We start from the raw sequence: 70,143 nt of genomic DNA on the forward strand, positions 1-70,143 counted from the left end.
AACATGAAAACAAAATACATGGCAGTGATGTACACAAGATGGTTGACAAAACACTAGCACTGAGCCATAGGCAAATTCATCCATTAAGAGGTTCAAACAAGCATGGCTAAAACGCAAATGCAAAACAGATTTCAGACTTAGTGAAATTAACACTAGTCTGAAATTTCAGATCACGATGCTCTCTTCGGAGCAGCAAAACAACATGATAGAAAACCTGAACATGACAAGTAAGAACATGGCATGGAGCTACTCAACAAGCTTAATAAAACACCCAAAGTGACCTGGGGCCAAAAGGGTTCACAAAATACTCTACCGAGCTCACGAACATCGCTCGAACACAATCAGTTTTCAGACTTAGTGAAAACTGAGACATGCTGAAATTTAACTCACGAAGGCATGTAAACGAGCTCGATGCACTCACTACGGTGCAAGTCATGGCAAGGAAAGCATATAACCAGCAAGAAGGCACAAAGTTCTAGCTACACATGGCAAGAACGAAGGCATAGCATGCAAGGAACACTAACGGGAGCATCGGCTAAATCGCAAACGAGTTGACGATCTGCCCAGATTAACAACGAAGCAAAAGTTGAGCTCGATTGAGTCAACCTAGAGCACTCCACAAATGCCAACAAAGACATGGATGGATATAGCATAACATAAATATCAAAACTCCCTTACTGATCATCCTCAAAAGAGGCACGGATCATTAGGAAACAAGCTGGACATATAGCATCATGAACTAAAATATCCCAAACTTAGTGAAAATCACTAAGTCTCTGAAATCAGCAATCTCAGGTACCTCTCTTCGCAAGCTTGCACAAGACAACACACACATCCTAAAAATGCATGGGTGGCACCGCTGGAAAGAAGACAAAATGCTTCACAATTCATCCCAAAGGGGCACAGGCATATCATGCACGAATTAAACATGACAAAAATGACAAAACTGCATGATGAACTAACGGATCTGCAATTTAACTCACGAAGCCTCCTTCTAACAGCATTTTGGGTATCAAGATGACCTCAAATGCAAATGATGCAATGGAATGAAATGATGTACATATCGAGACGAAGATTTTGATATATCATATGCCCAAAACGGAGCTACGGTTGCGGAGATACAAGCAGTCAAAGGTAGCACGAAAATTAGGGTTTCAGGAGTGAAAAGTCAACCTAGTGGATCTAGATCTGGCTCACGGATCCCGAGGCAGCGGCGGCACTGTAGCTCGAGCCCGCCGGAGATGGCCGCGGCGGTGGCCGGAGAAAGGGGGAGCTCGCCGGGCCTTGGCCGGAGAGGAGGGGCACCGGCCCGGACGACGAGGAGGCGCGGCGAAGGGCGGCGGGGCCGGCTCGGGCGCCGTGGCGCGGACGCCGGGGCGGAGCGGCGCGGCTCGCCGGAGGCGCGGTCGCCGGAGACGGCGGCGCGGCGGCCGGAGGCGGGGAAGGCGGCGGATCCGGGCGGGAGGCGAGCCCCGGGCGGCGGCGGAGCTCACCGGGCCGCGGGGCCGGATGCGGGCTCCCGGGCCGCGGTGGGAGGCGGCGGCGGCGGGGGTGACGTGGCGGCCCCCGAGTGGGCGGGCTGCGGCGGCGGACGCTGTCCGGCCGGGGGCGGACACGTCCGTCGGTGGAGATCTTTTTTTTTGAAAACTAGGGTTTCGGACGGGGGAAGAAGAGATCCGAATGGAGGGGGTATAAATAGGCATAGAGGGAGCTAGGAGAGTCCAAATGAGGTGCGGTTTTCGCCCACACGATCGTGATCGAACGCTCTAGGACATGGAGCAGAGTTTGGTGGGTTTTGGGCCAAATTTGGGGGGTGTTGGGCTGCAACACACACGAGGCCTTTTCGGTCCCTCGGTTAACCGTTGGAGTATCAAACGAAGTCCAAATGATACGAAACTTGACAGGCGGTCTACCGGTAGTAAACCAAGGCCGCTTGGCAAGTCTCGGACCAATCCGGAAATGTTTGAACCCCACACACGAAAGAAGACTAGAAATGACCACCGGAGGAGAACGAAGCGCCGGAATGCAAAACGGACAACGGGGAAAATGCTCGAATGCATGAGATGAACATGTATGCAAATGCAATGCACGTGATGACATGGTATGAGATGCATGAAAACGAAAACAGCACACGGAGACAAGGACCCGAACCTGAGAAATAAATATAACTTGACACCGGAAACGGCAAGAGTTGGATACAAATATGGAAAGTATATCTGGGGCGTTACAAAGGTCAAGAAGTTACCTCTCGTCTCCAAGCAGAATTCACTATGGGGGAACTACCTAGCCTGGCTGTCCCTGCCTCGGTCATCCCTTCCAACTCTAGATTTCTTTCTTATGAAAATATGAAAAAGAGTTTCATGTGTTCTCCAGAAGCCATGCAGCATCCTTGGGTAAAAGGAGCTTTGGCCGTTACGGGCAAGATCCATAAAGAAATTATGGACCTCAATCAACAAGTCAATAAGCTCGAGGAGGAGAACCGTATCCTGAAGGGCATCATCGCCAAGAAGATCATAACACCAACCGTGAAGAAGGAGAAATAATCACATGGGCATGGGCACTCCCCTTGGCAACTGCCAAGCTTGGGGGAGGTGCCCCGGTATCGTATCGCCATCACACTCCTATCTTTACCGCTTTATTTAGTTTGATCCTTTTAGTAGTATCTTGATCTAGTAGATTGAAGTTTTTTGATATCAAGTAGTTTTGAGTTTTGCATTGTGATCTCTTTATGTAAGCGAGTCCGTGTGCTATCTATAATAAAGATTAGTGTTGAGTCAAGGGTTTTGCTATGTTGCTATGATCTTGAGAAAGTAGAAAGAACAAAAGAGTTCATATTGATCTTATGGATAGTGATAACTTCACACATAGAAAGTATGAGGCATAAAAATTGTTGAGAGTTGATGAATGTAGCCTTGGTCATTGTTGCAATTAATAGGAAGTGATAAGGAAAGAGGGGTTCACATATAAATATATTATCTTGGACATCTTTTATGATCGTGAAGCACTCATTAAGTATGACATGCTAAAAGAGTTGATGTTGGACAAGGAAGACAACGTAATGGTTTATGTTTTCCGACATCTCAGTTAAAGTATATTGTCATTGACCTTCCAAACATGTTGAGCTTGCCTTTCCCCCTCTTGCTAGACAAATTCCTTGCACCAAGTAGAGATACTACTTGTGCTTCCAAATATCCTCAAACCCAGTTTTTCCATGAGAGTCCACCATACCTACCTATGGATTGAGTAAGATCCTTCAAGTAAGTTGTCATCGGTGCAAGCAATAAAAAATTGCTCTCTAAATATGTATGACTTATTAGTGCAGAGAAAATAAGCTTTGTACGAACTTGTTGTGGAAGTAATAAAAGCGACGGATTGCATAACAAAGGTCCACATACAAGGGGCAATATAAAGTGACGTTCTTTGCATTAAGATTCCATGCATCAACCCTAAATGCGCATGACAACCTCTGCTTCCCTCTGCGAAAGGCCTATCTTTTACTTTATGTTTTTACTTTATGCTTGAGTCAAGGTGATCCTCACCTTTCCCCTTTTTTCATTTTATCCTTTGGCAAGCTCCTCGTGTTTGAAAGATCATGATACATATATCCAATTGGATGTAAGTTGGCATAGGCTATTATTGTTGGCATCACCTAAAGATGAATACGTTGGGAGGCAACACAATAAGCCCCTATCTTTCTCAGTGTCCGGCTGAAACTCTATAACCACAAGTATTGCGTGAGTGTTAGCAATTATGGGAGACTACGAGATAGTTGAGTATGTGAGCTTGTTGAAAAGCTCTATTATTGACTCTTTCTGATGTTATGATAAATTGCAATTGCTTCAATGACTGAGATTATAGTTTGTTAGTTCCCAATGAAGTTTATGAACCATACTTGACATTGTGAATTGCTTATTACTTGACCATAGGAAATCATATGAAAAAATCTATATATGTTACTGTTATTAGAATGATCATGATGCCCTTATGTCCGTATTTTATTTTTATCGACACCTCTATCTCTAAACATGTGGACATATTTTTCGATTTCGGCTTCCGCTTGAGGACAAGCGAGGTCTAAGCTTGGGGGAGTTGACACGTCCATTTTGCATCATGCTTTTATATCAATATTTATTGCATTATGGGCTGTCATTACACATTATATCTCAATAGTTATGGCTATTCACTCTTATTTTACAAGGTTTACCATGAAGAGGGGGAATGCCGGCAGCTGGAATTCTGGCTGGAAAAGGAGCAAACGTTGGAAACCTATTCTGCACAACTCCAAAAGTCCTGAAACTCCACGAAACAACTTTCTGGATCTATTAAGAATTTATGAGCAAAAGAAATAGGCCAGGGGGCCCACACCCTGTCCAGGAGACAGGGGGCGCGCCCCCTGTAGGGCGCGACCCCCTATCTCCTGGGCCCCCTGGTGGGCCTCTCACGTCCATCTTCTGCTATATCATCACTTTTACACTGGAAAAAATCGTGGGCAAGCTTACGGGATGAAACTCCGCCGCCATGAGGCGGAACCTTGGCGGTCAATCTAGGGCTCTGGCGGAGCTGTTTTGCCGGGGACACTTCCCTCTGGGAGGGGGAATCATCACCAACGTCATCACCAACGATCCTCTCATCGGGAGGGGGTCAATCTCCATCAACATCTTCACCAGCACCATCTCCTCTCAAAAACCTAGTTCATCTCTTGTATCCAATCTTGTATCAAAACCACAAATTGGTACCTGTGGGTTGCTAGTAGTGTTGATTACTCCTTGTAGTTGATGCTAATTGGTTTACTTGGTGGAAGATCATATGTTCAGATCCTTTATGCATATTATTACTCCTCTGATTATGAACATGAATATGCTTTGTGAGTAGTTACGTTTGTTCCTGAGGACATGGATGAAGTCTTGCTATTAGTAGTCATGTGAATTTGGTATTCGTTCGATATTTTGATGAGATGTATGTTGTCTTTCCTCTAGTGGTGTTATGTGAACGTCGACTACATGACACTTCACCATTATTTGGGCCTAGAGGAAGGCATAGGGAAGTAATAAGTAGATGATGGGTTTCTAGAGTGACAGAAGCTTAAACCCTAGTTTATGCGTTGCTTCGTTAGGGGTTGATATGGGCCCATATGTTTAATGTTGTTGTTAGGTTTACTTTAATACTCCTTTTTGTAGTTGTGGATGCTTGCAATAGGGGTTAATCATAAGTGGGATGCTTGTCCAAGTTAGGGCAGTACCCAAGTGCCGGTCCACCCACATATCAAATTATCAAAGTACCGAACGCGAATCTTACGAACGTGATGAAAACTAGCTTGACGATAATTCCCAATGTGTCCTCGGGAGCTCCTTCCTCATTATTAGAATTTGTCCAGGCTTATCCTTTGCTACATAAAGGATTGGGCCACCTTGCTGCACTTTATTTACTTTATTTACTTTTTGCTCGTTACTATTTATCTTATCACAAAACTATCTATCACCTATTATTTGTGCTTGCAGAGAAAACCTTACTGAAAACCGCTTATCATTTGCTTCTGCTCCTCGTTGGATTCGACACTCTTACTTATCGAAAGGACTACGATAGATCCCATACACTTGTGGGTCATCAGCGCCTCCCATGCCGATGACTTATTATCCTACTCAAACAAATCAGATTGTGACTGCACCCATTAATCCTATTATGAGTATGCCAGGTTCGGTGGGAATGCCGAACCAAACCCTACCTACAGCTGCAACCACTCAGCCATTACCGAACTATAGTTCGGCATACATGCCACAGTTCCTACCTACAGCTAGTAGTCCTACTCCTCCTATGCCGCTGCCACAAGTTTCATCGTCCACTGTGGATGATGGTCTAGCTAATCTTAGAGAGGAGATGGCTAAGATGCTTCGAGAGAATTTTGGAGTTGAGTTACCTCGGAATCGGATTTACCAAAAGCTGTACCCCAAATACTTTGATGCCATCCACTGCCCTCCAGGATATAAAATTCCAGATTTTGTTAAGTTTAATGGAGAAGGCACAAAAACCACATGGGAACATGTTAGTCAATATTTAGCAAAATTGGGTGAGGCAGGCTCATTAAATGAATTGAAAGTGCGTTTATTTCCTTTATCATTAACTGGTACCGCATTTTCATGGTTTTCTTCTTTACCACATGGTTCCATTCGAGTTTGGTCACAGCTATAGTAGAAATTTCATGATCACTTTTATAGCGGCGACAATGAACTCAAGTTGTCACATCTAACATCGGTTAAATAGAAGCATGATGAATCGGTCTCTGATTACGTCAAGAGATTCAGAGAAACAAAAAACTGGTGTTTTAGTTTGGTGATAACCGAAAGGGACTTGGCGGACCTAGTGCTGAGTGGTTTGAGGACGCCCATTAGAGAAAAGCTAGAAGGCTATGAGTTCTTAAATATCAACCAAGTCTTACAAAGGGCTTTGGCTCAGGAAAGCCGAAGCAAAGATCTCAAAGAAGTGCATAGATATAAAGCCGATCGTCCAAAGATGAATATGGTTGAATATGATAGTGATCACTCGGACGATGAGGGTGATGTTTTTGCTACTGAATTTGTTTGGCCATCTAATGCCAAACCATTTACTTGCAATGATCTGAAACCGATTCATAAGAATCATGATGAAGAGATGAAGTTTACTTTTAACATTGCTAAGCGTGATAGAATATTTGATGCTTTGCTGCAGGCTAAGATTATTAGAATATCTCATACTTTACCGCCGTTTGAAGAGCTGAAACGGCACGCTTATTGCAAGTATCATAATTCTTTTTCTCATGCTACTAACGATTGCAATGTTTTTCAACGACAGATACAATCGGCAATTAATGACGAACGATTGAACTTTTCTGAGATGCAAGTTGATAAACAACCTTTTCCAATGAATACCATGGATTTGGAGGGGAAGAAGCTACTCATTCGGCCGGAGGTAGCCGAATCTGCTAATAAAGCTAATGTTATTGTTGGTGAGCCCAGGAAAGACAAGGAGGACAACAAGATCTTGGGAAGACAGGTTGTGCTTGATAAGCAACCCGGTGGCAAGGAGATAATCAAGATCACCATCAAGAATCCAACACTCGAGGGGCAACCACAAGTGCAAAAGAACGCTCATGTCAGATTTGTTAAGCCCAAGAGTCCAGAAGTTGGTAAGTGGAAGACAAATGAAGCTAAAGTGCAGCGCAAGAAAATCAAGCCAACTTTTGATATGTTGTTGTCCAAGTATGCCAATCATGCGGCCAGTTCTAGCTCTAACCGGTCATCAAATTCGAAGCGCTCAAGGTCACCTCCTCAGGAAGAACTTCAGCATCATGCGAGGCCATATGGGTCGTGGGTGCCGGGACCATGGATGCCGCCACTCCCCTATGCACCATACTACATGGGAGGTTTCAATGGAGGATGGGGGCAGCCCCCAATGGCCCCTTATGCTTTTCATCCAGGTTGGGCAGAACCAAGGAGGCCCGTTCATGAGAGACTTTCTTATCCCGCACGAGGCCGTTTGAACAATGGTGTCAATCGACCAATGCAAGATAATGAAAAAGGGTCGGCAAGCAAGAATGGCATGTTAAGTCGCCAAGTGCTGCAACGGTCGAGTCAGGAAAAGGCAAGGAGAAAATGGATGTCGACTCACTTATCTTGGGCACCGAAACATTCCCCATACAGCAGCCGACTATGCATAACCACTCGACTAAGCCAATACTTGCTATTGCGCCAAAGCACTCAGCTAATGACCATGAAGCAAGCACCAGCCAAGTAAAGGCGAGAGATCCTAAATACACTCAGCCAAAGTGGTGTCCTCTAGGGCTAACAAAGACACAAAAGAGGAAACTACAGAGGTTAAGGAGTCAAGAGATGACAGAACAAGAGGCCGAGAAGCAAAGGGATAAGTTGTTCAATGACATTCGGCCCATGGTGCCTACAAAGCAATTGTGGAGGCCTAAACAAATACAAGATGCAGTGGCTTCTACACCTATCACAGCAGCACTTGCGCCACCAAAGGAGGACGATGCGACAACTATTACATCGTCTACGACACTTCTTACTTCTCCTTCACTTGGACAGATTTCAGAATCGGTGGATGCACTTGAAGAAGAGGATGATATGTTGGACTATGAGTCTACGCCGGTACATGAAGGTATGGATATCAAATATGGTATATTACTTACCTGCTGAGTTTCATGTTGTAGATGAGGAAGGGGAGGTGGTTCAGCTGGATTTTGGCCATAAAAATGCAATATTCGAGAAGCCAAAAGACCTAGCAACGCATATGAAACCTTTGTATCTCAGAGGTCATATCAATGGATCAACGCTCACTCGGATGCTTGTTGATGGTGGTGCTGTGGTGAATCTTATGCCATATTCGGTCTTCAAAAAATTGGGGATGCATGATGAAGAGTTGATAAAGACCAACATGGTGCTCAATGGATTTGAAGGCAAAGAGAAAACTGAGGCCAAAGGTGTGACGTATGTGGAGCTCACGGTGGGAAGTAAAACTTTGGCTACCACATTCTTTGTCGCCGAGGTGCAAGGTAACTACAATGTGATATTAGGCCGTGATTGGGTTCATGCAAACCAATCCATGCCATCTAGTATGCACCAGTTTTTAATCCAGTGGGTTGATGATGAAGTGGAAGTCATTCATGCGGATAACTCGGCATGTGTTGCTTTGGCCGATGCATCGGTGGATTGGCAGCATCCTGATGCTACTTGCTTGATGGGACGTGACTTGTCAGAGTTCAATTTTCTCAGCGCGACCAAGAATGGTTTCGTGCCCGTCTCTTTAAAGCCGCCTGAATGCAATCGGCTCCAAGGTATGATATGTTTAAATGGATCCTAACTCAGAGTGGTTACAAAAGCGACTTGTAGAATATCGGTCCGATGAGAACGATATGTATGAGTCCATAGAAGAGTTAGATGATATGGATAAATTAGGACAAGGTTTTACATCGGCCGATCCATTAGAAGAGATAGATATAGGAGATGGTTCAATTCCTAGAATGACATTTGTAAACGCAAATTTAAGAGCCGATCATAAAGCTAAGTTGATCTAGCTTTTGGAAGAGTATGTTTGCTGTTTTGCATGGGAATATCATGAGATGCCAGGTTTAAGCCGAGAGCTAGTGGAGCATTGGTTACCTATAAAGGCCGGTTTTAGACCATACAAGCAATCGGCCAGAAAATTTAATCCAAAAACATATGACCGGATCAAGGAAGAGATCGGTCGTTTGCTTAAAGCTAATTTTATTAGACCTTGCAGGTATGCCGAGTGGATTTCTAACATTGTCCCAGTGGAGAAGAAAGGATCCGGCAAGTTGAGGGTGTGCATTGACTTCAGAGATTTGAATAGGGTTACACCCAAAGATGAGTATCCCATGCCAATAGCCGATATGCTTATTAATGATGCTTCTGGACATAAGGTTATTAGCTTTCTAGATGGTAATGCCGGATACAATCAAATTTTTATGGCCGAAGAGGACATGTCCAAGACAGCTTTTCGTTGCCCTAGTTTTCTTGGTTTATTCGAGTGGACAGTGTTGACATTCCGATTAAAAAATGCTGGCGCCACATATCAAAGGGCTATGAATTTGATCTTTCATGATTTACTCGGTGTCATACTTGAAGTTTATATTGATGATATTGTTGTCAAATCAGATGCTTTTGAGTCTCACTTGGATGATTTGCGTTTAGCTTTTGAAAGAATGAAAAAGTATGGACTGAAGATGAATCCTTTGAAGTGTGCATTCAGCGTGTCAGCTGTCAAGTTTTTGGGTTTCATTATCCATGAAGATGGAATAGAGATTGATCCCAAAAAGATAGAGGCCATACAGAAAGTGGAGGCTCCAATGTGCAAGAGAGATATGCAAAAGTTCCTTGGCAAGGTCAATTACTTAAGGAGGTTCATAGCTAATCTGTCAGGGAAGGTTGATGCGTTTACTCCTATCCTTCGATTAAAGAATGATGCTGATTTCACTTACGGGGCAAAACAGCAAGAAGCATTTGATATGATCAAGAATTATTTGTGCACTCCTCCGGTGATGAAAGCACCCAAGCATAGGGAACCCTTCAGGCTTTACATTGCAGCAGAGAAAGGAGTTATTGGTGCTGTTCTGACTCAAGAAACCGAAAGAAAAGAGCATGCTATCACTTATTTGAGACGCCGCTTATTGGATGCCGAGACAAGGTATACATTTATTAAAAAATTATGTCTATGTTTATATTATGCTTGCACAAAATTGAGACATTATTTAGTACCGAGTGCTTGCATAGTAGCTTGTCAGACTGATGTCATTAAATACATGTTACATAGACCAATTCTTAGTGGTAGAATTGGTAAGTGGGCTTATGCTTTGATTGAATATGATTTGGCTTATGAATCTCTAAAATCCATGAAAGGCCAAATAGTTGCTAATTTTATTGTTGAACATCGGATTGATGACAAGCATGATGTTGATATAAACCTTGTTTCACTAGTACCGTGGAGATTATATTTTGATGGTTCAGTTTGTAGCAATGGCCAAGGTGTTGGTATTGTTTACATATCTCCTCATGGTGCTGTTTTTGAAGCCTCATGCCGCTTAGAATATTTTTGTACAAACAATCAAGCCGAATATGAGGCATTATTATTCGGCCTAGAGATGTTACTTACTATAGGTGTTACACATATTGAGGCTTATGGTGATTCGTTATTAGTAGTACAAAAAATATTCAAAGTCTTTCAATGCTTTGATGAATCACTTAATGTTTATCTTGATAAATGTCTATATATAATTTCTACTTTGGATTATTTTAGCATTGCTCATATATCTAGACATGACAATGGGAAAGCAAATCATTTGGCACAACAAGCATCCGGCTATCATGTTGATCGTGGCATGTTTCATATTTCTGAAAAGCCGATGTCTAGTCTTGCCAACCTAGGGGAGGCCGAACCGGAGCCCACCGTTTCGGCCACTAATGAAATATTCAATGCAGGAGAAAATCAAGACAGGAGGAAACCCATCATTGATTATTTGTGTGATCCTAGTAGAAGGGTGGACAGGGCTGTTCGGCGTATGGCTTTCAAGTACACAATGAGAGATGATGGTCTCTATCGCCGAACGGTTGATGATGTTCTTTTAAAGTGCTTGGACGAAGACCAAGCGAGAATTGCTATGGGAGAGGTCCATGAAGGTATTGGTGGCATTCATCAGTCGGCTCCCAAGATGAAATGGTTACTACGATGTGCTGGGTTTTATTGGCTTACCATGATTAATGATTGCTTCGGATATTATAAAGGGTGTGAAGCTTGTAAAAAATGTCTGATGTGCCAAGGATCCAGTTTCAAAACTAGATATGGATGAGCACAAAAGCCAATGTAAAGATGATAGTTGCCAGGTAGGTGGAAGAAGAGTTGCCATTTGGCCTAGATAGCAGTTGTCATGCAAAACAAGTAGGAGTTGCCATGTATTAAAAAAGAAAGAGGTCATTGGAAAAACAACAGTTGCCATGTGGGACTGATGGCAGTATCCCATGTGGCAAGCTGAACAGCTGCATTGAAAAGCAAAAAATATAGCACTATGGCAATGAAAGAACAGGGATAACCTACTTGACTGTCTTCCTCAAATCTGGCAACAAGACAGGATCCCCGGTGTTGGACGTCGTCATATGAGGAGATGACCTGGTGTAATGGGTGTCACCAGCAATGGGGGCACCCTTGTTCAATCGAGCAGAAACACGGGTTGGCGTTGGTGCTTGTTTCTTCGTAACTGTTCGTCCACCAGCTGTCGCCTCACTATGCGTATAAGAAAATGACAAAAAAGGTTCCAAGTGTCAGACACGAACATCATTGCCACGCTTAGCGAAACAAAAAATGGAAAAGGGGGTCAGTCCGTATAAAAGGAGAGACAAAACAAAACACTAAAAAAAGCAGCCGAATCTCCTCCTAGCAGTTAAGGGATCGGTCCTAGACCTCTTGCCAGGAGAACCCTGCCCAACATCCTCTGGAGCACTCCCCCTCTTTGAGGGAAACACCCCCTTGCCTCTCGCAACTGTATGTTCTTTGACTTTCTCTGGTGAGGGGACATCTCGTGTAGCCTTGCCCTTCTTACCACCTGCACGAACTTCAACATGTTCATCATCGTCAGCGTCGTTTTGCACGTCATCCATGTCATCGTCATCGTCCTTGTCAAGGGCAGCATCTCCATCTAGTTCATCTTGTGTGTCAGGAAGCTCTTGGGAACTGTTGTAGTCGTACCGGCCACAGCAACCAGTTGGCCAATGTGTTTGTTGTGCAACAAATGTAGTGAACTGCCTTGCAACCGCATCGCTGTCAGAGCCATTAAGGGACGTCCAACCCTCAAGCAACTTCCCAAGCAAGCCGGCCATTCCGGATGCAAACTGCCCAATTAGATGCTCAACAGGTGCCCTCGCCTGTGCACAAAACAAAGAAGCAGCAGTAACCAACCATATTAGAGTCACGTGCACAAAGATAAAAAGTAAACCAAAGCAACCATAGATATATATATCCTTGATTACCTCAGAAGGACAAGACGGAGCTGAGTGCACGTCCATCCACTTTCCAAAGTTTTGAGGCCCACCAAACACGTTGTAGTCTATAGCATGCTTGGCCATCAGCTGTAAAATAACCAAAAAAAACAGCTAGCATGTAAGAGAGAAAATAATGAACACTAACTAATAGTTCATGTATTGCAAAAAAAAAAGGAATATGATGGAAGTTTCAACATGGATGACAGAGTTTCCATGTGGCGTGAGACATGGATACCATGCGCAGACAACCATGGCTAACAAGGTAGTCATCTCTTGTTAGCCACAGGCGGTTGCCATGTGAGGATTTTTTTTCATATGTTATGCAGCAACAGAATTGAAAGAATGCAGTGTAAATAAAGAAGCCATAACTAACCTGCAGTTTCCCGTATTTTGTATCAGATACCCTGTCTACAGCAAGCACAGCCTTGATAGCATCGTAAGTCCATGCAGAAACAGCAAACTTGTGTGTAGGCGGCGGGCCTCCTGTCCCAGTAAAGTCCACGGTGGACAGATCAAGACAGTCGACGTACATGAGCTGATGTACAACAATTTAAAAAGGAAAAAAATATCAGTTGCCATCATGGTATTTTTGCAGAAATAAGATAATGTATGTTCATTCAATCATCTAGTTGAAGGGCATGAAAAAGAAAGGAAAAACTGCCATCTATCTGTGTTAGTTACCGTCATGTTGTCCTGGCAGTTGCCATCTTATTATGATGGTAGTTGCCACAATGTCACCATCATGGTAGCCATGCATACTCAAGGTGATAAGATTGTTTGAAAAAAGAGTAGTAAAAAAACCATTAAATGGAGTCGACAGCCCTTCTGGTACATCTTGTTTGAGAATGCATCATGGAGGAAGTCCGCAATGAACTTACACCAATTCATGTTCTTCACATCTTTTAGTTTCGCTTGCATGGCACGAAGTTTAGGACAAGAAGTTGCCATAACAGAAATCAAATGAGAAAACGTCAAATAAACTTGTAGTCACTAGCTTACAGATGACATCGCAGCCAAAAGAATGAAGGAAATAAAAAGGAGTAGATATAGATCATTCACCAGGATGGGGAAGCATTTGTTGCTTGGGCGAAGAGAAGTGGTCGGCGCAAAAACAGCTGAGATCAGGTACATGAGAAGCTTCATCTTAAAAACCTCGCCATGGGTTGTCATGTCCTCCAGCGAAGTTGCCAGGACAGTCGTGTTCGGCATGGATGCCATCCCAGGAAACAAACGGGCAAACAACGTTTCTTCAATCTTATTATTGACCTCATACGGGACTTTGATTTCTCCACGCGGCACACCCAAAGTGCAGAACATGGATTCCTCGTCCAACGACAATCTTCCACGTCCCGAAATCACAGATTCCCTAGTGGTGGGGTCGCAAATCTCACCAAGCCAATCGCATACAGGGTTCACTAAATTCTTGCACCGAACATCCATCAGAACCTGCATACCCATCTCAGCAGCAGCTCCCTTCTGCTCATCGGTAAATCCCTCTGTCAATGAAGTCATGCGTTCCTGTGAAACCCTATTGCGATTACGTTTCTTCTTCTGCAAAATGGATAAATGATCATTTGTTGCCATGTTTTCAATATCATGGAATTTTAGTTCCCTAACAGATGATTGCAAACTCAAAATGTGACATTCAAAACATATGGGGGGGAGGAGGGGTGGACAGTTACCCCATCGCCGTCTTTTGTCCGTCCAGTTGCCGGATTCTACTGCGGTACATGCATGAAATCATCGTCGACGTCTTGATGATCGCCGCGAGCCATTCTGCTAAGGTAAGAACAAACCAAAATGTCAGGGTGAAAATGAAAGTATGAAGTAAGCAGTTGCCACCTAACAGAATGTATTTGCCACATGGGCTCAATTGAAAGTGGCAAATGGTTTAGGCAATATCATATGCACACCCACACCCCCTATGATTGTCCAACAATAAAATGTGGCAACTAAACACATTGGCTTCATTTGAAAAATGTACAGATCATAAGGCACTTAAAACAAAAATGTTGAAGTTGCCATGTTAGCACAAGATAGTACGAAGAAAGGCACAAATCTTCCACTGCACAAGCATATAATGTGGCAACTCACACTCTGTCCTCATACAAAAATGAGTTGCCATGTGTTCAAAGGCAAAATATGCTAGGTTGAAATTGCCATGTTGAAATGCAAAACAATTTAAAAAAAAAGAGGCAGTTGCAACCTAACATAATGTACTTGCCACATGGGCTCAAATGAAAGAGGCAAATAGTTATTCCACTGCACAAGCATATAATGTGGCAACTCACACCCTGTCCTCATGCAAAAATGAGTTGCCATGTGTTCAAAGGCAAAATGTGCTAGGTTGAAATTGCCATGTTAAAATGCAAAACAATTCAAAAAAGAGGCAGTTGCCACCTAACAGAATGTACTTGCCACATGGGCTCAATTGAAAGTGGCAAATAGTTTTTCCACTGCACAAACATATAATGTGGCAACACACACCCTGTCCTCATACAAAAATGAGTTGCCATGTGTTCAAAGGCAAAATGTGCTAGGTTGAAATTGCCATGTTAAAATGCAAAACAATTCAAAAAAGAGTTGACGACATCTACTGAACAACCTTTAATGGCAATTCACACACTGACCTCATATTAAAAATGAGTTGTCTTTTTTAATACAGCCAAATATGTTCAGATATCACGAGTCAGCGTGGCAAAACACAAAATTGGGTATGTAATACAGTGAAGTTGCCACATTATCCTGCCTACATCATGGCAACAGCCATAGTGTGTTCACAGAAATAATTGCCACACGGAAAGCATACTTGTGGCAACTGTCACAGTTGATCAGGAAATTAGTTGCCATCCAGTGCACGTAGTTGCTGAAACTGCCATGACTATCTATTTACTACACTTTATCACGCCTACAGCATGGCAACAGCCATAGCATGTGCACAAAATTAGTTGCCACATGGGAACATATTTGTGGCAACTATCACATTTAATCAGGAAATTAGTTGCCATACAGTGCAGATAGTTACTGAAACTACCATGTCTGCCTTCATACTGCCCTTTGAAAAACAACAACCTAGATCTAGGGTTCATTGGCAACTATCATAACCTGAAATTCATCAACAAAAATCTTCTTGCACTGATTGCAAAATAGCATTTCGAGACAAAACATAACAAGCAGATAGAAAAACGTCGGCTCAATCCCAAGGCAGAACCAGGATGTGGCCGCGGACAACCACACCGGCATGACCGCCACCACGACGGCGACGAAACTACCCAATGCCAACGAAAATGGCAAGCACAAAGACTCCGCCGCCGGCGGGAACGCTGGCGCACCGCGCATCCGCCTGAATCTTGACGAATCTCGAGCGGAACATTGACCATGGAGGAGAGGGGAGAAATGCAGGCAAGGAATTTAAGCGTGGGATGGAGCATTACCTTCAACCTGCAGGCGCTCCGGTCCGGCGAGTCCCACCGACGGCCGCGAATGCCGTCGACTCTTCCGCCTCCGCCGTCGCCTTCTCCTCTCACCTTCTCTTCCAATCGATTGAACTGTGGGGTGGGTTGTGCGAGTAATGAAGTGGGGAGTAAATGGAACCGTGAGGGGAGGGGGGCGAAGTGCGCGACGTGGTTGACGGCAACCGCAGTCGGGCATGCCGTGCGGCCGCAAAGCAGTTCCACTGCACGCCCCCGAGTGGCAACCGTTAACCGCGGGGAGACAACCGGCGTGTGGGCGAATTCTTTCACACACCACACACGCGACTTGTCCTACGTGACACACAAAATCAGCTAAAACGTGCCAAGATTCATGCAGAACCTATTGAACGGCGATGGAAGCGTGTGGTTGAGTTGGCTAACGCCCACACATGTGGGCGTTAGTGTTTTCATTCTTTTAACCGGTTAGCTATCGGGCTGTCTCTCCAGACGTTTAAGACCGATTTGAGACACTGACAGATTTGAGGCGCAAGATGCTCTTACATCTCTCGGCCAATTCCGAGCAAGGGATGAGCTGAGCTGCCTCCCTCGGCCCGCCGGGTCGACAGGAGATAGCGACGGAAGACCGGCCGGGAACTCCACCTCAGGCGTGCCACCCGTGGGGCGTTTTTTAATAAACACATATGGTTGTCAGTTGTCACCACGATGAACGTATCTACCCGCTCACGAATCCCAACGACGATTCCTTGTGCCGTGGCCGCACGTCAGTGACACGAGGCCCCGTCAGACAGCCAGATCCCGCGCCGAGAGTTTCTCAGTCACGCATCGCTATCGGAATCCGGACCATTTCCACGTCACTGCCAACTACGGGAGAGCCCGACCCGAGCCAGCCGCCATTGGCATTGGCACCAGCACCACTCCACTCCACCACCAGAGACCCGTGCCAATCCCACACTCCACTCTCCTTCTCATCCATCTATCTAACCACCCCCGAGCTAATCCAGCTCCGTCTCCCTCGCTGTTCGGTTGTGGAGTACCACAGCTCCTACCCCTAGCTAACTGATCCGAGCCATGGCCGCCTCGCTGCTTCGCCGCGCGGCCAGCGGCCGCGGGCGGTGTCCCTCGCCGGCGGAGTCGCTGCGGAGGCTGGTGTCCTCGGAGGCGGCGCCGGAGCAGGCCCTGCCGCGGCCTCTGCCGGAGATGCGGCCGTTCGAGCACCGGCCGAGCCCGTACGCCGGGATGGGCGGCGCCGAGATCCTCGAGAAGCGGAAGAAGTTCCTTGGCCCCTCCCTCTTCTACTACTACCAGAAGCCGGTACGTACGTCGTATACTTATCTTCTGCTGCTTCGTCATGGCGATTGTCCGCTGTAGGAAGACGAGACCTGTGCTTGAAACCAATCCTCTTAATCAGTAGGAGAGTAAATAAATTTTGATGTAGAGGATGATGTATGAACTGCATCAATCATCATGTAAGATTAGGTTCGATATTTTGCTACTCCCATCATTGTCTCGCTCACACGTTGTCCCAGGACCCACACGTCAGTGAAACATCAAGTGCCACTTTTTTTTTGAAGGCATCAATATCAAGCGATACCTATTAAAACGCCAAATAAGTGTCAGTGCCAAATTCCCAAAGGCCCCGATCGAAAGCAATAGTAGTACTATGTGTGAAATAGTGTAAGAGATGTCTGAAGATATTTTTTATGGCAGTATAAAATTAAAGTACTACCATCTTGATTCCATTGTGATCTGTATTGGCAGCTCAACATCGTGGAAGGGAAGATGCAGTACCTGTACGACGAACAAGGCAAGAGATACCTCGATTGCTTCGGAGGCATAGTCACGGTGTCATGTGGCCATTGCCACCCTGATATTGTCAAGGCCGTGCAGGAGCAGACCAAGTTGCTTCAGCACACCACCACCATATACTTGCATCATGCCATCGTCGAGTTTGCCGAGGCGCTTGCCTCCAAGATGCCAGGCAATCTCAAGGTAAAGAAATACTTCCTTCCTTCAGTGGCTCAGTGCTACTAGAAGTTACAACATGGATGGACTCGATGACGAGAAGGGAGTGTGAGTGTCTCATATTTTGGGATGGTATGCAGGTTGTGTACTTCGTCAATTCTGGGACCGAAGCGAATGAATTGGCAATGTTGATGGCTCGGCTGTACAGCGGGAATCTCGGTATGGTTGCATTGAGAAATGGATACCACGGTGGGAGTGCTGGAACAATAGGTCTCACGGGTTTGCAGACGTGGAAGTACCCGATTCCTCAGGTCTGTGTCTGATTGTTAGGAGATACAAAATGACACAGATTTTCAGTGCAAGTCTTTTTTCCAGTTCAATTAATGTACTTGAAAAGATTGACCTATTGTTAGTTCAGCGATGCTAAAATTAACACAGAAGCACAAAAGTATGTCGATATCCCTATTTTTTTGTCAGGTGCATTATGGGCTTCATCTCGGTTAGTTAATCTGCAATGTGTTGTCGTAATATAGTTATCACCCCTTACTCCTTTAAAAAAGTTAAAAAATGAGGGGAGGTAACCTATAGTGCATTCGTGCACATTGTTTCAATATGACCATCTGTAGTTGTTTAAATTGGTTCTTACCTATGAGCCATTTATTTCTCATTCGCAGGGTGAGATTCATCATGTCATGAATCCGGATCCTTACCGTGGAGCTTTTGGGTCTGATGCTGCAGCTTATGCCAGGGAAGTCGAAGAACATATAAATTTTGGCAGTTCAGGAAGGGTTGGAGGTTTTATCGCAGAAACTTTCCAAGTATGAACAATTTAACGTTGTACATTATACTGTAAAAAAACTGATAATATGGTTTTATTAAGATGCTTTTTTTTTCTTGTACGGGGGAATCCAGATGAACGTACTCATATATCAGCTTTCTGATTAATGAACATGATTGCAGGGTGTAGGAGGTACTGTTGAACTAGCTCCTGGATACCTGAAGTCGGTATATGATACTGTCCGGAAGGCGGGTGGTGTCTGTATAGCTGATGAAGTCCAAAGTGGTTTTGGACGTACTGGAAGTAACTACTGGGGATTCCAGACGCAGGATGTCATCCCTGACATTGTAACGATGGCAAAGGTTCGTGGTAACAGGAAAAACTCTGCCTCGAAGGTTTCATTATGTTGACAGTATCAATCAATATTAATGAATTTTTTTCTGTATTTCTAGGGAATCGGCAACGGTCTACCACTCGGTGCAGTTGTAACAACTCCTGAGATTGCAAGCGTGATGGCTCAGAAGATCCAGTTCAACACATTCGGTGGGAACCCTGTCTGTTCTGCTGGTGGATTGGCTGTTCTTAAGGTTCTCGACAAGGAGAAACGGCAGGCGCATTGCGCAGATGTCGGCGTTCACTTGGTGGAACGTCTGAAATCTCTTCAGCAGAAGCATGAAAGTAAAATGTCGAGTCCCATCTTTTGGTCCATTTGAAGTAACCATTTCGGTCAACTGTTTGATTTTGGGTTCGAGTTAGTGTAACCGATCGATGATTATCCATCCCTTGGCCTTGCTTCTGCTCAGTCATTGGAGATGTCAGAGGAAGGGGGCTGATGCTTGGGGTGGAGCTCGTCACTGACAGGACGGAGAAGACTCCGGCCAAGGCTGAGACCGCTCTTCTGTTTGAGAAACTCAAAGGTAATAGCTCACATTCCCTACCTCCATGATCGCAAAATGTTTACTTCTACAGCTCCTCATATGGTTCTCTTGTTCTACCAGATCTTGGCGTTCTAGTCGGCAAAGGCGGTCTGCACAGCAACGTTTTCAGGATTAAACCACCGATGTGCTTCTCAAAGGACGATGCAGGTCAGTAGCTCAACCATCTCCACAAGATCCCCGACGAAATCTGCATTGCTCGTAGTGGTAGAGACTAACCGGACTCCTGATCCTGCAGATTTCTTGGTGGACGCCATGGACTACGCCATGTCAGGGTTCTGAGGACCATGAACGTTCTTGTGCCTGCCCCTGAACCGTCACCGGGGCGGCGGCGCGGAGTGCATGGGGATGCCCTGGTGCTGGTAGCATGGTACGTTCCCATGGCTGGGCTGCGTCACCGCGTGTTTGCTCGCAACGCATGTATACGTGCCCGGTGTCTATGTTCGTGATGATGAAACACAACCCTTACCCAGGGAGAAGGGATGAATAAATGAAGGGAGGAAAGCATCAGAAAAGCGCAATGTGCTGTCTGGCTTATCTGCTGTTTTTTGGTAGGGATATCTGAAATCCAATGGGCAAGGAAAATCTACGTTTCCTTGTAAGAATAGGAAAACAATACGCTAAGAGCATCTCCACTCGTTGGCCCCCCAGGGGCTTGAAATAGTGCCACCTGGGCCCACTTTTGGCGCAAGTTGGACCAATTTTGGCTCATATTCGGCGTGCTTCGGCACAAATTCAACCGAAGCTAATTTTTGTCACATAGTTCGTCAAAGAAATTCAATACAAATCAAATAGTTCAACAAATTAGACAGTTCAACAAATAAAAACTCATGTTTCATCACACGTCGAGCTAGGCGTTGCCCTTGAGCCTCCATAGATGCTCTATCAGATCGTGTTGCAGTTCTTGATGCACCTGTGAGTCTCGGATCTTCTGACGCATATTGAGGAAGGCAGTCCAGATTGCCGGTAGCTGGTGATCAACTTGGACAAGAGGACCATGCCTGTAATATGGTTCAGTGTCAAACACTGACTCTTCCTCCTCGCTCTCAATGATCATGTTGTCAAGATAACACAACAAGCCATGACCTCCCATGTTTGATCTTTCGATCAGGTCTGAGCGGGGTACAGGACAAGAGCAAATCGAGATTGGAGCACACCAAATGCCCGTTCGACATCCTTCTTGCAAGCCTCCTGACACTTGGCAAAGTAGGAGTTCTTGCCTCCTGGCACAGGGTTTGAGATAGTCTTCACAAATGTGAACCATCTCGGATAGATGCCATCTGCTAGGTAGTATCCCTTGTTGTAGTAGTGCCCATTGACCTCGAAGTTCACCGGAGGAGCATGACCTTCAACAAGTTTGGCAAAGATGGGGGAGCACTACAGTATATTGATGTCATTGTGAGTTCTTGACATACCAAAGGAGTGCCAAATCCAAAGGTCATGTGTGGCCACTGCCTCAGGTGCCACACTGCAGCCGCCTTTGGCGCCTTTGTACACCCCCGCCAAGCAAATGGACAATTTTTCCATTTTCAATGCATGCAGTCGATGCTTCCAAGCATCCCAGGAAATCCTCTTGCTGCATACTGTGCTAGGATCCGAGCAGTGTCTTCAGCATTGGGTGATCGCAAGTATTGAGGTCCAAACACTGCCACCACTGCCCAGCAAAACTTGTACAAACACTCAATGGTCGTGGACTCGACCATGCGTCCATAGTCTTCCAGTGAATCACTGGGAGCTCCGTATGCAAGCATCCTCATAGCTATCGTGCACTTCTGGAGTGAGGTGAATCCAAGTGTGCCGGTGCAATCTTTCTTGCACTTGAAATAGTTGTCGAACGCATGGATGGAATTCACAATCCTGAGGAAGAGCTTTCGGCTCATCCAATAACGGCGCCAAAATACTTTCTCGCCCTGCAGTGGAGCGTCGGTGAAGTAGTCGGTGTAGAGCAAGTAATAGCCTTCCAGTCGATGCCTCTGCTTTGCCTTCACCCGGACCGACGCCGAGCCACCTCGTCGCGACTTTGCATTTTGCTCACGAACAGGCCGGTCAGAGCTGCGAGGACCATGAGATGCACTTCGTCCTGGGCGTCGGCATCGGCTTCCTCCTCTAGCAGCGCCGCCAACGTCTCCTCGTTGTTCGAGTCCATCACCGAGCAGACAAATCGCCGAACACCTGGCGGGTATGGTAGGCGCGCAGCCGCCGGCAACCCCGCCCCGCATGGCCAGAACGCTGGAAAGCTCGCCCAAGGGCGGGGTGGAGGGTGCCACGGTGATCCCTCTATTTTTTGGCGGGGAAATGGCCTTGCTAGCGGCGGTGGGTAGGTAGGCCGAGCCGGGATCGACACGGCGGCGAAAGGCGTGTGCGCGCGGGTGGGGGGGGAATCTGGACGTGCAAGATGCTTTTTCACCTGATAGTGGTGGCCCAGGCGCGGTTTTTCCCTTCCGCCGGAGCCCCAAGCGCTCTCAGTAGTGGCCCAGGCGCGGTTTTCCCTTTTGCCGGAGCCCCAAGCACCCCCAGTGCGTTGGGTTTGGCTTGGGATCGCCGGGCCAAAATATGGGCCGAGCTGGCAGATTTTCAGCGTTCTGGGGACGCGACTGGGGTTTTTTCGACGCCGACGGGAAAAAAATTCACCATAGGGGCCTGTTGGGGTCGCGAGTGGAGATACTCTAATCCAGAGTACAAGAATGCACCAAACAGAAATGTTGGATTGTAAAAAAAAGTTAGTAATCCGTGGATGTAGAAACGACCTTAAACAAAGGGGAAATTACAACCAAAATTCTTGACCTTTGACGGGGGGATAAACCCTAGGTAGCCTCATCCACGACCTAGCGGATTTCAAGACATCGGGGAGTCCGACTGGTCGCAAGGCCAGCCCCTACGGCTGGCCGGTACCAGCGGTCCGCCTCCCAGAAGGCGGCGCACCTTAGAAGACAGCAAGGGCCTCGGCCGACTCCTACCAGGCGGCCCTTCGCCTCCTCAAAGTCTGCACCCACCTGCTACGACAAGACAGAGCGTGGCAACAGTGCCACCTTCCACCCCGAATCCCGGACGGGACGTGGCCAGAGTGCAGGCGTACCAGGCGGACACCCCTCGCCTGACATGACACTGTACCCACGCGGCCCATGACGATGCCTACGTCAAGAAGGGGCATGCCCCCATGACGGGCGGTCGGTATGGCCCGCAGGCGGCGGGCTCCACCTGCCCACGTATCGCCAGAAGGCGGTAGGGCCTGAGTAGGCGGCCTCAAGGGGAGGCCGACTCCTAGAAAGCGGCCGCCCCTCCACTTGGAGTTTGTGCACCATTAACCAGAAGTGACGGGGTGTGGCTACAGTGATCGCCCGTTAGGCGGAGGTACCGTAGCCATGCGCCCCCGACCGAGCCATCGTCATCAGGGCAAGGCTACAGTGTGGCCTGGTCCCCCTGGCCCATAGGCGGTAGGCCCTACCTGTCGGCCGAGACCACAACAGTCGGCAGGACCCACCAGGCGGCGGACCCTAGCTGTCGGCGCAGAAGCTGGAGCCCAGAGACACTGACGGCCGGGTCCTACGACCAGTCGGATCACCATTGTACCCCCGGGGGGTAGGCTTATATAAACCCCCCAGGGTCACCCATGCAAAGGGTTCAACCCTTAGATCATCTTACACCCACATAGCTAAGGAGAAGTAGAGCTAGCTGCCTTCTTCCTCCTCTAGCCCGAACAGCTCAAGGAGCAACCTTGTAGCCCGCTATTGATCATAGTGATGCGGAGACCCCGCAGAGCAGGATCAGGGGTGTTATCTCCACGGAGAGCCCCGAACCTGGGTAAGACTCGGTGTCGTTTGAGGTCTTGCCTACTCCCACTTCTAGAGCCCGGCAACGTTCTATTGACCCCCTACATGATTAACCACCCGTTGGCATATGCCGAGGAAATACCACGACATTTGGCGCCCACCATGGGGCAAGGCGCACCGTTGTCCAGAGCCACGTTCTGGACGGGAACCCGTTTCCTTCCCCGTGAGCGCAGCTAGCCTGGCTCGCCCGATGGCGCTTGCGCTGATGCTTTGCGTGGCGTGAAGCCGCCTGCGCCGCGAGCTCCCTCGTCGGTCTCCTCGACGGAGTCCACCTCACCGACGAGCCTGCCCCCGACGTGGGTTTGGCCAGCTCCGAGAGTTGCCTCGTCAACCTCCTCAGCAAGCTCCACATCATCGACGAGCCCGCCTCCGACCTGGAGTCCATTGGCTCCATCGATCTGGCCGTCGAGATGCTCATCGACTCCGACGCGACAGATGTTGATGCCTACTTCGACCAAGTAGAGATCATCTACGACCCGCTCCCTCGCGCGGATAGCATCACCAGCGCCAGCACCGTCACGGAGGTGCTGGTCATCAGCCAGGATGGAGTCTCGGCCGGAGCAGACCGAGATCCGATCCGGGCAGCCCTACGAGCCCTCGCCACTCCGGTCGAGGATGGCACGGATAGCGCGACGCCGGAGGCACACCGCCTCTCGCTCATCGACAGCACCAACAAGTTGGCCGCCGCGAAGTGCCTTACTGACACCTACCAGCGCGAGGTCCACCGCGCCGTAGGCGGCACTCCGGCTGCTGGAGAGCCCAGCCGGCTGGGCGCAGTCCGACAGCGCGACGCCACTATCACCAACATATTCGGAGCCGACCGCCCTGTCTACGCCACGCCAATGGAGAACCTGCGCGCTGCCCAGGCGGCAGTAGAAGAGCTGGACAACCTAGAGGGCAATGAGAAGCGCCACATGATGGAGCGCCTTTAGCAGCTCCTCGACGCGACTGCCTTCCAGCAGGAGGTTGCCCGCCGTGAGGCAGAACTTGCCGTGCAAGATGAGACTGTCACCCTCGCCATGAACACGGCGCGATCTCTCGGTCCCCGACAGGCGGCGCCCATGACCGGAGGGACCCAGAGCCGGTCGCTAGCCGCAGTCGTCGCACGCACCACACAATTGAGCGCGACCAAGACAGCCACCCAAGTGCAGTAGAACGGCGCAAAGACTGCCCACCTCCCCCGCGTAGGGATAGGCGCGCCTCCCCGCCGCCTGTTGGGCACCCGACTCTCGGAGACCGGCTAGGTCACCGTTAAGGAATCGGAGAGAATGATGCCCGCCACCAGATTGACCAACTTGCTCGATCCCTGGCGATAGAAGAAGAAGATGTAGTCGGCCCGCCTTGCTTCGGCCCCCGCATACGCGACGAGCCCTTTCCCAAAGGGTTCTCGCTCACACGAGATACTCCCAAGTACAACGGTTCCGTAAAGCCGGAGGATTGGCTGGTGGACTACTCCACCACAATCAACATAGCAAGCGGCAACAGACGCGTTGCCGTGAAAGTATGTTCCGCTCATGCTCCAGGGCACGACCCGGACATGGCTGAACAGCCTCAAGCCGTACAATGTCAACAGCTGGCTGGATTTCGCCGAAGTGTTCATCCGCAACTTCACCAACACATACAAGCGGCCGCCCAAGGCTCGCCAGCTCTCCATGTGTGTCCAAGGCCCGACCGAGTCCACCCGCGATTACTTAACGCAGTGGGGCGAGCTGCGCAACTCCTGCGAAGGGGTGCACGAGGTGCAGGCCATAGAGTACTTCACAGCCGTGTGCCGAGAGGGCACCTTGCTCAAGCACAAGCTCCTCTGCGACGAGACAGCAACCCTTGACGAGGTACTGATCATAGCGGACAAGTACGCCACGGCTGACTCCTCCATGAAGTCAGAGCTCCGAGTGGACGCGTCCGGGAAGGTGCTCCCTCCGGCTTCCCAAACGCCAGCTGGTGACACCAACATGCGCCAACAAAATGACAACAAGCGCAAGGCCCAGCAGCCGGCTTCCAACAGCCGGCAGGTAGCAGCAGTCGAAGATCAGCAGCCGACTGGTCAACCCGCCACCAAACGGCAGAAAACTGGCAAGGTAGCATGGCTGCCCGCCCTCTCCTTTGAGCAAGCCCTTGACGCCCCATGCAAGTTCCACAGCGGCGCGAAGCCATCCAACCACACCACTCGGAAATGCAACTAGCTAGCTCCGCCGCCTGTCAGAAGAAAAGAGAAGGATTGTCGGAGAAGAAGTCGCCCGACTGCTAGCAGCCATCTTCATTATGGAAGTGTTCCACCCGGATTGGCTTGCCAACCCGGTCCTCGTGTTGAAGAAAAACAACAAGTGGCGTATGTGCATTGACTATACCAGTCTCAACAAAGCTTGCCCCAAAGATCCATTCGCTTTGCCACGAATAGACCAAGTGATCGACTCCACAGCCGGATGCGGGCTGTTGTCTTTCCTTGAAGCCTATTCCGGCTACTACCAGATCAAGCTAGATCCGACTGATCGACTGAAGACCGCCTTCATCACGCCATTTGGTGCTTTCTGCTACATCACCATGACGTTCGGCTTGAGGAATGTCAGCGCCACCTTCCAACGCCGTATGCAGAAGAGCCTGTTGAAGCAACTCGGATGCAATGCCCACGTCTATGTGGATGATATTGTGGTGAAGATGGAGAAGCATGGCACCCTGATGGAAGACCTCAAGGAGACCTTTGAAAACCTGCGTCGTTTCAACATCAAGCTCAACCCGGAGAAGTATGTCTTCGGCGTACCAGCCGGCTAGCTCCTAGGCTTCCTTGTCTCAGAGCACAACAGCGAGTGCAACCCTATGAAGATCAAGGCCATCGAGAGGATGGAGAAACCCACCAAGCTGCGTGACGTCCAGAAGTTCACTGGGTGCCTGGCATCCCTCAGCCGGCGAGGAGATGGAGCGGCCATGGAATGCAAATCAGCTCCGCCCGTTTTACAGTTGATTCGAGTGTATGTACCACGCCAACTTTTGTATTAAGTAAAAGACCTCGGGTCCCCTGAGGTGCACTCGGGGGCTACCTTTTTATCTATCTATGAGTTAGGCTTATACCATGACTTGAGTTTTTCCTATTCCTTCCCCGTTCGGGTTCCGGTCAGCCGGCCCGGGGGCTCGCCGCCTTGGCCTAAGTTTGCACCAGCTGGAGCCGACTAGTAGTGTGCCGACGCCGAAAGTCCTCTCTTCGCTCTAAGTCACAGCTCGCGTCACGACTGTCCGACTGGCGAGGAGCTAAAGGCCGGAACGGTTGTCCACACGAAACTCGACCAAGGAAGAACGCTAACTTAGGCCTAGCCGACCCTTTGCCTCCCTCGTCCGGCTGCTCAGCAGCCGGAAGGCCGGCTTCTCACTCGGTCAAGCTACACTCTACGCGGCCCAACTAACTTGCCCGTTCCGAAGAACGACCAAGTCCCTCACCCAGCCATAGACCGCAGAGCGGCTGTCTGGCTGGCAGGAAGGCGGCCAAGAGAACGCGACATAGAAGAAAGCCAAAGAGAGAAAAGCAAAATCAAACAAGAATTTAAACTTATATGTACATTGCAAAAGGCCCGAGGCCAGCATTCATTAAGTTTAACTTACACCCCTAGTGGGTGGAATCGCGTGCGTTTAACGAAATTGTTCAAAAGATCACAAGGACATGATAAGGCAAGATAAAAATGGCCACCTAGGCCAGAGGAGCAGCAGGCGGGTCCGAGGGGTCTGTGGAGGCAGCGGCGCCGGATGGTGGAGCGACCGACTCGTTGGTCTCGGCCTGGTAGCATCGGCAGCAGTGGGCGCAGCCACCCGCAGCTCGCTGGTTGAAGCCTGATCGGGCTGAGGCTGGCCATCCACTCCGTCTTTCGGCGCATCGTCTTCGTCCTCCTCGTACTCGTCGTCGTCGTCGCCCTCACCGTTGGAGGCGATTTCCTCCGCAGAGTCCTCGCACACCGGGCCAACCCAAACCAGCTGGGTGTCACCTCATTGCCCTCGTCGTCTAGGTCGGGGATGAAGATGGCAGTGTTGGTGTAATCGGCGAGCACCGCCGCACGCCGGGTGAGCTCAGGGCCCGCCGCCGCCAACTCAAGACCGGCCTCTTGCCGAAAGGTGGCCAACTGGGTCAGATCCAGGTTAAGGTACCATGCCTTGGCAAACTCAAGGGCCGTCCGAGCACCCGCCCGAGCCGCGGCACCCTTCTAGGCCTCGAAGCGACTGACTGCCACCTCCAGCCAGTCGGCGGTCCGGCCGGGGGTGCACGGAATTCGATCTCCTGGCCAGAGAGCGGCCAGCACTTGAGCACGGACGTGTTGCAGGCGGCGGATCATCCGATGGGCCGGCTGCAGGAGCGTCTTGACGGCCAAGAGCTGCTCGCCGAGGCTCCGGGGAGCGTTGGGCGCGATGTCCACGCCCGCCACTCATCGCACTAAGCGCCGCGCCTCGATGGCCTGGCTAACGATGACAGAGTAGCCCGTGAAGTACTCTGCGTAGGAATAAGCTCAAAAGGAATTAGAAGACAGAAGCCGGCTCCCGCAGCAGTCGGCGGCCTCTTAAAAAGAAGAAATAAGTTGCCGTCGATCATGTCCTCGATTTCCTCATAGCCGTCGGTCAGCAACTTCTCCTTCTCGGCCCAGTTCAAGCATTGAGTCTCGAACTCGGCCTTGAGGAGGTCCTCGCTGTCCTCCAGCTTCTCGAGCTCCGCCTTGTGCCGCTCCGCCTGGGCCGCCAGCTCCTTGGTCAGGCGCTCACACTCCTGAGCTGCCTGGCTGCACTCCAGCTCCTTGGCACGAAGCTCGGTCTCGGCCTCGCCCAAGCGCTGCTGCAGTGCGCAAGCCGCCTATGCAAAGGTAAGAAAAAGAAGACATCAATATTGACAAGAGATTAGTTGCTGGAAGATCCGGCCCAACCACTCAGCAGTCGGCCCGAATCTCGGGGTCTACACCCAGCGGGTGCGCTGAGGCGCCCCTGTGAGAAGAAAGGCGGAGTGCTTACTTTAGCTCTCGTTCAAGTCATTAGCCCGCTTTGCCAGCTCCTTGAAGTGGGAGTTGTAGGCGGCCGCGCGGAGGTTGTGGTAATCCTCCAACAAGGACAAAGGAAGAAAAGAAAAGAAGTTAGCACTCGGAACTCACCTTAAAGTTCCGGGCCGCCTGCTCAGCAGCCGACCCAGAACTCGGGGGCTCCACCCAATGGGTGCACTCGCACGCCCCCACGGAAGATTGCGAGAATTCAAAAGACGAAAAGCAAGTGCGTACCCGGACGACCGATCGCGTTGTTAGGAACTCCTGCACGCATCACTGAAGGGCGGCACCTTGGACACCAAGCTGGGTCTAGACGTCCTGCACAGACACGTTCAGGACCCCGCCACCACCACCAGACGCCCAGTCCGTTGTGGCAGCGCTGGTGGCCTCAACATCGGGCACCGCCGAGCTGGTGTCCCCGACATCCATCAGCCTTGGCGCCGAGCTCGCCTTTGCCGGACGCTGGCGCACGGGAACACGGAGCGTGGAAAGCGGACCCACCGCCAACCCACCGTCAGACGACGCCACCTACGGCCCTTCAGGTTGGCTGCCCTGCGCACCGGTAGTCGGCGCAGGCGGAACCACCTCCTCCCTAAGGCCAGGGCGGCCTCCTTCCCTCTCCAAGGCCGGCTGGTTGATGCCGGCCCCGCCAGTCGGCTCCTGGACCTCCGACGCAGGCGGCTCCGGGTGCTGTGAGTCGACGGGCCCCGAGGTTTGACCGCAAGACGCCTCCGCCTCCTACGCCCCGGCGGCCGCGTCCTCTTGCTCCTTGCTCGCCGCTTCGGCCTGCGCCTTGGCCATAGCGTCGGCCTCCGCCTGCGCCGCCTTGACCGCCTCCTCCCGCTCCTCGCGCACCTCCTGCGCATTCCTCTCTGTGGCCTCCCAGAGGGCGGCAAGCGGGTCCACGCGGCGGGGGCCTGCTGAGCTATCGGCCGCCCCAACCACCGAAGCAGCCGGGGCTCGTGAGAGGGACAGTGGAGCCCTAATCAAGGGAGCAAGAAAGACCGTTGAAGAAATTGCAAGGAAAAGCAAACAAGAAGCAAACAAAAAGCAGCAACATGGAAATCAAAAACACTTACGCAGACACCACCGGGCGTGGCTTAGAGGTCCTGTGGAACTGGGCCACCCTCGCGGCAACCTCTTGCCGCTTGGTCGTGGCGGTCGATGTCTTCGGCTTCTTGGACCGGCTGCCGTACAGCCGGCCTCAGCCCGGTGTTTCAGCACGCCAGTTGCGGCAGTTGGCGCGGCTGAAGAGCTAGCGCCCACCTTGTCGGTGCGGTGGCTGCGCCGCGACTCGTCGCCTTCCTCCTCGTCGTCCGGCCAATCCCCAAGGCCGCCTCCGGAGAAGCCGCTCGCTCCTCCCCCGCCACCGCCTGTGGCGTCGTCCTCCTCCATGGCGGCCGCCCCCAAGTCGGGGTCATCATTGTCGCTTACCGACCGGTCCGGCAAGAACTGCTCGCCTGGGGCCGGTGGCCGTCTGGCCCAAGAGGGACTACACCATGGCCGACGGTTCAGGCGGCCAGAAGAACCCAGAATAACAAATAAACAGGGAGTTGTAAGACTTACCTAAGGCGGCGGATGAGCCCGACTGTAAGGCGGCTTGCCGAACTGCCACTCTGACTCCGAGAGCTTGGAGTCAGAGATGTGGTTCACCAGCCGGACTATCTCCACAACCGGCATCTCTTTGGTGGACATTCGGGATGGATCCCGGCACCCACTCATACTGCTGATGATGTGGAGCCGGGCTTGGAGAGGCAGCACCCGGCGCTCCACAAAGGCGGCCAGCAAGTCGAAGGCCTTGAGGCCCTTCGAATCCAGCATCACCTGGAGCCTGGTGAGGGCGGTGGCGAAGGCGACCGACAGGGTCTTCGGCTGAAAGCTCCAGTTGGTACAGGGCGCAGCAGGCGGGCCGGCTACGTAGGCCGGCAGGTTGACGTAGTTCTGCGTCAAGTGGATGTTCTCGACGTAGAAGTATGATCTCTGCCATAGTTTGGCGACTACAACAAGGCTCCGCACTATGTCGCCTCGTTCTTGATGGCGGTGCCGAGCTTGAGGTAGAAGAGCTCTCCCACAGCTCAAGTGTGGGGAGAGTGCCGAGGTAGCCCTCGCAGAGGGTGACGAAGGCGGAGAGCAGCAGCACCATATTCAGCGTGAGGTGGTGGGGCTACACTCCGTAGAAGTCCATGAACGAGCGGAGGAATCCCCTCGCCGGAAGGCCGAAGCCACGGAGGAAATGCGACCGGAAGACGACGCGCTCGTCGCCCTCCGGCACCGACGAGATCTCCCTCGCGTGCGGGATGCGCACCTTAATGTTGGAAGGATGGGGGAGACGCCACATTTGGCGGAGGAACTAGAGGTGGTCTTCATGGACGGTGGAGCCATCCCAGTCGCCGGCGCGGCCGTTGTGCGCCATGGGCGCTGATCTCGGCAGTGGCGTGGAGTGGCTGCGATGTAGAGAGGTCCGACGACGGCGAGCTGCGGTGGCACTCCGGCGAGGGGAGAAGGCGCAGCGGCAGCAGAGAGGTGAGGCAAAGAGGGAGGAGGGTGCGCGTGCGTTCTGCGGCCCCTTCTCCCGCTTCTTATAGCCCCGCGGCGGCGGAGCCGAGGGGGCGGGACATGGGGGAGTGTGAGATTAAGTGCGACCACTCCTCTCACGACCCTGCATCTTTCGCGCCTTTAAGGCGTGTATTAACTGCACCTGGAAAGCATAACCGCCCGCCTTGGCCGCAGCGGATCCGCGCGTGTGCCGATGCCCTGTAGTGGTGGGCCCAGGCCTGCGGCGGCGCACCGTCACGCGCGTGGGCTAGCAGGCCAACATGGCCGGCTGGTGCCGCATGGCGGGCAGGCAGCGGGCGGCAAGCCTGTCGCCCAGCTGGCACGCCACCTGGCCCCCACCACGACCATTCGAATTTCGCTAGGCGGCCGCGACTATGCCCGGCTCCTGGCACCCGACTCCTCCTAGCTGGACGGAGCAGAAGGCGGAAGACCACTTAAGAGGGAAACTGCTGAGGCTCTCCGGCCACCCAAAGCCGTAGAACCTCACCAGCTTCAGGGACTACTGACGGTGGGATAAACCCCGGGTAGCCTCATCCACACCCTAGCGGATTTCAAGACATCGGGGCTAGCCTAGCCCCTCAGTCCGACTGGTCGCAAGGCCAGCCCCTACGACCGACCGGTACCAGCAGTCCGCCTCCCAGAAGGCGGTGCACCTTAGAAGACAACGAGGGTCTGGGCCGACTCCTACCACGCGGCCATTCGCCTCCTCAAAGTCTGCACCACCTGCTACAACAAGACATGGCATGGCAACAGTGCCACCTGCCACCCCTGAATCCCGGACGAAACGTGGCCAGAGTGCAGGCATACCAGGTGGACACCCCTCGCCTGACGTGGCACTGTAGCCACGCGGCCATTGACGATGCCTGCGTCAGGCAGGGCCATGCCCCCACGACGGGCGATCGGTGTGGCCCGTAGGCGGCGGGGCCCACCTGCCCACGTATCGCCAGAAGGTGGCAGGACCTGAGCAGGCGGCCTCAAGGGGAGGCCGACTCCTAGCAGGCGGCTGCCCCTTCTCTTGGAGTTTGTGCACCATTAACCAGAAGTGACGGGGTGTGGCTACAGTGATCGCTTGCCAGGCGGCGGTACTATAGCCATGCGCTCCCCAACCGAGCTATCATCATCAAGGGCAAGGCTACAGTGTGGCCTGGTCCCCCTGGCCCACAGGCGGTGGGCCCTACCTATCGGCTGAGACCACGACAGTTGGCGGGACCCACCAGACGGCGGACCCCAGCTGTCGGTGAAGAAGCCGGAGCACCGAGACGCTAACTCCCGGGTCCTACGACCAGCCGGATTACCATTGTACCCCTGGGGGGTAGGCCTATATAAACCCCCCAGGGTCACCCATGCAAAGGGTTCAACCCTTAGATCATCTTACACCCACATAGCTAAGAAGAAGTAGAGCTAGCTGCCTTCTTCCTCCTCTAGCCCGAACAGCTCAAGGAGCAACCTTGTAGCCTGCTATTGATCATAGTGATGCGGAGACCCCGCAGAGCAGGATTAGGGGTGTTATCTCCACGGAGAGCCCTGAACCTGGGTAAGACCCGACGTCGTTTGAGGTCTTGCCTACTCCCGCTTCTAGAGCTCGACAACGTTCTATTGACCCCCTACATGATTAGCCACCCGTTGACATATGTCGAGGAAATACCACGACAACCTTGAAATTCTTACTCAAGGCGTAGTTGATACTGTTGCGCCATAATAGCTCTCTCCAACGGTAGACCTGTAGAGAACCAAAACCTTGTTCAATCACTGCAACAGTAGACCATCGTGAATGACGATCCGATCAAGGCACATAACCACTCTAGCATAGCCTAGGGGCGACCTTGCTCGAAAGGAGGGGTCATTAATGAAGACCGCCTGCGATACCTGTGAGCCACGTCGGCTCCTTGGCAACACTGAAACAATCGCCACCATGATGAGATTAGAGCGTGAGAACTTCTATTCGAGACGACACCACCATCATTGTTCAAATGATGTCACCAAAACACAAATAACCAAAAAGAACTACCCCTACACGAACAAGAGATGAGGATCCCCTCCTCTAGCCCCAAAGCATCGAAGCCGTACTTGGAGGCAGATATGAGCCACAGTAGGATCTGGATAGATCATTAAAAGGACAATATCTTTATGGCTTAAAAGTGTTTTATGTGTTGTCGTTTAGCTAAACTAACATATTAAATTTATTTTTGAAAATGGTTACATCATCCGCTAACCACAGACACCAGGAAACCGAGGGGCTCATATTGGCTTCGGTAGGGCAGTGCTCAAACAAAACTTTTGAAAACTACAGCAAAAAACGTACAAACCTTCATAAATAGACATATAGGTTTCATGTGTTGTTTAGGACAGAGGGTTCTCTTAATCATAGAATGGAAAGAAAGTTTTTTTAAATGGAAATTAAAGTTCTTTTAGCAGAAGAGGAAAATTACACTGAATTTTTTTTTTGAAGGGGAGAAAATTACACTGATAAGATTACACTTGGCCCTGCCAAAATTAAGTGGGCCCAGAAATGTGGATGGAGCCCTAACTTTTTTTAAGCCCAACTAGACCTAGCTCTGGACCGCAATAGCCCAATCGACCAGTGTGATTCGGTACGGCCCACGGGTCTGACGGATGGACGCGCCCTAACTCGCAGATCGCACTTCGCAAGCCGCGCCGCCGCCGCTCCCCACGCTCGTCGGGCACACGCCGTTCAGGCCACTCCACTCCCCCCACCCGTCCACCGTCCCCCCACCCGGCGAATCCGTCGCCTCCCTCGCGGCGCGGTGGCCACGCCTCTGCGCTCCCCCTCCCCAGGGTCGCGCGCCGGCGGCGAGCCCCGCAATAGGGCAAAGCGCGACTGAATCGGCGGCCAGTCGGAGGCGCCGGGCGGGGGCGGCACCGCGGCAGGCTGCCAGCGAATAGGCCGGTTGCCGCTCCATTCGTCTTCGGCTGATGGCTGTCGACGCCATGTTCCCTGTCCTGCGCTTCTCCGACTACTTCACTCGGCCGTCGGTCGAGGAGCTGGTCGAGAGGGAGGCGGCTGACCCGGGCTACTGCAGCAGGGTTCCAGATTTCGTCGTCGGCAGGGTGAGGTATGGGCAGGTTAAGTTCTCTGGCAGCACCGATGTGAGGGGGCTGGACCTGAACGAAATCGTCAAGTTTGGCCGCCATTCTGTGGTGGTTTACCGGGACGAGGCTGGCAAGCCGGCCGTAGGGCATGGCCTCAATAAAGCTGCAGAGGTGACCCTGAAGCTGGATTTGAGTACACTTCCGAAACCCGGCCTCCTAGTTGAGTTGCTAAGGTGCCGCGCGAAGAAGCAAGGTGCTAGGTTTCTCTCGTTCAATCCTGTGAATGGTAGCTGGAAGTTCGAGGTCGATCACTTCAGTAGGTTTGGGCTTGTGGACGAGGAGGATGATGATGTTGCCATGGATGAGCCGGCTGTACGACAACCGATTGCTGAAGCAAGAGACCCACCTTCAAATGGGCATGAACTGGAGCTTTCGCATTCGTTGCCTGCTCATCTTGGGCTTGACCCTGCAAAGATGCAGGAAATGCGGATGGCATTGTTTCCCAATGATGAGGAAGACGAAGACATGGAGGATGGCTTTCCATCTGATCACAGACACCTCAGCAGAGAAAGGATGAATGTGGATTCACCCAACACAAGTGGTAAAGGTCCGAGGATGAGGTCTCCGTCTCCTTTGCACGGTTCTTCTCAGAAATTTGGAAGGAGATATGGTGTGCTTGCAAGGAAAGAACCACATGCACTGCTGGAATACAATGTAAATTCTACAGAGCTTGGTGCATCTTCTCATGGTATTCTCATGTCTGGAAAAAACAAGGGATTTCCGGTGAGAATGACCAAGGTAGAAGGCTTCAAACTACCAGCTGAGCAAGCAACTCCTGTTGCTGGGAAAGTATATTCTAACTGCGTAGTGGATGCTGCTTTATTTATGGGTAGATCATTTCGAGTTGGTTGGGGACCAAATGGCATCCTTCTCCATTCTGGCAGTCCTGTCAATACTCCTGGAACTGGCCTTTCTTCTGTTATTCACATAGAGAAAGTTGCAGGTGATAAAGTTGTGCGTGATGAGCAGAACAAAGTTAAAGAGGAGCTGGCAGAACTATGTTTCTCAGATCCAATGGACCTCCATAAGAGGCTTGACCGCGAAATTCTGGAAACTGAGTCTGACTCGTTTAAATTAAAGCTTCAGAAAGTTGTGGCAAGCCGTTTGGTTTTGCCAGATATTTGCAGATCATATATTGATATCATCGAAAGGCAGCTTGAAATCAGTGATTTATCCATGCCTTCACGTGTGCTGTTAATGCATCAAGTTACAGTTTGGGAGTTAATTAGGGTCCTGTTCTCAGAGAGAGAAGCTGGCGGCCAGTTGGAATTTTGTGGTGATGAGGATCAGGAGGGCATGATGTTGGATAAGAAAGAAGGTTCTGTGAACATTGACCCTGAAGCACTTCCTTTGGTTAGGAGAGCAGACTTTAGCAATTGGTTACAGGACAGTGTTTGTCATCGGGTACAAGGAGAGGTAGGTTCTTTAAGTGATGCCAGATACTTGGAGCATATTGTTCTGCATTTGACTGGTCGACAATTGGACACAGCCACAGAAATTGCTGCTTCAAAGGGCGATGTCCGCTTGGCAATCCTGCTAAGCCAGGCAGGTGGATCGATGTTAAATCGCTCGGATGTTGCTCAGCAGCTGGATCTGTGGAAAATAAATGGTCTGGACTTCGATTATATTGAGGAAGACAGGTTAAAGATATACGAGTTGCTTGCTGGTAACATACAAGGCGCTTTACTTGATTCACCAATCGACTGGAAAAGGTACCTTGGTTTAATCATGTGGTATCAGTTGTCACCAGATACATCACTTGATATTATCATTCGGTGTTATCACCAACTACTTGGTGAGGGCAAAGTTCCAAATCCTGTTCCTGTATACATCGATGAAGGACCTCTCGAGGAAGCACTTCAGTGGTCCCCAGGTGACCGGTTTGACATATCTTTTTATTTAATGCTTCTTCATGCAAACCAAGATGAGAAGTTTGGGCTTCTAAAGACTATGTTCAGTGCATTCTCGTCATCATATGATCCCATGGACTACCATATGATCTGGCATCAACGATCTATTCTCGAAGCTATTGGTGCTTTCAGTACAAATGATCTTCATGTACTGGATTTGAGTTTTGTCCATCAGTTACTATGTCTTGGGAAGTGCCATTGGGCTATCTACGTCATTCTGCATATGCCACATCTGGATGATGCCCCTTACATCCACGAAAAGTTAATTAGGGAAATCTTGTCGCAGTATTGTGAGATATGGAGCAAAGATGGGGCTCAGAGGCAATATCTTGCAGAACTTGGTATACCAGCAGAATGGATACATGAGGCTCTGGTTAGTAACAGTATTATAACTTCCTGCTAATTATCTGACATGCAGTCAATGTGTGTTCTTTGATGAAAATTTGTCTAACCATTGATTACAAATACTCATGAATGCCACTACGAGAAAAACACTAAACATGAGCCTGCTTAGCTGACAATACCTATATGCAGGCTCTTTATCAAGAATACTATGGAGATCGACAAGGTGCACTGGGGAATTATATTCAATGCGGCAATTGGAAGAAAGCTCATACCATTTTCATGACATCTGTTGCTCATTCTTTGTTTCTGTCATGTAAGTCTTCCCTACACTGCACTAAACAATTAGTTGTAAATACCTGATTCGATGTTTCACTTTCCTACCTACATAAACATGCAGTTAATCCCACCAAAAAATCTGATAAAAAATCTAGAAAACAGAAGTATTCATCCACATTTTCTCACGAAAAGTCCCTTCGTTTATTTTGAATATAATACTAACTTTTTTCCAATCTCTTTTAAGAAATTTATTCCTGCTTTTTATTTAATCCAGTTTCAGTTATTCTCCCCGATAGATTCTATCTTAAAACATATACATTGCTAACAAACACAATAAAACTTCCCGGTTCTTTCTATTGAGATGAAAAAGGAGAAAAAAAAAAGGATTTCTAGTCACAGGCAGCAACATTCAGTACAATTTGGAACCGTTAACTAGAATTCTCTTGGCGTCTTCTCCAGAACCTAATGAAATGAAGATTCTTGTGAATTTCAGTGCTATTTTCCTAGTTACTCTTTTGTTCATATGCATGACTGAGGATATCTTATCAGTTTTGTTCTGTTTCTGTTACTAAACAATGCATGAGTTTGTAATTGCTTGTTTCTTGGCATATGGTTCAGCCAAACATCAAGAAATCTTTGACATTACAAGTGCTTTGGAGAATCACAAATCTGAAATTGCTGACTGGGACGTTGGTGCTGCAATATACATAGACTATTTCAACATAAAAAACTCCATGCAAGAAGAAAGTACTATGGACAATGATTCAGTAAGTATCTTTACCGTTCAAAAATATCCTGAATATTTCCGAGTTGAAACAACTTTACTTTATCTTCCAGGATCCACTTGAGAGTAAACATGAATTGTGCAAGAGTTTCTTCGATCGATTAAATGACTCGCTGGGTATCTGGGGAAGCAAATTACCCATTGAGGCAAGGTAAGATAGTATCCGTTGATGTATAGATCCATAACCTGTAACTAACCATATGTTGATGTTTACATGAAACTGTTGGGACTTCCATGTCATGTTTTAACTTACGTAACCCTGCTTCCAAGAACACAATTTTGATTTGCAGTGTTCACAAGTTACCATATAATTAGATTTTTTTGCAAAGAGCTATTAATTTGCACCTGAATTATATAATCCATTCCAAAGCTAAGCTTCTTGGTCATTCCTTACACGACTTGGCTGATTCTTTAAGTCCGCCAAGATATTTGTTATTTCTTTTAGAAAAAATGTTCAGGCCCGTTCTCATTCTTATGTAACTGCGGCAGGGTATGCTTCTCGAAGATGGCAGAGGAGCTCTGTGAGCTTCTAATGAGTTGCCCCGGCGAGGGTTCGGCGCCAGATCTCTTCATGCGCTGCTTTCAGACGATGCTCAACGCCCCTGTCCCCAATGATGACAGGGCGTCCTACCTGCAGGAGGCGGTCTCTGTTTTCACCGACATACTCTGCGGGGACTCATTCTAGGTGACTCATGGCGTAGTTTCTATGGATGATCCATAATGTAGTTTCCGCGTGCTCAAGGCAGTCACGGAATCTGGGTTGGGCAAGAGCTCTGAATCTGCATGCCGCACATATGGAACAAGTCACAGAAAATTGCGTGTCCGATGCACAGCAGAACCTGCTATGGTCGGTGCAAAGAAGTGCCCATCGTTGTAAACTCCTGAAGTAGTCCGACGATATTTTTTCTGCACGCGTGCCGCTTTTCTTGTAATCTGTGCGCCGCACCCATTCAGGCATCGTCTTTTTTGTTATTATTACGAAGAACAGCATCTCATGCAGGGGTTGTAAGGTAGTATGTCTCATTGTGTGGATTGAAAGATCAAAGAGTTGTTGTAGATCTATCTCGGGTAAAGCGTTGGCTGATTTTTGTGGTGCTGTGCACATGATGTTATCGTGTTGCAGAAACCGCGCTTTTTTCGCAGAACCATGTGAAGCTGCTGTGGTTTGTGCAAGGGGCGCCTTGGCGTAAGACCGGGGACGCATGAGAGCCTCTAACGGCCGCACAAAAATTCCGCGCTCAATAAACGTTATAGCGCGCCATTGTAGCGTTTTTAATGCGCCGGAACCAACTTTACTTTAGACTAGCCACAATGGGAGTAACTTCGGTAGTAACATCGAGTCCAACTCAGCAAATTTGCTTATGTGACAATGAGTTAATGAGGAGAGATATAGTACTAGTAACTTAGCTAGTTACTATAACATCACATCTCTCAATGCAATATGAGTCTATAACCTAATAAATGAAGCTTTGCATGTTACTATACTTATGTTACTATCCACTATTAAGGTAGTAACATAGTCTAGGGATATGTGTATGTTACTCTCCATTGTGGCTAGTCTTAGCAGGCGTCCAAAAACACGTGCCCAAAAAGCAGACAGTGCAAATTGTGGAACGCCGCCCAAAAAACAGACAATGCAAATTGTGAAGCGCGCACAATCCGATGCCCCATATATGCTGCGCACGATAGCGCTTTTCAGCGCGCGCCCAAAAACTTTTAGCACTACAGCACTGCTGAAGCTGTCCGACGTAAAAAAACAAAATTTTAGTACGCGAAGCATTTTTTGTGCGCCTGTTGAAGATGCTCTGAATGAATCAATCAACACGGCTCACATGCGGGTTTGTTTCTGGTTTTCGTTCTCCCGCTAGGCCCCAGCCAGTTTCCGTATTGTTATTTCTCATCGTCGGTCCCTCTTACTGAAATCATTGGAGGAGACGGTTTATCCTCACGGCAGGGAGACAGCAACGCGCTCCCTTCCCACTCACAAGGCACCGTACACCTTGTGCCTTTTTCTAACAAGTACGGCTGACTTGAGAATTCGTCGTTATTAGTCATCTAAAACAAAGTGATTTCGTCGTCGGTGCTTGCCGTCGTGTACTCCAAGTCTCCAACAACAACAGGAAGATAAACATTTCTTTTTACATCATGAAGATAAACCAAGATTTCTACGCGTGACTGTGCAGGAGCGTGGAAGATGCATATCTGCAGCGCCAATAGCCCGGTGCCTTATCATCACGCTGCGACGTCAGGTTCTGGCTGGCGAGTCCGTCGCCAACGCACCCACTGATCCACCCTCCACCCTCCACCGGCCAACGGGATTTTAAAAAGGCGACTGACCACCGAAAACAGCCGCAGTGCGGCAGCAGGTGGCGCGCGTCTCCGGCGTGGCGGAAACATACAAACAAACAGGCGAACGGCACCCGGTAATAAACAAAACCGGCGAGCGATCGCGCCGCGAACCCACGGCGCAGAGGCTTATCCGAACCGGGCACGCCGAGTGCCCAGACCCATCCCAGCATCCTATAAAATGCGCCTCCCATCCGAGATCCATCCATCCACAACATCCAGAGCAAAGAGCATCCAGATTCCAGACTCCAGAGCAGCAGTTTCAAGCTGAGTTGAGCGTTTTTCAGTAGCCAATGGCGGACATCGCGATGCTGGTGGCGGAGGAGCACGAGAAGAGGCTCAAGCGAGGGGCGCCCCGCGTCGCCGCCGACGAGGAGGCGTCCAAGGGCAAGGTGAACTTCGGGGCGGTGACCAAGGTGTGGGGCTCCTGGGCCGAGTCCGCCGCCGCCGCCGCGTCCGGGGTCAAGGTGCACGTCGCGGTGCTCGTCAGGTCCGACCTGGTGGCGGCCGAGCCCAGGAGCCCGGTCGCCCGGGCAGCCTTCGACGGCTTCTTCTCTGCTTGATGAGTGTGAATTACAGTAATTCGGAGGAGTTTACCGTGTGGAGTACCTCTCCCCCTAAGCCAGTGTCATGTAACTCCGGTTTGTACATAACCGTGTGCTTTACTGGCTTGCAACAAGGAAGAAGTGTACTTTCTGTACTGCTGCTCTTCATTTGCACGGCAACCATGCGTTTTGACATTTTATCTTTGAAATTGGGCGGCCGGCCGATCGACCAGAATCACAAACCGGTGACCCTTGGAACCGTCCAGTCACAGTCCCATGTACGGTCACGATTCGTACGTAGGGCTGGACAAAAAGCTCGAAGCTCGGTGAGTCTAATGAGCGCTCGGCTGCTTGACTCGTTTGAGCTCGACTCGTTTTTTTAATAAACCGAGCTGAGCAGCAATTTTTGCTCGTTAACATTAACGAGTTAAACGATCGAGATTGTGAGTTTCGTGAGCTACTCGTTAAGCTTGATAGTAGCGTGATTTTGTTCATTATATAGAATTTTTCGTTGACTTCGATAACTCCTAGGTCTATAGACAGGCTATTTGCCACAGTCACATCTTTCTCGTCTTCTCATATTCTCGATGTATTGAATCCTACTGGTTGGACTTATGTATATTTGTAATTATATGCATGTGATGTATCCTGTTTACTGATGCATTTCCTAACGAGCTGCTCGTGAGCGCTGCGAGCATATAACGAACCGAGCCAATCTTTATATTTAGCTCGTTATCCTTAATGAGCTTAACGATCCGAGCCTTAACAATCATAAGCCTTAACGAGCTGAGTCTTAATGAGCCGAGTAGTTCGTTAGCCCAGCCCTATTCGTACGACTCGGTGATCGAGAAAAAAACAACCCCGTGTGTGCCGTCCCTTTCCATGGATTGCGCGTGGAAATAGCTAACCTGCGGCCATGTCCGCCTCACGGGCAATGCTAAACCTACGTAATACTTGTTTATGTGCTCTAAGTAAATAGCAACGTGGAGCGTTATTACTGGATCATTAGGCGGGAAGGGGCCCACCACCATGAAAATGTGTGTGTTTTTTTGGGGAGGGGGATTAGACAGACATGTTATATAGGTCTTCGTAGGGGGTTCCGTAGATGTAGGATTATCGCCGCCTCACCTTGCCTCAACAACACCACTCCACGGTCGCATCACCAATTCCCCAGCTAAGGATGACAATTTTACCCATGGATACGTACCCGCATGGGCAGGGTATAGGCACAATTTTATACCCACGGGTAGTACCCGTACCCTACCCATTAAGTCATGGACAGGGCACGGACATAGCCTTTTACCCATGGATATATCCATACCCTACCCATTTACATTGACATGTGAACCTTACTTGTGATTCACAATTGTACCTATGTTAATCTTATGTCATGAGCTTGTGAACATATGTTAAATTTTTTACTAATTGTTAATTTGATTTGAGATAATTATCATGTACTAATCTATCTGTTATTGAGTTGAGATCAATATTTTTTTAGTCAAATGTGCTATAGATGAATGTAAAATTACGAATTACTTGTGTATTATTTGATCTACTCGTTGGGTACCCAATGGGTATGAGTACCCGTCGGAGATGGGTACGGGTAAAGTTTCATACCCATGGGTATGGGTATGGGTATGGTAGAATATTATACCCATTGTTGCTATACCCGCCCCATACCCTACCCATTGCCATCCTTATCCCCAGCTCCCTGGTGTGGCTGAGAGCGGAGCGACCCGCCGCCGATGTTGCTCCTTCATCTTCCGTCAAGACCGCTCATCATCTCAGGCCCATGGTTGCTCAACATCTCAGCGAAGCCCCCACGACATCGCAACACGCCGACTCGTCGCATCTGGTGTCGCAGCTCCAACAGCTCCAACATCACCGGTTGCAGCCTGGCGTTGCCAATTCCATCTCCCGCACACATTGTTGTAGTGTCGCTGGCGATGGTCGTAGCTCCCTCAATATACAGTTGTAGCACCACACCGACGGGGTCACAACATCTTGTAGGCATTGATTCTAGCTCCTGTTGTAAACGGTTGTAGCACCGCCGATGATGGATCCCAACATCTTGTAGCCATCGATGCAACTCCGCACGTCACCGGTGTCAGCTCCCACCGAACACGGTTGTAGCCCCGTCGACGTACACGATTCCAGCACGTGGCTCCGTGGTCGCAACATCGCAGCTTGCTGGTTCCAGCATGCGGTGACCATGGTGGCAACATTTCTGTAGGTTGGTTCCAGCATGTGGTTCCCAGCACGATGCTCGGTCGAAATCGTATCATGGCGACCTCGCTGCATCCGGTTCCCTTGTAACAATGGACGTGGTCGGTGGCAGCAAAGCGTTCACGATGAGAAGAGGAGGAAGCATGCGATGGCCATGGCCTTACTGATTTAGAAGCCACGGGAAAAAGTGAGTAGGAGTTTCTCTTCCTATCCACTCCCATAAAAAACTACAAGCTTAGGGGAGGATAAGGAATAGGAACGCAGTGGCGCGTGAGCATGGCGTCTACAGCGACAACAGGCTTGGCGGAATCACTCGGTTTGGTTGCTGAGGAGAAAAGATAAGGTGAGAGTGTTAGAAAAAACATATAGTGAAGAGACTGGTTGCACGAGGGGAAATAATGGAGACACGACCCATGTTCACGGGCCCATGTGACGATTGATGTTCGTGGGAGCGACCAGCGGAGACAAGATCGGTCTCCACTGGCATACTTCCTTATCAGACTCGTCGGTATCATCATCACTAATTATATGTTCGATGGTGGCAACGAGATGGGTGGTGGGTTGGTCGAAAAATCCGACCTAGGGATCCCCTGATCCGACCTGACATCTTATACATAGAGAGTTTGTCACATCCCTCCTGGCCCTGATCTATTATGAGATCAACGAATTTTTTCTGAGGTTCAATCTAGCATGAATCTCGATGCTTCGTCTTGGGCCCGATCTGACATCTGGGCCTTAGGAGATGTCTTTGGATCCTGACTCAAGGTCGGGTCCAAGGAGCGATTCTTAAGATCATCCTAGCCCGGATTTTGACATCGAGGTCAGGGCAAGTGCATTGCGCCGGTTCCTGGTCTGGTTTGATGCCCATCTTACGGAGCCCACCTCCCCGCGGGAATCCGCGACAGAGTCCTTACTACCGAATCTAATGATCCCGCTAGGAGTGAGAGTCTCGACCTGGCCTAGATGGTCGGCCAGGTCAGCAAAGATGGAGATGCTGGCTAAGACAAAGACTTGTCCTGGCAAGAAATAGCTGTTGGGGAACATAGTAATTCAAAAAAAAAATCTCGATCACGCAAGATCTATCTAGGAGATGCATAGCAAGGATACGGGAGAGTGTGTCCACGTACCCTCATAGACCGAAAGCAGAAGCGTTTAGTAACGCGGTTGTTGTAGTCGAACGTCTTCATGATCCAACCGATCCAAGTACCGAACGTACGGCACCTCCATGTTCTGCAAACGTTCAGCACGATGATGTCCCTCGTGCTCTTGATCCAGTTGAGGACGAGGGAGAGTTCCGTCAGCATGATGGCGTGGCGATGATGATGAAGTTACCGGCGCAGGGCTTCGCCTAAGCAATACGACGATATGACCAAGGTATTAAACTGTGGAGGGGGGCACCGCACACGGCTAAGAGATTGTCTGTTGTTCTTTGGGGTCCCCCCTGCCCCTATATATAAAGGAGGGAGGGAGGAGGCTGCCGGCCTAGAGGAGCGCGCCAAAAGGGGGGAGTCCTACTAGGACTCCCAGTCCTAGTAGGCGTCCCCCTTCCTTTTTGGAGTAGGAGAAGGGGGAAGGGAAAGAGAGAGGGAGAAGTAAAAGGGGGTGAGGGAGTCCGGGATTAAGGGGTCCTCGGACAGCCATACTATATACTTTGGCCGGTGTAGGACCTTGAGAAGAGGTGTCTAGAGGGGGGGTGATTAGACACTAAGTACCAAAGTAGCAGTTTTTAACTTCTTTAAGTTTAAGTGTAGTTAGGCACAACTTTAACATTCACAATACACAACAAGCAAGCATGCAAAGAGTATATGAGCAGCGAAAAGTAAAGCATGCAACTTGCAAGAATGTAAGGGGAAGACTTTTGGAGGATTCAAACGCAATTGGAGACACGGATGTTTTTGTCGTGGTTCCGATAGGTGGTGCTACTGTACATCCACGTTGATGGAGACTTCAACCCACGAAGGGTAACGGTTGCGCGATTCCACGGAGGGCTCCACCCACGAAGGGTCCACAAAGAAGCAACCTTGTCTATCCCACCATGGCCGTCGCCCACGAAGGACTTGCCTCACTAGCGGTAGATCTTCACGAAGTAGGCGATCTCCTTGCCCTTACAAACTCCTTGGTTCAACTCCACAATCTTGTCGGAGGCTCCCAAGTGACACCTAGCCAATCTAAGAGACACCACTCTCCAAGAAGTAACAAATGGTGCATTGATGATGAACTCCTTGCTCTTGTGCTTCAAATGATAGTCTCCCCAACACTCAACTCTCTCTCATAGGATTTGGATCTGGTGGAAAGAGGGTTTGAGTGGAAAGCAACTTGGGGAAGGCTAGAGATCAAGATTCATATGGTAGGAATGGAATATCTTGGCCTCAACACATGAGTAGGTAGTTCTCTCTCAGAAATAGGATGCTGGAAGTGTAGGCTTGTTCTGATGGCTCTCTCCACGAATGAAGAGGAGGTGGAGGGGGTATATATAGCCTCCACACAAAATCTAACCGTTACACACAATTTACCAAACTCGGTGGGACCGAATCAACAAACTCGGTCGGACCGATTTAGTAAACCTAGTGACCGTTAGGGTTTTCGGTGGGACCGACATGCAACTCAGTAGGACCGATATGGTTAGGGTTAGGGCATAACATAATCTCGGTGAGACCGATTACACAAACTCGGTGAGACCGATTTTGGTAATTAGCTAACCAGAGAGTTGGTCAGGCAAACTCGGTGGGACCGATTACTCAAACTCGGTGGGACCGATTTTGGTAATAAGTTAACCAGAGAGTTTGCATTGTAATCTCGGTAGTACCGATTGCTCAAACTCGGTGAGACCATTTTGGTAATGGACATACACAGTGAGACTACAATCCCATCTTGGTGAGACCGAGATCCCTATCGGTGAGACCAATTGTTCTAGGGTTTGTGGCAGTGGCTATGACATTTGAACTCGGTGGCACCGGATAGAAAGAATCGGTGGGGCCGAGTTTGACCTTAGGTTTAGGTCATATGTGTGGAAGTGGGAAAGTAGTTGAGGGTTTTTGGAGCATATCACTAAGCACTTCAAGTAAGAGGCTCATTAAGCAACACCTCATCCCTCCTTGATAGTATTGACTTTTCCTATAGACTCAATGTGATCTTGGATCACTAAAACATAAAATGAAGAGTCTTGAGCTTGAAGCTTGAGCCAATCCTTTGTCCTTAGCATCTTGAAGGAGTTCCCACATCTTTTAGTCCATGCCACTCCATTGTTAAACTTATCTGAAACATACTAGATAAAAGTGTTAGTCCAACAAGAGATATGTTGACATTAATTACCAAAACCACCTAGGGAGCACTTGTGCTTTCAATCTCCCCCTTTTTGGTAATTGATGACAACATACATCAAAGCTTTAGATAAAGATATAAAGAATAGCAAGTAAAGCTTTGGAAAGACATGTAACAAGCATAGGCTCCCCCTACATGTATGCAATCATGTGAATATGGAATATAGAAGCATGTGAGAGCATAACCATGATAGAGTAGGCAATGTGTTACATGTATCTTGGCCATATGCATCAGAGCAATGAATATTAAAGAATATACTTTCATGCTCATGAGTCCTTCTTGCAAACAGTATGTACATCAGCAAGTATTCCTCATACACATGATTGTGATGCATATACTTACCTTGTAGTCTTGAGTTGGCTTAGGATGGAATGAACCTACGTAAACAAGGTTAGATAACACAGGTACATCTACTAGCCAGAGCAAACAGAAGAAACCACAAGAATACCAAGACTGGGATGACATGTAGAGAGTGAGTACTAAGTACCACATTGGATTAGACATGTCCCCAAGGGTAAAGATATGCAATGAATTTAAATGATTTATTTCCCTTAGATGTCTTGCTCCCCCTGAATCTAACATGGGATACTGGGAGAAGATAGGGAACAGAAAATCAGAGCTGAAAGATATAAATGAACAGAGCTAATGTAAATAAGCACATATGAACATGTCTTTCCCCTCAAGAAGACATGTGGCATCTCTCCTCTTGAACACCAAGCATCTGGGATCCTTGAGAAATACTTTCTACTTGAGTATTCCCTCCCCCTGGAGATCTCTTTCTCCCCGTGTGGAAGTAATACTCTCTCCCTTTTGGAAGTGATAAGCTTTGATGTGATCTCTCTCTCCCCCTTTGACATCAATTTCCAAGAAGGGTTTGATCCTTGAGTCACAACACAAAACATTTATATAAATGTGATGCTTGTAGAGGACAAGATTCATTGAGTGGAGCTGGATCAGAAGAAACATAGAATAAGCGGCAAACTGTTTTTCCTGTTGTGAAATCGATGGCACCGAGTGGTATGCTTCGGTTGTACCGAAAGGATTCGGTTGGACCGAGAGCAACAAATCGGTGAAACCGAGTTCATCGCAGAGAAAACACTTGTCACCTCAGCTCACTAGACTAGTAAGGTCTCACAAAGATTTGCAAGGAATTTACTGAATGATATGCAATGAATTGGATGCAGAAAATGCAGAGCAAATATAATGAAATCTAGATGAAGTTTTTTTTGAAGGGGAAACAAATATGCATGAGACAAATGCAAAAGCACAGAAAAGAACACGAGAGAACTTCATCTAGAGATGGTCGGCGACAAAGTCACCTATGTTAGTATATTGACTTAGGAGTCAAGTGAGATCACTTGATCATAGGTCATACTCATCGTTTAAGCTCAAAATGGGGTTACCATTTTTTGTTTAAGCATCTTGTATTCACATCTTGTCGAGTTGCTTTAGCTCATGTCTCGGAGTAAAGCTTCTCTAAGATGGAATAACATACCTTGGTTGGTGGTGTTGACCATGTAGTTGAACTTGTGTGGGTTGCTCAAGGTTGATGTAGCTCATCAAGAGTTGGGAGCACCACTTGGAATTTGAGTCCATCCACCTACATGGGTTAGTTCTTGCAAGGAAGAGCACTTGTGTATCCAAAAATGACAATCATGAAGCTCAACATAGAATTTGTCAAAGGATATGTTTGAATGGTTCCGTGCTTCCTTGTCTTCAACCACCATAGTGCAGAGACTTGGTGATGTAGAGATTGCTCAAGATGTGAGTAGATTACAATCTCATGGAATTTGATTCAACCAAGTACCTACATGGGTTATATAACATGCAAGATGCAAATATATCCAAGACATAAGATTTTCATCATAAGAGAAATATCAAGGATTAGTCATAAGCTCATGTCTTGCATGTATCCAATGGAGTTTCTACTCCAAGTTTGAAGCATCTATGATGTTCAATTCTCCTCTCAACCTACATAACACTTTCTTATCAAGAGGTTTAGTGAATATATCCGCTAATTGCTTTTCGGTGCGAATATGCTTAAGATTAATGTCACCCTTAGCAACATGATCTCGAATGAAATGATGACGAACTTCAATATGCTTAGTTCGAGAATGTTGTACGGGATTATGACCAATTTTGATAGCACTTTCATTGTCACACAGCAATGGAACATGTTTCACATATATCCCATAATCTTTAAGAGTTTGGGTCATCCAAAGTAATTGAGCACAACATGAACCAGCGGCAATGTACTCCGCTTCGATGGTAGATAAGGATACCGAGTTTTGTTTCTTAGAGGACCAAGACACAAGAGATTTACCAAGAAATTAAGTACCCAAAGTGGACTTTCTATCAACCTTATCTTCGGCATAGTCCGAGTCGGAGTAGCCAACAAGATCGAAAGAGGCCCTCTTAGGATACCAAATGCCAAAATTTGGTGTATGAATTAAGTATCTCACTATCCTTTTTACGACCTTAAGATGACATTCTTTAGGAGCAGCTTGATATCTTGCACACATGCACACACTTAGCATAATATCGGGACGTGAAGCACATAGGTATAACAATGAACCAATCATAGAGCGATAAACCTTTTGATCAACCGGTTTACCATCTTTGGTCAAGTCAAGATGTCCACTAGTAGGCATGGGTGTAGACATACCTTTGCACTCTTGCATATTGAACTTCTTGAATAAGTCCTTAGTGTACTTCGTTTGAGAAACAAAAGTACCTTCCTTAGTTTGCTTGATTTGCAAACCAAGAAAGAATTTGAGTTCACTCATCATAGACATCTCAAACTTCTCCGACATTAGCTTTCCAAACTTCTCACTAAAATGAGGGTTAGTTGATCCAAATATGATATCATCAACATAAATTTGGCATACAAATAATTCTCCATTAACCCTTTTAGTAAAAAGTGTGGAATCAATTTTCCCAATTTCAAATCCCTTTTCAAGAAGAAACTTGGTCAAGCATTTATACCAAGCTCTAGGAGCTTGTTTAAGATCATAAAGAGCTTTGTGAAGTTTGTAAACATGATTGGGTTTCTTAGGATTGACAAAACCGGGAGGTTGTTTAACATAAACTTCCTCCTCTATTTCACCATTTAGAAAAGCACTTTTAATGTCCATTTGGTACAAGGTGATATCATGGTGATTAGCATAGGCAAGTAAGATGCGAATGGACTCAAGTCCAGCAACGGGAGCATAAGTCTCACCATAGTCCATACCTTCGACTTGTGTGTAGCCTTGGGCGACGAGATGTGCTTTGTTGCGAACTACTTGTACATCTTCATCTTGCTTGCGAAACACCCATTTGGTACTGATGATGTTGTGGTTGTCGCCGGGCTTCTCAACCAATGTCCAAACTTGATTCCTCTCAAAGTTGTGTAGCTCTTCATGCATGGCATTTATCCAATCCGGATCTTCTAATGCTTCTTCGACCTTCATAGGTTCAATTCTAGAGATGAAAGAATAGTTTTCACAAAAGTTAGCTAAACGAGTTTTAGAGCGAGTGATTCTCCCGGTTTGAATATCATTGTAGATTTGCTCTACGGGTTGGTCTTTAGCAATTCTTGCTCGAACTCGTGAAAGCTTTTGCTTGGTTCTTGGTTGAACTTCTTCTTCATCTTGTTCTTCTTCTTGGCCTTCTTCATTGTTGGCGTTGTCGTTCTCTTGTTGTGGTGGAGAAGGAGGTTGTTGACGTTCATCTCGATGCACTTCCTTGTTTTCTTCATCTTGGTGTGTTCCACTTGTGGATGCTTCCGTATCAACTCTTGGTTCATCTTGTCGTGAAGTAGAAGCTTCCACTTGGACGGACGAGGTACTCTCCTTCACTTCCGTTGGACGGACCTTGCCAATAGACAAGTCTTGGATTGCTTCCGAAGGATCTTTGTCTCCTACATCAATTGGAAATTGCTCTACTTGCGAGCCGTTAGATTCATCAAACTTCACATCTACCATCTCTTCAACCTTTTGGGTGAAATTGTTGTAGACACGGTAAATGTGAGAGTTTGAGCCATAACCTAGTAGGAAACCTTCATGAGACTTAGGAGCAAATTTAGAACGACGATGCTTATCAAGAATGTAGCACTTTGAGCCGAATACTCGAAAGTATCCAACTTGGGGTTTGTTACCAGTGAGGAGCTCGTATGCCGCCTTGTCGAGTAGCTTGTGAAGATACAAGCAATTTGTTGCATGACAAGCTGTCTCAACCGCTTCTGCCCAAAAGTGCTTCGGCGTCTTGTACTCATCAAGCATCATTCTCGCCATTTCGATGAGCGTCCAGTTCTTCCTCTCAACAACTCCATTTTGTTGAGGTGTGTACGTAGCCGAGAACTCGTGTGAAATCCCTTATTCGTCAAGAAAGGTGTCCACGTTTGCGTTCTTGAACTCCATTTTGTTGTCGCTGCGAACCTTCTTGATCTTCACTTCAAATTGATTTTGAGCCTTCCTGGCGAAGTTTTTGAAGATCTTGTGGACCTGCGATTTAGCATCGAGAAAGAATACCCACGTAAATCTTGAAAAATCATCAACTATAACTAGACCAAAAGAATTTCCACCGAGACTCTTGTAAGCGTTGGGACCAAAAAGATCCATGTGAAGTAGCTCAAGTGGCCTCCTTGTGGTCATGATGTTTTTCACGGGATGCCTTCCTCCAACCTGTTTACCTGCTTGACAAGCACTGCAAAGTCTATCCTTATCAAATATGACATCGTTAACACCAAGCATATGATTCCCTTTAATAAGCTTGTCAAGGTTTCTCATGCCAACGTGACCTACTCGTCTATGCCATAACCAACCTTTTGAGGATTTAGCAATGAAGCAAGTTTTAGGTTGAGCCTTTTTAGTGAAATCAACAATGTAAAGATCACCTCTACGAACACCGGTAAAGACCATTTTATGATTATCTCTATGAAACACTTGGCAATCTACTTCAGTAAATAGGACATTGAAACCGAAATCAACAAGTCTAGATACTGAAAGTAAGTTGTAGCCAAGAGATTCAATGAGCATAACATTCTGAATGGAGCTATCATGTGATATGGCCACCTTACCGAGGCCAACGACCTTACCCTTTGAGTTGTCACCGAAAGTGACATACTTTCGAGGACCATCGTTTTCTGCAAGCTCACGAAACATGTCTTTATCTCCGGTCATGTGATCGGTACATCCACTATCAAGAACCCATTCCTTTCCTCCTGACATATATCCCCAAAGATTTGCCATAAGACCAAAATGTCTCATTGCATCGTTAAGATCAAAGTCACTATCATCATCCTCATCATAGTATCCATGTTCAACATCGTCATGTGGTGGATCAAGTCCTAGAGAGGGTAATTCGTTAGAGTGAGTTTGACAATGATCTTGCTTATGAATTCTTATAGCTTTGGAAATAATATCACCAATAATTCCAACATCTCCTTTGGCACGCATAAGGTTTGTAAGCTCAAATAGACGATCACCAAACATAGGATCACTAGTATTCATCTTACTCAAAGCAATAGACTTATGGAGAATTTCATCTAGATTTTTCAAGGAATAATTTGGAAACGTTCCTCAAGAAATTTCCATATGGTGTAGGCGCACTTAAGAGAAGGCAAGTTTCTAATCAAGTTTCTGGGCAAGCCTCTAATGATAAGTTCAACAGTTCTAAGATTGCGAATCATGTCAGTTGACTCATCAAGGGTAGGATGCATAGGATCAACATGAGGTGCACAAGGGCTAGCAATGTACTTGTTCAAATGATATTGATTGAAAATTACAAGCATCTCATTTTTCCACTCATGAAAATACTCTCCATCAAGAATAGGCACTCTATGTCTAAGACTCCCCAAAGTAGACTCATCCATCTTCCTCCAATGGTGATTAAACCAAGGCAATAGACACCAATGCTCTAATACCACTTGTAGGACCTTGAGAAGAGGTGTCTAGAGGGGGGGGGGGTGATTAGACACTAAGTACCAAAGTAGCAGTTTTTAACTTCTTTAAGTTTAAGTGGAGTTTAGGCACAACTTTAACATTCACAATACACAACAAGCAAGCATGCAAAGAGTATATGAGCAGCGGAAAGTAAAGCATACAACTTGCAAGAATGTAAGGGGAAGGGTTTTGGAGGATTCAAACGCAATTGGAGACATGTATGTTTTTGTCGTGGTTCCGATAGGTGGTGCTATCGTACATCCACGTTGATGGAGACTTCAACCCACGAAGGGTAACGGTTGCGCGAGTCCACGGAGGGCTCCACCCACGAAGGGTCCACGAAGAAGCAACCTTGTCTATCCCACCATGGCCGTCGCCCATGAAGGACTTGCCTCACTAGCGGTAGATCTTCACGAAGTAGGCGATCTCCTTGCCCTTACAAACTCCTTGGTTCAACTCCACAATCTTGTCGGAGGCTCCCAAGTGACACCTAGCCAATCTAAGAGACACCACTCTCCAAGAAGTAACAAATGGTGCATTGATGATGAACTCCTTGCTCTTGTGCTTCAAATGATAGTCTCCCCAACACTCAACTCTCTCTCATAGGATTTGTATCTGGTGGAAAGAGGATTTGAGTGGAAAGCAACTTGGGGAAGGCTAGAGATAATGATTCATATGGTAGGAATGGAATATCTTGGCCTCAACACATGAGTAGGTAGTTCTCTCTCAGAAATAGGATGCTGGAAGTGTAGGCTTGTTCTGATTGCTCTCTCCATGAATGAAGAGGAAGTGGAGGGGGTATATATAGCCTCCACACAAAATCTAACCGTTACACACAATTTACCAAACTCGGTGGGACCGAATCAACAAACTCGGTCGGACCGATTTAGTAAACCTAGTGACCGTTAGGGTTTTCGGTGGGACCGACATGCAACTCGGTAGGACCGATATGGTTTGGGTTAGGGCATAATGTAATCTCGGTGAGATCGATTACACAAACTCGGTGAGACCGATTTTGGTAATTAGCTAACCAGAGAGTTGGTCAGGCAAACTCGGTGGGACCGATTACTCAAACTCGGTGGGACCGATTTTGGTAATAAGTTAACCAGAGAGTTTGCATTGTAATCTCGGTAGTACCGATTGCTCAAACTCGATGAGACCGATTTTGGTAATGGACATACACAGAGAGATTACAATCCCATCTCAGTGAGACCGAGATCCCTATCGGTGAGACCGATTTGTCTAGGGTTTGTGGCAGTGGCTATGACATCTGAACTCGGTGGTGCCGGATAGAAAGAATCGGTGGGGCCGAGTTTGACTTTAGGTTTAGGTCATATGTGTGGAAGTGGGAAAGTAGTTGAGGGTTTTTGGAGCATATCACTAAGCACTTGAAGCAAGAGGCTCATTAAGCAACACCTCATCCCTCCTTGATAGTATTGGCTTTTCCTATAGACTCAATGTGATCTTGGATCACTAAAACATAAAATGAAGAGTCTTGAGCTTGAAGCTTGAGCCAATCCTTTGTCCTTAGCATCTTGAAGGAGTTCCCACATCTTTTAGTCCATGCCACTCCATTGTTAAACTTATCTGAAACATACTAGATAAAAGTGTTAGTCCAACAAGAGATATGTTGACATTAATTACCAAAACCACCTAGGGAGCACTTGTGCTTTCAGCCGGACTGTTGGACTATGATGATACAAGATTGAAGACTTCGTCCCGTGTCCGGATGGGACTCTCCTTTACGTGGAAGGCAAGCTTGGCAATTCGGATATGTAGATTCTCTTCTCTGTAACCGACTCTGTGTAACCCTAGCCCCCTCCCGTGTCTATATAAACCGGAGGGTTTAGTCCGTAGGACAACAACAATCATAATCATAGGCTAGCTTCTAGGGTTTAGCCTCTACGATCTCATGGTAGATCAGCTCTTGTAATACTCATATCATCAAGATCAAGCAAGCAGGAAGTAGGGTATCACCTCCATCGAGAGGGCCCGAACATGGGTAAACATCGTGTCCCCCGCCTCATGTTACCATTAGCCTTAGACGCACAGTTCGGGACCCCCTACTCGAGATCCGCCGGTTTTGACACCGACATTGGTGCTTTCATTGAGAGTTCCACTGTGCCGTCCCGATAAGGCTTGATGGCTCGCCTTGTTGTCAAGGATAACATCACCTCTGGAGGAACCCTCGCTGTAGGCCAGACTCTCCGGCTGGGCGGCTTGGTCATGGCTGCCCGTACGGCCGCCACGCCGACGATGACTTCTCAACAACCTCCACGTCAGCTTGGAATTCACCGAGCAGATGGATCCAATGGAGCTCTCATCCCTAGACGAGCTCTTGGATCGCATCGCCGCCCTGGGAGTCGCTACGGACTATGATCGGATCGGGCTTAAACCCGACCAAAGGGAGATTAACTCTCCGCCGGTCACCCATCAGATAGCGGTGGTGGAGGAACAAAACAGCGATTCTTCCTCTATTTTGAGGACGAACTATGTCTGGATTCTCGAGCTCTCCGAGCCGGATACCCGTCTACGGGAGGACATGGCCCAGGCTCCGAACTTAGAGTGGGGCAACGGGCCACAAATATTGGGCAACATCCTGGAATCCGAGCTGCCAAGTGACGAGGATACAGACCCGGGGTAGGGTCATAGGCTCGACCTATACATCCTACCCAAGGTCACTACCCTGGAAGATGAAAAGACCAAGAGTCAACAGAAGAGCACCAATCTCATACGTCGAGTGCAATCCACTCAACGGTCACATCACTCGACGGTCGTTACCTATCGTCACTCGACCACAAGGAAGATCACTCGACTATATTGAAGACCAGTAGTCAGGAGAGCACACAATGGCCAGATATTTACTCCTTAGTCTTCATGAGCATTAAGAGTACTTAATGCTGGCGTTACCAGTAATGCCCCTACTTTATGTACATTAGTTCCCTTGTAATAGAGTGGGGCTGGGGTCCTGGCACACTCTATATAAGCCACCCCCCCCTCTGGCACAAGGGTTCGCACCCTCTGTAATACAACACACATAATCCAATCAACCGCCTCTGAGCACCAAGACGTAGGGCTATTACTTCCTCCGAGAAGGGCCTGAACTCGTAAACCTCGTGTGTACATCTTCGCCATAGCTAAGATCTTGCCTCTCTATACCTACCCCCCTTTCTACTGTCAGACTTAGAACCACGACAGTTGGCGCCCACCTTGGGGCCGGTGTCTTAGCGACTTATTGGTGAAGTTGCAAGTTTTTTCGATCATCATCATGGTTTCCGACGGTGAGATGGTTCAGGGCCACGAGATCTGTCTCGGCGCGCTCGTTTTCGTCGTCGATGACTCGGCGTGGCTTCAGGAAGCTCCGCTCGATGTTGAGGCGCTCCCCGTCCGAGGGGCCATGCACTTTCGCGCGTGCGTTCGTGGCGTCCTTCTCCGGCAGCCGTCAACTCAGTATCAGTCGGCTCCGGCGGTGTTTTCTCTCCCCGCTGTTCGTCGTCGCAAGCGGTCCGGTCGATCGCGGCTTCAGCGCTGGGTGAAACACGTGGTGGCTCGGCGCCCGACCACCCATCAAGTCGCGGCAATCGAGCCCGACGAAACCCTCCATGGCCTGTTCCATCTGTCGACTGGTTCCGTGGAGACTGCATCCGAGTGCGATAGCAGCGATCCTGCAGCCAAAGTCCTGATGGTCGACGGTCCTCACAGCCCGCCCGGGTTCCGCCACGAGGGCGACGGAGACGGAGGCGGTAATCCATCGCACGTCCATGAGGAATACCGACCCGAGCCCGTCTTTGCAGCAGAGGGAGGAACTTCGTCGCCGCAACATGGATGCACTCCATACGCCCATCGTTGGAGAAATCCCGAGGCTCGGGCCTTGGAGGAGGTGCGCCTAGCCAACTTGGCCGAGCGCACTCGACTAGATAACCTTCAGCGCGCTCTCGACGAGCGCGCCCAGGAGCGGGTCCATGAATCCAGTCGACGACAGCTTTTCCCGCCTCCGCCTAAGGTATACCGCACTCTGATTCTGAATCTCACTACTACGGCTCGAATAGCAGAGTCGATCCAGCCTTCCCAGTCGGAAGCTGGTAGAGGGCTGATGCAGATCCGGGCCCTGCTCAGGGCAGCAGGAGAGCAGAATACAGTAGTATCTCAGTCGCGGAATAGGATTCATAGCAGATCCGTTGCAGCAGACACGGTTCAGTCGGCTCATAGCCCAAGATCGCCTCCGCGGCATGAAGGCCGTGGGCAGTATGATCATCCACTCGACCATGACAATCATCATCGGGGACCCATGCCTCCTCCGAGGAGTGCGTCGTATGTGCCTCGGCGGAACGATGATAGGCGCCATCATAGCGGTGAGCGCAGAAATTCAGTTGACCCAAGGGAACCGGGCTTCGACGCGAGGTCTATCCTCGTTCAAGGCCTGGTCGACCGGAACAAAGCACACAGAGAAGACCCTGGCAGAGATCGTCCAAGTGGCAGCCGAGTGCATGTTTCTGGTCTTGAGTGTTTTAGCAGAGCCATCATGGCAGCAGTGATACCTCCCAACTTCAGGCTGGCTTCCGGGGTCAGTAAGTTCACTGGTGAATCCAAGCCTGAAACTTGGCTTGAATATTACCGAGTGGCTATGCAGATTGGGGGCGGTAACGGCGAGATAGCGATGAAGCATCTCCCACTCATGTTGGAAGGGTCGGCCCGAGCATGGCTGACTCAGTTGGCTCCTGGCAGTATTCACAGTTGGGAAGAGCTATCTCGAGTGTTCGTGAGAACTTTCGAGGGCACGTGCAAGCGACCTAGAGGATTGCCTGAGCTTCAGCACTGCGAGCAGAAGCCGAATGAGACTTTGAGGGAGTTCATCCAGAGATGGTTCACTTTGCATCACACCGTCGAGAATGTTTCAGAGCATCAAGCTGTGTGCGCCTTCAAGGAAGGCGTCAAATATAGAGAGTTGGTCTTGAAATTCGGTCGGACTGGTGATATGACTCTGGCTCGAATGATGGAGATAGCCACCCGGTACACTAACGGGGAAGAAGAGGATCGAATCCGTAGAGGGAAGAGCAAACCAGTCGGCCAAGAGGCCGGTGGAGGTAACTCCAGTCGGAAACAGAAGCGTAAGGCCGAGCCAGCGGCACCTGGAGAGATTGCGGCGGTGAATCAAGGAAAGTTTAAGGGAAAACCTAAGGGGCCCTGGCCCCTTAAGAAGGTGAAGGATAAGGAAGGGAATGATGTGCTGGATTTGCCGTGCCACATCCACACGAAGAAAGATGAGGAAGGTAATCTGATTTACCCGGAGCATACCACCCGGCAGTGTCGACTCCTAATCCAGCAGTTCCAAGAGAAACAACCCAAAGAGAAGGAGAAGGAGTCGGACCAAGGTGAAGATGAAGAGGAAGACGATGGTTATCCTAAAGTCAATTCCACTCTGATGATATTTGCTTACGTTGAAAGCAAGAGTCGATTGATGACCCAAAGGTCATCAACAGGGAGGTGAACATGGTCGCTCCTGCAACGACGACCACCTACCTGAGATGGTCTCAGACGGCCATTATGTTCGACCAGTCTGACCACCCAGCTCGCGTAGCCACCCCTGGGAGGCAAGCTCTGGTGGTCGACCCCGTGGTTGGAGGCACTCAACTGACCAAAGTACTGATGGACGGTGGCAGTGGTCTGAACATCCCCTACGCTGAGACCTTGAAAGGGATGGGTATTCCGATGTCCAAGCTTAGCGAGAGCAATATGAGTTTTCATGGTGTTATTCCTGGAAAGAAAGCTGAATCACTTGGCTAGATCGCCCTCGACGTGGTTTTTGGTGATTCGAAGCATTACCGTAAGGACAAGTTGACATTTGAAGTCGTGGATTTCCAGAGTGCCTATCATGCCATTTTGGGTAGGCCAGCCTATGCGCGCTTTATGGCTCGACCGTGTTATGTGTATCTCAAACTGAAGATGCCTGGCCCCAAAGGTGTGATCACAGTTACAGGCAATCGGCAGAAGGCTGAGGAATGTTTCCAGAAAAGGTTCCAAGATCGCCGACGAACAGATGGCAGCGGTTGAATTCCAAGAATATCAGAAGAATGCAGATCTGAGTGATTTGCTTAGAGACAAGAAGCAGGCCACAAATTCCGCATTCCAATCGACCGGCAAGACGAAGCCAGTTCATATTTGTCCGACAGATCCCAATGCTGCACCGACTCATATTTCATCGACGCTCGACAGCAAATAGGAAGAAGCGCTCGTTCAGTTCCTCCATGAGAACTGGGACATCTTTGCATGGAAATCTTTTGACATGCCAGGTGTGCCCAGGGGACTGGCGGAGCACCATTTGCGTGTCGACCCCAAAGTGAAACCCGTCAAGGAGTACCTTCGGCGGTCCGCCGTGCAGAAGAGGAAAGCAATTGGCGAAGAAGTGGCTCAACTGTTGGCAGCAGAGTTCATCCATGAAATCTACCACTCCGAGTGGTTAGTCAATGTAGTCATGGTTCCTAAGAAGGACGATTCACTTCGCATGTGCATTGATTTCAAGCATATCAATCGGGCCTGCCCGAAAGATCACTTTCCTCTCCCTCGCATCGATCAGATTGTTGACTCGACTGCGGGGTGTGAGCGCTTTTCTTTCTTAGATGCGTATTCCGGATACCATCAGATCCAACTGTATGGTCCTAATGAAATAAAAACAGCCTTCATCACCCCATTCGGGTGCTTTTGCTATGTCAGCATGCCTTTTGGTTTGAAAAATGCCGGAGCCACATTCATGAGAATGATTCAGAAGTGCCTGCTCACTCAAACCAGTCGGAATGTGGAGGCATACATGGATGACATTGTGGTCAAGTCTCGGAAAGGTTCCGACCTATTGACTAACCTTGCAGAAACCTTTGCCAACTTGAGGAGGTACGATATCAAGCTTAATCCGTCAAAATGCACGTTCGGAGTTCCAGGAGGAAAGTTACCCGGTTTTCTCGTTTCCGAACAAGGGATCGACGCCAATCAAGAAAAAGTTGTTACCATCCTCCGAATGAAACGCCTTATGCCAGTGCATGACGTTCAGAAGCTGACTGGTTGTCTGGCTGCCCTGAGTCGATTCATTTCTCGTCTCGGTGAAAAGGCCCCGCCTCTTTACTGATTGATGAAGAAGTCTGATAAGTTCGAGTGGACTGATGAAGCTGAAGCAGTGTTTGCAGAGATCAAAACCCTGCTTTCCACCCAGCCGGTGCTCGCTGCGCCAATCAGCAAAGAGCCTTTACTGCTCTACATCGCAGCCATTGGACAAGTTGTCAGCACAGTACTCACGGTCAAGCGAGAAGAAGAAGTAAAAGCTTACAAAGTTCAATGCCCAGTCTATTATCTCTCTGAAGTTTTGACTCCATCCAAGCAACGATACCCACATTACTAGAAGCTTGTCTATGGAATTTACATGACCATGAAGAAGGTGGCACATTATTTCTCTGACCACTCCATTATAGTCGTCAGCGATGCACCACTATCTGAAATTCTGAATAATAGAGATGCAACTGGTCGAGTGGCAAAGTGGGCAATTGAACTCCTTCCATTAGATATCAAGTTCGAGGAAAAGAAGGTCATCAAGTCCCAAGCAATTACAGATTTCCTTGCCGAGTGGATTGAGCAGCAATTGCCGACTCAAGTTCACTCGGAGCATTGGACTTTATTCTTTGATGGCTCCAAGATGCTGAATGGTTCAGGTGCTAGAGTAGTTTTGGTATCCCCCCGCGGAGACAGGCTTAGTTACGTTCTCTAGATTCATTTTGATTCTTCCAATAACGAAGCCGAATATGAAGCACTTCTATACGGGTTGCGTATGGCCATTTCACTCGGTTCCGTCGCCTTATGGTCTACGGCGACTCGGATTTTGTGGTTAACCAAGTGATGAAGGAATGGGATGTCAGGAGCCCAGCCATGACAGGTTATTGCAATGCAGTGAGAAAGCTGGAGAAGAGGTTTGAAGGTTTGGAGCTCCACCATATACCCCGACTGAAAAATCAAGCTGTAGATGAGTTGGCCAAGATAGGCTCAAAGAGGGAAGCTATTCCCCGAAATGTGTTTCTGGAACATATCCATTCGCCTTCGGTTCAGGAAGATCCTTTCACCGAAGAGTCACCGCAGCCCAAGAGTGCCACGGATCCGACCGAAGTTGAAGTCCCAGCCGTGGTCGACTTAATCATGGAGATTTTGGTCATCACCCCCGACTGGACAGTGCCATACATTGCATACATTCTTAGGAAGGAACTTCCAGAGGATGAAGAAAAGGCTCAACAGATCGTCTGACGATCTAAAGCCTTCACTGTGATAAAAGGACAGTTGTTCAGAGAGAGTGTAACTGGAGCCTGCCAGAAATGCATCACACCCGAAGAAGGCTGAATGATCCTTAACGATATCCACTCGGGGACCTGTGGTCACCATGCGTCCTCTCAGACCATCGTAGCCAAAGCATACCGAGCCGGGTTTTATTGGCCGCACGCTAACGAGATGGCAAAGGAAATAGTGGACAAGTGTGAAGGCTGTCACTTTTATTCCAACATGTCCCACAAACCTGCATCAGCTCTGAAGACTATTCCACTCGTCTGGCCTTTCACTGTTTGGGGATTGGACATGGTTGGACCTCTGAGGACAGGCAGAAGTGGATTTACTCATGTGCTGGTAGCAGTCGACAAGTTCACCAAATGGATCGAGGCCAAGCCCATCAAGAGCCTTGAAGCAAGCACAACCATAAGTTTCATCAGAGAACTTATATTCAGATATGGCATCCCACACAGCATCATCACGGATAACGGCCCGAACTTTGATTCTGAAGAGTTCAAAGCTTTTTGCGCCTCCCAAGGCACGAGGGTCGATTACGCTTCGGTCGCCCATCCCCAGTCAAATGGACAGGCGGAATGAGCAAATGGATTGATTCTCAAAGGACTGAAGCCTCAACTAATGCGTGACCTCAAGCACGCGGCAGCGGCTTGGGTCGACGAACTTCCATTGGTGCTTTGGGGGCAGAGGACAACCCCCAATCAGTCGACTGGACGGACTCCATTCTTTCTAGTCTACGGAGCCGAAGCCGTTTTGCCGAGCGATTTGCTCCACAATGCTCCCCGAGTCGAAATCTTCTCAGAAGAAGAAGCAGAGCAAGCTCGACAAGGTGCAGTCGACCTCTTGGAAGAAGAGAGAGAGATGGCCTTGATCCGGTCGACCATTTATCAGCAAGACTTACGTCGATTCCATGCCAAGAACGTAAGGGGTCGTGCATTCCAGGAAGGGGACTTGGTCCTCTGAGTGGATCAGCAAAAGCCACACAAGCTCGCCACCGCTTGGGAAGGCCCTTTCGTCATCACCAAGGTACTCCACAATGGAGCATACCGTCTCTTCAACGTCGAACACAATAAAGATGAGCCGCGCGCCTAGTTTGCGGATATGCTCCGCCCTTTCTATTCTTAAATGTTTAGACCAATCAGATGTAATAAGGAATACCTTTTAGTTTGATTATCAAAAGACACAATTTACTCCCTCCGAATGGTTCTTGTTTATTTGTTTTGTGTACATTACCTTAGCCGCGAATCTGTTTCGCCTGAGGCAAATCGATAAAAATCCTACCGAGTGGTGAGTCTGCCTCTCACTCGGGGGCTTAGCTGCAGCCTAGTGCTCGCCTAAGTGTTAAAAATCCTACCAAGTGATGAGTATGCCTCTCACTCGGGGGCTTAGCTGCAGCCCAGTGCTCGCCTAAGTAATGAAAAATCCTACCGAGTGGTGAGTCTGCCTCTCACTCGGGGGCTTAGCTGCAGCCCAGTGCTCGCCTAAGTGTTAAAAATCCTACCAAGTGATGAGTCTTCCTCTCACTCGGGGGCTTAGCTGCAGCCCAGTGCTTGCCTAAGTGTTAAAAATCCTACCAAGTGATGAGTCTGCCTCTCACTCGGGGGCTTAGCTGCAGCCCAGTGCTCGCCTAAGTGTTAAAAATCCTACCGAGTGATGAGTCTGCCTCTCACTCGGGGGCTTAGCTGCAGCCCAGTGCTCACCTAAGTAATGAAAAATCCTACCGAGTGGTGAACCTGCCTCTCACTCGGGGGCTTAGCAGCAGCCCAGTGCTCGCCTAAGTATGAAAAATCCTATTGAGTGGTGAACCTGCCTCTCACTCAAGGGCTTAGCTGTAGCCCAGTGCTCGCCTAAGTGTTAAAAATCCTACCGAGTGATGAGTCTGCCTCTCGCTCGAGGACTTAGCTACAGCCCAGTGCTTGCCTAAGTTGGAACAAATCTTGCCGAGTGGAGAGCGATCCTCCCACTCGGGGGTTTAGCTGCAGTCTCGTACTTGCCTAAGTTCGAAAAAACCCTACCGAGTGAAGAGCAATCCTCTCACTTGGGGGCTTAGCTGCAGCTCAGTGCTCGCCTAAGTGTTGAAAATCCTACCGAGTGGAAAGCGATCCTCCCGCTCGAGGGCTTAGCTGTAGTCTCGTACTCGCCTAAGTTTGAAAAAATCCTACCGAGCAGAGAGCGATCCTCCCACTCGGGGGCTTAGCTGCAGCCCAGTGCTCGCCTAAGTTTTAAAAACCTTACCCAGCCGGTCGACTGGAACGTGCCTTGCTGATGAGCTGATCAATACTACTCAAGGATCACTCGTCCGGTCGACTGGAACGTCAAGACCATTGCTGAGTGCCTTGCTGATGAGCTGATCAATGCTACTCAAGGATCACCCGACCGGTCAACTGGAACGTCAAGACAATTGCTGAGTGCCTTGCTGATGAGTTGGTCGATGCTACTCAAGGATCACCAGACCGGTCGAATGGAACATCAATATCATTGCTGAGTGCCTTGCTGATGAGCTGGTCAATGCTGCGCAAGGATCACCGGGCCAGTCGATCGGAACGTCAAGACCATTGCTGAGTGCCTTGTTGATGAGCTGATCAATGTTACTCAAGGGTCACTCAACCGGTCGACTGGAACATCAAGACCATTTCTGAGTACCTTGTTGATGAGCTGATCAATGCTACTCAAAGATCGCTCGATCAGGCGACTGGCCATTCTTCTCCAGAAGCTGCATTAAGCAAATAGACAATAATTCGAGAGAAGGGCAAATTTTCATTCGAAGACAGATGCAATATGTGAGGTGATAAATCTGAAGTTTCTTAACCGCGAAATAAAGTGCTCGGGTGTCAGGCCTAAAGGAGTTTTAACGATTACAAATCCACTCGGCATACCGAGGCAAATAAAAGCGGTGGCAGGATGTTTTTTTTTCATCACTCAGTGGGGGAAGGACTGGCCGGGTCGCAGAAGCTGTCAAGATCGATGTTGTCAGTGATGCGAGTGGCTGCCTCAAGGAAAGTGTCCATGAAGTCCTGGAAGGAGTGCTTCTTGGTGTTCGCCACTTTGAGAGCTGCCAGCTTGTCTTCCTTTGCCTCCTTGTAGTACACTCGGACCAAAGACAAAGCGATGTCAGCACCGCAGCGGGCCGAAGATTTCTTCCACTCTTGCACTCGGTCTGCGATCTGATTTAGCCGAGTCATCAAAGACTCGAGGTCTTGAGACATTTCCGCCTGAGGCCAGAGTTTGGCGTCCACTCGGACCATCGCCGCCTTCAGCCGAGCTAGATAGTCGACTGCATCGTCCAAGCGCGATTCCAGTCGAAGCAAGTTCATCGTGACTTCATCTTTCATGGGGCAGTTGATAGGGTCGAGACCTGTCTTGACCCGTCCGGTTTCAGCCTTGAAGTCCCGACAGTGTTCTGTTTCATCACAACGAACAATGAATGAGTCGACAATATTGTGAATCCCAGTCGACGACTGTTATTTAACTGAATAGACATACCTTCAAGCTTCAGGACAAGCTTTGCCGCGAGTTGTTCCAAATGAGACTCTAGCTTGCCAGTCTTGGTCTTGAGGCCCTCAACTTCAGTGGTCAAGTTCTCCTTGTCCTTCCTCAGCTGCTCGACTTCACGATTGGCGTCCGAGACAGCCATCTTCAATGTCGCGTTCTCATCCTCCAACTTTCCGACTGAAGCCAGCTTCTCGTCCGCAAGCTTCGTCTTCTCGCGCGCTTCCTTTTGAGTAGTTGCCAGGTCCAGATCCTTCTGCTCTAGAGCTTCCTTCATCCTCTCTAAAGAAAGAACACTCTTCAGACGAGACTGAAGTTGGCGATTTTCACTACACAGATCTGCTTGTGTGAATTCACTCGGTTCAAAGAGACTGAAATAAAAGCCAGCGCCAAGTATGAAGCTACAAAGCAGATAAAATGGCTGAGTGATTACCTCCCATGATGGTTGTTTCTTCTTGAGATTTCTTCAGGTTCTTCTTCGCAAGTTCGAGATCAAGTTCAACACTGATATGCTTCTTCTTCAAGTCGGTGAGCCGAGCTCCAAGATCACAAGACCTCTGCAGCCAGAAAGACAGACATGTCAGTCGACACATACAAGCAACATCGGAGGAAAAGATTTACTCTAAGACTACTGCTGAATCAAACATTGAGCAGTAGTCTCGGGGACTACACCCAGTGGGTGCACTTAGCGTGCCCCCACTGGATCAGATCAATATTCAGTGAAGAGTTTAAAATAAAGAGAAGGGACAGAATGATCAACACTCATCAGACCTCAGTCGACTGCCAGCAGCCGACCATGGTCTCGGGGACTACACCCAGTGGGTGCACTCGACGTGCCCCCACTAATTCGGAAAGTGCAAAATTAGAGATTTCTTGAGTTCCAAAGAGAGAACACCCAGTGGGTGATCTGATATAAAGCAACGTTCAAAAGTTCAGTCAGAAGTTTATTGACCTAGACATTGGTCTGAAGAGCAGTGCTGGCATTGTAGGCTATCTGACTAGCTTCATGCATCACTTTCACCTGCTCCATGACAAGATTTGCCTGGCGAAGAGCTTCCCTAGCGGCACTCGGAGAGTCGTCCGGAGTTTGATATGTAGCAAAGAGGGATGGCTCCAGAGGGGCCAAAGTAGTGGCCGGTTCAGACGAGTGGAGTTGCACCGGTGCAGCAGGCATCTATGCGATCGATCCAGATGGACGATCAGTCGTCAACGGGTCAGCAAACGTGACGTTGGTCCGAGCCATCGCCTCAGGGGCTGGTGTCGACTGAGGGATTTGGACTTCAAGTCTCCTCCTGCTCGAACCTCCACTCCTCTTCTTCCTCTCCTGTAGAGGCACTTCTTCCTCTTCATCATCGGGAAGCACAACAATATCTTGCGGGGCTACATAAGAAGAGAAGCACCAAATTTTCAGTCAATCGACCACCCACTCAGTTAAACAAAATTGGGTTGAATGAACTTACCAGCTCGTGAGGTGGCTTCTTCGTCTTTTGGTGCCTTGTCAACGTCCATGTCAGTGGCAGCAGAGGCGGGGCTGAAAGGACACAAGAATTAGTCAGTCGGATCAAGAAAACCTTCAGTCGACTTACAGAAACGCAAACAAGTTACCCACCCCGAGGCAACGGGGACGTCCATCTTGATTCGCGGCAATGTCTTTCGGGTCTTGGAGGGGGCGACTTTAGGCTGCTTAGCCACCTTCTCCGTCGGCTCCGGAGTTGACGTCCGAGTGCGCTTCTGGGTAGTGGCGCTTGGAGCCGCACTCTTCACACGACCGCTGGATGGATCGTGTTGCTGCTTGGATCGACGCTCAGAGCGCGGCGGTGAGTCGACCTGTTCCTCCTCGTTCGACTCCTCGCTCTCTTCCTCCTCCTCTCCCGAAGACTCCCATTCGCCACTCTCCTCCGCACTGTCCTCCTCCTCTTGGTCCTGCGCCAAAGCCTGTTTGCCGTTGGGCATTGAGTACATCTCAATGAATACCTGCAAAACAAATTGGTCAAAACAAGAGTCAGCAAACGCCGAGCACAGTCGGAATGCAAGCGGAGAACATTCGGCACGGAGAATGTACCTTGTCGGGTGGGTTGTCACTTCCGAAAGGGACGACTCGCCTGGACGCTCTGGGGTTATCTTGATTGCCCGTGATACCCTTCAACCACAAGGCCACGGTGTCGAGCGGTACTTCTTCTGGATGGACCCGAGTGGAGTCGCCCAGTCCAGAGTACAACCACATCGGGTGGTCACGGGCCTAGAGAGGCTGGATACGCCGAGCGAGGAACACCTCCAGCAAGTCCAAGCCAGTGACACCATCTTTGATGAGCTGGACCACTCGGTCCACTAACATCCTCGTCTCCATGGTCTCAGCGGCGGTAACCTTCAGTGGAGCAGGAGTCTGGACACGGTCAAATGAAAAAGGAGGGAGACCGGTCGACTGACCTGGAGTCGCAATGTCCTGGTAGTAGAACCAGGACGACTGCCAACCCCTGACAGATTCAGGAAGGGTCACAGTAGGGAAAGCACTCCTATTCCTCTTTTGGATACCTAAGCCCCCGCACATCTGGATAACATGGGTTTTCGAGTCACTCGACTTCGCCTTCTTAACCGACTGGGAACGAATGGTGAAGATATGTTTGAAGAGACCCCAGTGCGGTCGACACCCTTAGAAATTCTCGCACATCGACACGAATGCGGCTAGATACGTGATGGTATTGGGGGAAAAGTGATGGAGCTATGCCCCGAAAAAGTTCAAAAACACGCGGAAGAAAGGGTGCGGAGGAAGCGAGAAGCCCCGGTCGACATGAGTGGCGAGCAAGACACACTCACCCAGTCGAGGCTGCGACTCCGTCTCACCCTTCGGCAGCCTCGCTGCCCCCACTGCGATCAGCCCGGACTCCTCCAACTCAGTCAGATCCTCCTGCCGGATCGAAGACCGGATCCAATCGCCTTGGATCCAGCCCGGCGGCAACCCCGAGCACGATGATGATCCGCGGCTTGGTTTCTTGCCCTTCGCCGCCCCCGTCGCCTTCTTGGCGCGCTCTAGCACCGCCGTCTTGTCCTTCACCATGGTGGAAAAGTGGTGGTGTCGGAGGCAGATGCTCTTGGTACGGCGGAGGAGCAGAGAAGGGATAAGAAGAGGCAGGCGTGCACAATGCAAGCACCCCGGCCCCGTCGCCTTATAAAGGCTCACTTCCGAGTGACTGACGCGTGGGGCCAGGCAATCCCGTCAAATCCTACTACAGTTGCGTGCAGCGAACGTGGCGAAAAAGGCGGCGCGATAATCGAGGCGTCTTGGCTCATCCGGTTCCCCCTTTTTTCGGCGCCGTCCTACCCGCGCGCGCCTCCGAAATTTCGTATCCCGTGGAATCCGGGATTCCCCGCAGGCAATCGCGCCCGAGATCTCACGTCCCACACGACACTCGACGCATGAGGCCACCAGTTCATTCGACGACTTTCTGAATGGATCAAGGCAACCGAGTCCACTCTGAAGTATCAACGCAGGCGTTCAGTCTAACAGGAAACACTCGCGGAGACAGAAAACACAAGACAGGTCCAACGTTGTCTTACTTTCCTCTCACATCTTAATCCATTCGGGGGCTACTGACGAGGATACAGACCCGGGGTAGGGTCATAGGCTCGACCTATACGTCCTACCCAAGGTCACTACCCTGGAAGATGAAAAGACCAAGAGTCAACAGAAGAGCACCAGTCTCATACGTCGAGTGCAATCCACTCGTCGGTCACATCACTCGATGGTCGTTACCTATCGTCACTCGACCACAAGGAAGATCACTCGACCATATCGAAGACCAGTAGTCAGGAGAGCACACAACGGCCAGATATTTACTCCTTAGTCTTCATGAGCATTAAGAGTACTTAATGCTGGCATTACCAGTAACGCCCCTACTTTATGTACATTAGTTCCCTTGTAATGGAGTGGGGCTGGGGTCCTGGCGCATTCTATATAAGCCACCCCCCTCTGGCACAAGGGTTCGCACCCTCTGTAATACAACACACATAATCCAATCGACCGCCTCCGGGCACCGAGACGTAGGGCTATTACTTCCTCCGAGAAGGGCATGAACTCATAAACCTCGTGTGTACATCTTCGCCATAGCTAAGATCTTGCCTCTCCATACCTACCCCCCTTTATACTGTCAGACTTAGAACCACGACACCAAGCTCGGGAGCTCCTTTGCCCCTGGGTCTCAGATCAGATCAGGGTTTGGACTTAAGTCTACCCACCCACCCAGACACAAGTGATCTTTCCCACATTAGACAAGAGCCCCAAGAGACAGTACATCACTTCTGGGCCATATTCCTCCTTGTAATGAGCAAGGTTAAGGACTGTCGCAAGGAAGACGCAATCTCATTCTTTTAAAAAAATTGCACAGACAAGGGAATTCTCGACGCCATAAGTCGCTGTGACATAGCACACTTTGCCGACTTGGCGGCCATAGTATATAAGTATAGTGCGATGTAAAGCGCCTGGAAAACCCACACAAAATTCTGGGATCCTCCGGCTCTCACTAAACCCCTCGTCCTAACTAAAAGGGTGCACTCTCGCAAGCCACCCAATCCAATTTCAAAGAAACCAAAGCCCTCTACAGGGCGTGGAACCATACTGGAGGGATGGCTCAATGGGCCATGCAAAATTCACAGCACACCGGATATCATACCAACACACAGCCTTAGAGCATGTTGGATACTCCGGCAGGTGGCCAAGAGCGGCGACGATCTCCTCATCAATAATACCGCAGAGCGCCATCCCGCGGAGAATAACAATACAGTACTGACAGTCTTCAAGACTTTTGCCTCAAACAATAGGCATAAGTGAGCACTCCGCAGCCTCGCCGAAGTTTGCCACGTTGCAGCAATAAATCCATGGAACGACACGGCTATAACCTTCAATGCCAGTGATGAACCTCAATTCTGAATAGTCCGAGCACCAGCCGCTTTGGTCCTTAGTCCAATTGTGGATGACTTTAGGCTTACTAAAGTGCTCATGGACGGCGGCAGCGGATTAAACCTCATATGCGAGGAAACTCTTAACAAAATGGAAATAGATAAGAGCCGCATTGAGCAAAGCAGCATGACCTTCAGAGGAATCATCCCTAGTCGGGAGGCATGATGCGCGGGAAAAATTACGCTGGATGTGGTATTCGGCACGCCGAAGAATTATAGGTCCGAAGAAATCACATTCCAAGTGGCCCCGTTCAGTAGTGGATACCACGCCCTTTTAGGGCGGGATACATTCACAAGCTTCCAAGGTATACCCCATTATGTGTACATGAAGCTCAAGATGCCTGGGCCCAATGGAATCATCACTCTAGCTAGTGATCCGGACATAGCACTCCGCGCCGAAAATAAAACCGCCGCACTAGCCCTGGAGGCATTATCCGAAGCTCTCGTGGCCGAAGAATTAACTGCGCTGCACTCCACAGTGGACAGGGACGACGTGATACTCGACAAATGACCCAAGTCCACCTCTTTTAAACCACTAGAAGAAATAGTTAAATTCCAGGTCCACCCAACGGACCCTACAAAAACAACATCCATTAGGGCACAGCTGAACCCCACAATAGACACTGCACTTCGAGAGTTCTTGCGCGAGAATTGGGACATCTTCGCCTGGCATCCTTCGGACATGCCAGGCATCCCACGCAGGCTGGCCGAGCATAGCCTAAATATACTAAAGGGATACAAGCCGATCAAGCAGACTCTTCGGTGCTTTTTAGAACCGAAGCGACAAGCCATGGGAGAGGAGCTAGCCAAGCTACTTGTAACGCCCCGGATTCGATGCGCCAGGTGTCTGCTAGTTATTCGCCGTCGTTGCCATGTCATTTACTTGCGTGTTGCATTTTATCATGTCATCATGTGCATCTCATTTTGCATACCTGTTCGTCTCATGCATCCGAGCATTTTCCCCGTTGTCCGTTTTGCAAACCGGCACTCCTATGTCCTTCGACGTTCCCCTTTCGTCTCTCGTTGTGAGCAGGTGTTAAACATTCTAGGAATGGCCCGAGGCTTGCCAAGTGGCCTTGGTATAGCACCGGTAGACCGTCTGTCAAGTTTCGTGCCATTTGGAGGTCGTTTGGTACTCCAATGGTTAACCGCGTAGCCCGAGACCCCCCTTTCTCTTTGCAGCCCAACACCCTTCCAAAGTGGCCCAAAACCCTTCTAACTCCCCTCCATGCTCTCGGTCGTTCGATCACGATTGCGTGGCCGAAAACCGCTCCTCATTTGGACTCTCCTAGCTCCCAAAAATCTATAAATAGCCCCTTCCCTGAAATTCACGGTCTAATCCTTCCCTAACCCTAGCCTCACTCTCTCTCCGCCGCCGGACACGTCCGCCCGCCAACAGACATGTCCGCCCCGCCGACCGTAGCCAACCAGGAAGTGCCACGTGGCCTCCGACGCCATCCCCGACGCCGCGGCCCGAGGGAGCCCAGATCGGGCCCGCCCAGGGCCAGATTGGGCCCGCCGCCACCCGGACCTCGCCGGCGCCGCCGTCCGCGCTCCCGGCCGCCGCCAGCC

General features: G+C 49.2%; 3 protein-coding genes across 3 annotated transcripts; all 3 read left to right on the plus strand.

Moving 5' to 3' along the window:
- The first annotated feature begins 16,859 nt into the window (after nucleotides 1–16,859).
- On the plus strand, nucleotides 16,860–20,166 carry LOC100682403 (alanine--glyoxylate aminotransferase 2 homolog 1, mitochondrial). The gene is made up of 9 exons (XM_044515256.1): nucleotides 16,860–17,281; nucleotides 17,729–17,959; nucleotides 18,073–18,243; nucleotides 18,607–18,750; nucleotides 18,893–19,072; nucleotides 19,163–19,388; nucleotides 19,514–19,627; nucleotides 19,709–19,795; nucleotides 19,884–20,166. The coding sequence occupies exons 1-9, from the start codon at nucleotides 17,039–17,041 to the stop codon at nucleotides 19,925–19,927; spliced, it is 1,440 nt and encodes a 479-aa protein (XP_044371191.1). The 5' UTR covers nucleotides 16,860–17,038; the 3' UTR covers nucleotides 19,928–20,166.
- Nucleotides 20,167–33,634: 13,468 nt separating this feature from the next.
- Nucleotides 33,635–38,520, plus strand: LOC123093324 (nuclear pore complex protein NUP96). Its single transcript, XM_044515257.1, has 5 exons — nucleotides 33,635–36,428; nucleotides 36,590–36,713; nucleotides 37,295–37,443; nucleotides 37,514–37,611; nucleotides 37,950–38,520. The coding sequence occupies exons 1-5, from the start codon at nucleotides 33,969–33,971 to the stop codon at nucleotides 38,143–38,145; spliced, it is 3,027 nt and encodes a 1,008-aa protein (XP_044371192.1). The 5' UTR covers nucleotides 33,635–33,968; the 3' UTR covers nucleotides 38,146–38,520.
- A 1,404-nt stretch (nucleotides 38,521–39,924) lies between these two features.
- Nucleotides 39,925–40,506, plus strand: LOC123089235 (uncharacterized). Its single transcript, XM_044510959.1, has one exon. It carries the CDS (start codon nucleotides 40,100–40,102, stop codon nucleotides 40,367–40,369), a length of 270 nt encoding a protein of 89 aa, XP_044366894.1. The 5' UTR covers nucleotides 39,925–40,099; the 3' UTR covers nucleotides 40,370–40,506.
- Nucleotides 40,507–70,143: the final 29,637 nt, after the last annotated feature.

This window comes from Triticum aestivum, chromosome 4B, assembly GCF_018294505.1.
Source record: "Triticum aestivum cultivar Chinese Spring chromosome 4B, IWGSC CS RefSeq v2.1, whole genome shotgun sequence".
Taxonomy (NCBI): domain Eukaryota; kingdom Viridiplantae; phylum Streptophyta; class Magnoliopsida; order Poales; family Poaceae; genus Triticum; species Triticum aestivum.

Excerpts from the sequence above, each read along its gene's own strand:
- LOC100682403 (XM_044515256.1), top strand. The coding sequence starts at position 17,039 with ATGGCCGCCTCGCTGCTTCGCCGCGCGGCCAGCGGCCGCGGGCGGTGT. Across the intron at positions 17,960-18,072 it reads AGATGCCAGGCAATCTCAAG|GTTGTGTACTTCGTCAATTC; the intron begins GTAAAGAAATAC and ends GATGGTATGCAG. Across the intron at positions 19,628-19,708 it reads TCTGTTTGAGAAACTCAAAG|ATCTTGGCGTTCTAGTCGGC; the intron begins GTAATAGCTCAC and ends TTGTTCTACCAG.
- LOC123093324 (XM_044515257.1), top strand. The coding sequence starts at position 33,969 with ATGGCTGTCGACGCCATGTTCCCTGTCCTGCGCTTCTCCGACTACTTC. Across the intron at positions 36,429-36,589 it reads AATGGATACATGAGGCTCTG|GCTCTTTATCAAGAATACTA; the intron begins GTTAGTAACAGT and ends ACCTATATGCAG. Across the intron at positions 37,444-37,513 it reads GTACTATGGACAATGATTCA|GATCCACTTGAGAGTAAACA; the intron begins GTAAGTATCTTT and ends TTTATCTTCCAG.
- LOC123089235 (XM_044510959.1), top strand. The coding sequence starts at position 40,100 with ATGGCGGACATCGCGATGCTGGTGGCGGAGGAGCACGAGAAGAGGCTC.